At 39.4% G+C, this 72,089-nt stretch overlaps 3 protein-coding genes across 3 annotated transcripts; all 3 read right to left on the bottom strand.

Annotated features, from left to right (window-relative positions):
- Positions 1-35,695: 35,695 nt before the first annotated feature.
- Positions 35,696-38,891, bottom strand: LOC110878187 (trihelix transcription factor ASIL2). Its single transcript, XM_022126458.2, has 2 exons — positions 37,947-38,891; positions 35,696-35,982 (listed from the first exon to the last, which is right to left on the bottom strand). Exons 1-2 carry the CDS (start codon positions 38,674-38,676, stop codon positions 35,963-35,965), a joined length of 750 nt encoding a protein of 249 aa, XP_021982150.1. The 5' UTR covers positions 38,677-38,891; the 3' UTR covers positions 35,696-35,962.
- Positions 38,892-43,744: 4,853 nt separating this feature from the next.
- LOC110878188 (pentatricopeptide repeat-containing protein At2g40240, mitochondrial) lies at positions 43,745-45,000 on the bottom strand. Its single transcript, XM_022126459.2, has one exon. It carries the CDS (start codon positions 44,720-44,722, stop codon positions 43,763-43,765), a length of 960 nt encoding a protein of 319 aa, XP_021982151.1. The 5' UTR covers positions 44,723-45,000; the 3' UTR covers positions 43,745-43,762.
- Positions 45,001-57,236: 12,236 nt separating this feature from the next.
- LOC110876101 (uncharacterized mitochondrial protein AtMg00810-like) lies at positions 57,237-57,797 on the bottom strand. The gene has a single exon (XM_022124279.1). It carries the CDS (start codon positions 57,795-57,797, stop codon positions 57,237-57,239), a length of 561 nt encoding a protein of 186 aa, XP_021979971.1.
- Positions 57,798-72,089: the final 14,292 nt, after the last annotated feature.

The following is a 72,089-nucleotide window of genomic DNA, read 5'->3' as shown; positions in this document are numbered from 1 at the left end:
TTTGAATGTAAGACTATTGTGAATTGAGATGATTGTATTCATGAGATAAATAACTCAAGAGTTTGAGAATCAAAATTCACAAATACCACTAGGGAATGATATTGGATGTGACTCGCTTCAAAACGATCTCCATGGATCTAAGTAATGAGATGTTTTGATATTGATATGTTCAATATGTCCTTTTTCCTTAGGCACGTATTAAACTACATTGATCAAGGACAATCTTTGATGTTATCTAACATTGTCCTGAAACATGGGTAGTAATCCGGGTAGCGTTGGGAGGAATCCAAGGTTAAGTGGGAGTTGTATGATGCTGATGGAATTCTGTACTTCTATGGGATTAGAAGTTTAGACATTCTGGCGCCCTCGTTAACTCAAACTGGAATAAACGCATGGCCACGCTCGGACTAAAAGTAATTCGTTAGACCACTTTGAATTAAAGACGAGAATAGAGAATGGTTGATCACTATATAAGAATGAATGATCCATGTCTTATGATCAACAAATGTTCTATACAGAAGGGACTTGTTGATAAAATTATCAAGGCTATAGTATTTGGTTAAGTAAAGTGTTACTTGAACGCAAAGAACTAGTTGACGACTGTAAAGTGTCATGCCGTGTTAAGAGCAGTGCGATGCAGCTAGGCGTCCAACTCTGCACACGTTGACTCATTTAATTAAAATCGTCCAAGTGGGAGATTGTTGGATATATGTATGTCCGACCTTAATTAAAGTCAAGGTAACTAACTCGGTACGATTCGAAGAGTTACACGTTGGTACACGAATCTTATATGTTCACGAGTATGTAGATTATTATTTGTGAAATAATAATAGCTTAAACCCGAGGGACTTAATATTAATGAGATTATTATTAAGAGGATTATAATTGTATAATCTTAAATGGCCTTAATGTAAGATTGGGTTTTATAGAAGGCTGTTTAAGGTGGAAACCCTAGACACACTTTTATAAAAACACAAAACCCTAGCCACCCTCCTAAGCTTGGCCGCCATCCTCTTGCCGTTGACCAAGCATCGCCGCCGCCTCCTTCTTGGCCGGTTCTACTCTCGGGTATCTTGTGCTCCGTTGTGAACTTCCTACTAGCGAAGATTCGTTGTAACCCGCGTGTTACAATTCCGGTGTAGTCGTCAAAGGTTGATTACTAAAACCCTCTATGGTTGTTTATTCCTTTTATTTGTTTATACACGTATAACCTTGATCCTGATTGGGAATATTTATTAATCGGATTAATAAATCAAATTTATATAATCGGCTTTTGGTAAATTATATAAACTGCTTCCGCTATTATTTTAATATACTGATTCCGAACACAAGGTTCGTTGGAAAAGGCCCTCGAAAGCTTACAAAAACTATTAAATTTATTAAAGAAATGCTAGTGAAGATGCAAAGAGATTTAACAAAGAATTTAGTGAAGTTGCATATGCATATGAACAATAATAACTTGGGTATCTCAATGTATATCATCTTTAAATTATATTCTTCAGTTGTAGCATAGAAAGGATCAATCTAAACTAAAATAGCAACACATCAACTAAAACAAAGAACACAAAAAAACAATTATGAAAAGAATAAAAAATAAATATTCAAAATATGTTCATATAATCTAATCTAACTTATAATAAAAAAACTCCAAATAATGACACATGTCATTCTCTCCTTCAACCTTATAAATTTTATTTATATTTATTTAATATTTTTTTAATATTAATATTAATTAATAACCAATATATAGATATCACTTATTTTAATCCTTATCTTTATCTAAAATTAATAAATAACTTCAATTTTGCAATTTAGACCCTTTGTTTTTTTACTTTTAACTCAAAGTTTTTCATCTTTTACAATTTAATCCCAACTCTTTTTTATTTTCAATTTTGGTCCACCATACTTTTCATCTTTCCCAAGTTTTTCGTTTCGTTCTAAATTTTGTGAGTTAACGCACCGCAACGTGCGTGTGGGGTTCAACATTTTTTCGTATATTTTTTTTTCCCGTTTGACTGCCCGTCGCGTCACATACTAGTGTATAGTATAAAGTATACTACAAATAATTATTTTTGTGATTTTCTATATAAAAATATATTTTGTCTCATTTATTTGATTGTATAAGGAAATTCGAACATGTTTTTAAATTAATAAAACTTAACTCGGTTTGTAGCAAGTATAATTTGGTTAAATCATTCCAAAATCTAATTGAAAAGGGACTATACTATAAGAAAATATTTACCGATTTGGTATCATTTGAAAGGTCTTATTGAAAAGGGATTATAGTATTAGAAAATATTTACCGATTTGGTATCATTTAAAAGGTCTTATTCATCTACTTACGTAATATACTAGAGACATCTCAACAACAATTATTTCTTTATTTAATTTAGTGTATTTAATATATATTATACCTTGAAACCAATAATAAGCTTGCGTACTTGAAATTTAGTAAGGTTAACACACCTTATATTTGATATTATTATATAGAGATAAAAATATATAAGTTTTAGCTATGAATTTAATATAAATTTGTATTGATTGACTTAAGAATCAATTCATCACACTTAAGAAATGTCTTTTCAATAACATACAACACATTAATATATATAATACCCAAGTGTTTATACGAATGATAATTAGCTATGAAATAAATAATAACAATTAGCGGCTTAGTTGTATTAATCAGGCCCGACCCACAGGGTGTGTTGGGTGTGTCACCGAACAGGGCCTGTAATGAAACAATGGTTAACCGGGCAGGGTTAACTCACTGGTCTCGTCAAGAAGGGTTAATCCCTTCCTCTCGAGGATCGCTGGCTGGATCGTCCGCCGGTTGATCTCCTGCACAAGGAAACAAGCCGTGACTCGTAACAAGGAGGATGGGGTGGGGGTGCTCCTTGTTACCACTCTCCGGCGTGAGAATCAGTAGTTTGCTTGGGAAGCAAAGTGTGATAGTAGTAGTAGTGAGAGAGTTGTGAAAAGATACCTCAAACCTGGTTTGGGGTTGGTATTTATAGCCGAGGAGGGAAGGAGGAGGAGGTGGACGGACGGACTGATGACATGCTGCACCTTTGCAGGTGTGTCAGGCTTGTCGGTTGTGGAGGTAAAGCCACGTCAGTCTGTCGCTTACGTAGACCTGACAGGCGACTGTCATTGGTGCTACTTGCTCTGTGGTGTCAGTCCCACTTGCTGAGTGCACAGGATGCGGTGCGGGCCGCATCGCTGCTTGCGGTAACTTTTGTTGTTCCCGCGTCTCATGCTTTGATCAAGAAATACGCGAGATGCGGTGCCAAGCCGCATCGCCGTCTGTGGCGACTGTTGCTGCTGCATGCATCCCTTGTCGTGACGAAAATGTTCATAAGATGCAGTGCCAGCCGCATCGTTATGTACATCCATTTTCATACACAAGGTAAGGCTTCTTCTTATCCTTTGACTGATTGGATTCGAAGGATGCGTCCGCGTGGACGCAGTTCATTGCCGGTGGGGGTTTTTTGATAAGGGTAATGGTCACTCGCAGTTTAGCTGGCGCGAGGTTTAGGACCATACCCCTTCAGGTCCCCCAGTCTAGTGTTGCTGCCTCGTGCAAGTTGCATGTGGGAGGAGCACTGGACTATGGTGTCTAGAAGGTAGTTTACAGCCTGGAGAAAATTCTAGGCCATGTAGATGGCGTTCGCTTTTCGTAAATCAAGCTGGAGATCTGGTAGAGTCATGTGACGTCTCTTCCGTACCGGTGAGCAAGTTTCGTCTGATGCGAAATTCTCAGCCGTTTGGGTAGCGGGCTACCTTTTTCTAATGTCATCAGGTTGGTTGCCACCTGTTGGTGTGTCGAACCAACCTCTGAGATCGTGTCTTCGTCTTCGAACCAACCTTTGAGGTGGTGAATGAAGAAGAGAGGAGGCTTCGAACCAACCTTTGAAACGGTGATCGAAGAACTCTATGCTGCATGTGATTTGCTCAAGCTCTATGTTCAACAATTGGACATGTAATGATGATCCCTTTTTGTGGGGTGTTCGTGTTCATCAGTTTAGCTCTCAAGTAACCGCACGTCCTTTGCGGTTACCTCGTTGCATCATTGTTTGGCCATGTTTGGTCGAACAATTTGAATATGTACTATGGGCCGATAAACATGGTTATGGGCAAGGTTGCGCCCACCATTGTTTATTCTATGCTGCCTAGGTAGGGAAACAAAGTCATAAGCAGACTTGTTACCGATGTCCGGTCGCTTGTTGTTCAACGAGATCTCTCTAGATGGTTGGAAATCTCGTCCGCATTTATTCTGTAGCCATCTTCCTTCACGCTCCAATACCGGGGAGCTTTCCTTGAAGTAGCTTCGTTCATCTGTGTGATAACTTAGTTGTGGCTCTACCGTAGCAACCATTTGCGGAGCTATGGGTGTGTCTGCAGCGACTCATGAGTGTCTGCAGTTTTGTAACCCAATACTCGCTTGAAACGAGTGTGTTGCTCGGATGTGGCTCTTGAAGGATCAGGAGTCAGGGTTGCTGATGTGCGTTCGCGTACATTCCCATCCTTCTTCCCTTTGGGGAAGCTGTTCGCGCACCCTCTGTCGTTGTGAACCGGACAGGAGGGATTTGAAGCTTGAAGAGAATGAAGGCAATGCGGTTTACCTGTTCCTGAGATGCGGTTCAGTCCAAAGAACAACGCTGGTTCTGAGCATCTGACACACCTGTACGGGCTCGTGTGTCATCTCCGCATATTCCACGTGTGCTCGTGGGTATGTGCGGATATATTTTATACTTCTTTATATAATGTAGAGATATATATTTTTTGGCTATTTTGAGGGGTATGTAAAAAAACGACATGCGGTATGGGTTATGGTGCGTTATACCAGAGAAACCGCATGCCGCTTGTATTTGGATAATGTTGTCGCTTTTTGTTGCATACATGGCTGAACGTACGTGTGAGTTGGTGGAAGTTGGTGAGATTTCCTGGCATGTGCTGAAATGAAAAGACATTTGCACTGCCTGAGGTCATAAATGCACTGTAGCAGGAGTGTAAACGTCTCCTATGTCAGACGCGTGTGCGGTCACGCGCGCGTGGTATCCGTCAGCGGAACCGTCGCTGAACACGTGGCGCCGCATAATTCGTTCTTTTTGAACGTGATGATTCAGTTTCCCTTCCGCATTTATTGCGATGAGTATATAAGGGGAAACCGTTCGTGGTTTCCCCTCACTTGTTCAAAATTTCAAAAATTTCCCGTTGAGAGAAAGAAAGTTCCTTCGTCTTCTCCGATCAAGTGTTTGAAGTTTCCGGTGAGGTTGTTTTCTACTTTCTGTATTCGACATTGTTATGGCTGAACCATCAAATCCTCATAACGTGGAGGTTGAAAACCCTGAGCAACAGTCGGTGGCGGCGGCCGAAGAAGATGAAGATGATGGTGGTGCACCCGGCGGTGGTTTACCGGTATTAAAGTGGTCGAAGGGTAGTTTTGGGACCCTTATGACCAGCATTCAAATGCCCAGAGAGTATGGGGCTATCTACCCGCAAGAGGGAGATACCGGTGCCGATGCTCCGGCGGGATTCATCACCATGTGGGCTGAGTTTTTCTGTGATGGCAACCTCCGACTGCCATTGACGGTTTTTGTCGCCGAAGTTCTGGAGTTCTATCAGATACATATTTCCCAGCTGAGTCCGTTTGGGATGTTTCGGATTAGGAATTTTGAATACACCTTCCGTGCTCTTGGTTTAGGGGTGTCTGTTGAAAATTTCCGGCGGTTCTACCAGCTGACGGTGAACACCGGGTTTTTTTCGTTTAATCAACGATACGAAAGTATCAAGCTGATGACCCCTCCCAAGAGTGTCACGAAGTGGAAGACAAAGTTCTTCTACGTTAGGGCTGTTGCGGTAGCCGCGAAGATGAGTTTATGGAATGTGAACGAGGGCACCCCTACGGAGGATATTGCTGTTGCTACCGCCACGTCGGTTGATTGGTTTCCAAGGCTGAAACCCATTGAGCTTAAGAGGTTGGATAACAATGAGCTATGGGTGCTGCGGATGATGCTGACTAGGGCGGATAGGAAGGCAAGGCCCGTTTTGCGGGAGAAGAGTGGTGGTAAGCATTATCACTCTCGTGTAGTTTCCTTGCGTCCTGATTTGTTCTTATTGATTTTTCATGTGTTCTATCAGAGGATGTTGTCGGCCTATGGAGGATGTTTGACCCAACCTTTGAGGGCAAGGTTGAGTTGGTTCCGTTAAGGCTTTAACTTGGAGATTGTTGGCAATTTCCGCGTCCCCACACGTGATGTGCTGAATACACCCCTGCCGCAAGGCAAAGGTATACTCCAAGACTTCCTTGTCATTTTAAGTTCATCCCAATGATTTGCTTGCTTGATTGTTTAAACGCAGGTAATCTTGGGGTTTTGGGAAAGTTTGAAGTAAAAACTATCCCCAAGAAACATGCGGAGAAGAAGCATGTGAAGAAACCCGCGCGGGGTCGCGGTAAGGAAAAACCTGAGGGTTCTGTTGCCCCTCCTTTGGTGTCGCAGGCGGCAGGTATCTCTCGTACTTGTTACCGCAGATATACCAATTACGTGGTAGTATCTGACACCCTTGAGGGTTTGGGTGTTCTAGGTGGTGGTGCGGCTGCAGGTGGGACCTCTGCGGGTTCGGGTCCTGCTGGTGAGAAGAAAAGAAAACCAGAGGAGAAAACTGCTGGTGCTGGTGAGGTAAAGCGTCGGAAGATACAGACCAAAAGGTCAATCGGTGCGACGCAAAAGAAACCTGCGGTTACTTCTGGTAAGTGATTTATAACCTTTGTAAGTGTTTGCATTTGCAACTTGTTTTTGATGGTTATTGCCTTTTTGTTTGCAGAACCGCAACAAGAGTACTTCTCCTCGTTGTTTGACGTGCCTTCTTCTCCCCTGCATGACCAAGCTGCATGTGCGGGGGTTAACAAAGAATTTGTTCGGAGTCCTTCCCTGGAAGCGGTGGAAAATCCAACCGTACGGGCAGAAGGTACCGGGGAGAAGTCTGCCGGTCAGATTTTTGACACGGTAGATTCTCACAGTAATCTGATCTCCCCGACTGATGGTGATGATCTGAACTTGAGGTTTGGGGATGCTGAGAAGAATAAATCTCCTGCTGGCGAGAAAGCTTCTGGTTCCGCTACTGGGGGTGCGGGTTTTGAAGGACCTCCCATTCAGCCTGGTGAGTCTGAATTGGAGTTTTACTTCCGCACCTATACGGAAGATCGGAGTACGAGTTACTACCGACCCCCTGGAGAGTTATGCAGGGGGATGACATTGCGAATGATCCTTCTGCTTGCAAGGAGATTCTGGGTGGTCTGGGCACCCCGTTTGAAGTTAACCGAGCCCGCGTTTTGCCGCGTGAGCTCCGGATCAACCAACTCTCTTCCATGCTTGTGGGGAGCTCCATAATGGCGAATGCCATTATGGAAGACTACAAGGTGCTTGGGCGCAAGGAGGAGGAAACTGCTCGCTTGCGGGCTGAAGCGGAAGAGTTGGTGAAGGCTGCTCGAGCGGGTATGGAGCGGCTGGACAGGGAGAAGGCTGCCTTTGAAAAGCATAAGCAGACCGAGGAGTGGGCTGCGACTGCTGAGCTTAAACAGGTTCGTACTCTTGCCAAGTTACTCTCTGAGGAGCGCAAGAGTTGGAAAGAAACCCTTTCCAATGAGCGCAAGACATGGAAAGAATCTTGGGCCAAACAGAATGAAAACCTGTTTCGTGTTCGCCAGAAGTTGGCCAATGTAAAGGCAGCGAACGCTGCTTTGGCCAAGGAGAAGGCTGCGGCCGAGGCGGCTGCAGGTAAAGCTAGGGAGGATGAGGCCCGGAGCGTGAAGGCTCTTGAAGAGGCCAAAAAGGCGGGGGCTCGTATTGCCAATGCCCTAGATGAAGCGAATGCTGATCTCACTCGCTTAAACCAGTCTGTTGCGGGCCTTCAGGTATGAGTTGCCTTTGCTTTTTGAATTTGGAACTTCTTTCATAAACGCTTATCTTTGTATGCCTGTGTTCCATGTTTTTGAAAGGCTGAAGTGAAGAATCGCGAGGCCATGCTTGCGGAGGTTACCGCCCGCGCGACCGAAGCTGAAAGGCGGGCTAACGAGGCTGCTGAGGCTAGAGATAGCCTTACCTCTACGTTTAATCTGCTTGAGACTGACCGTGAGTGGATGCAGTGTCACGGTATTGCACATGTAAGTATCTGGTGCCTTTGCTTTGTTTGGATTTGCACGTGATAATCTTATTGCTTGTGTTGCAGATTGTTATGGCTATCCTGGATGCGACTGAGACTGCAACTGGTATAGACATGATTAAGCAGCGTGCCCGGGATGCTGGCTTTAAAGCTGGTTACAACCGATGCATCAGTCATATGAACATCCTGGCTCAAGGCGAATACACCGATGAACGGTCTGGGTTCCATGGTGTGAATACTGAATCCCTTCTTGAGGCGGCTTCTGCATCATTCTATGATATGTCTATTTCCGCCCTTGAGAAGCTTGACGAATGTTTGGATGCGGAAGACTACGTAGACCGCTTACGGATGTTGTATGCTGGTGCTGAAGAATCGGAGGAGGAAAAAGCTGCTGGTGACGGCCAAGATGGCGCGGGTACCAGCGGTACAAAATAGGACTAGGTTGGCCTGCGTGCCCTTTTTTGTTTCCTCATTGTAAATGTTAAGAACTTTATGTAAATCCGTTGTACACCGCGTAGGTGTATGAATTTTTTGAATATAAAGTTTAACCGTTTTCAATTTGTACAAGCGTTTTTATGACTTGCATGTTTGAATTTGTTTTGAGTTAATGTTATTGTGTATAACACTAAGTCTGAATTTACCCTTTGCATATCTAGGTGGTATGCAAGTATGAAGAACTCTACCGGTTGTGAAGCGCGGTTGAGTATAATACGTTTGTCGTATGAGTATGTCAATTCATGTGTTTGTCCCGTTAGGATCTAAGAATTGTGAAGGTTTTGTAAAAACCGTGTGTGTGTATCCGGCCGGATAGACACTTAATGTTTTGCCTTTGCTGGCCTATTACAATGTTTGTGTGTGGTCACCACTTTGTGTGGGTATCACGAATGAAGATTTTGCCAATCTATTTTTGCAGATACCGCAAAGTGGAACACGCATTTGTAATAGTAGTACTAAACAATATTGAATTGAATTGTTCATTTATTTATTTGCCAATGGCCTGCGGCCCGGTAGGTTACATGGAGAATGTAAAAACATGGCCTACATGTAACAGCGTCGAAGCTGTTGTGCATTCCATGTGCGTGCGATAGGTTCGCCTTCTAACGTTTGCAATTTATACGCGCCTTTGCCAAGGACCTCCTTGATGAAGTAGGGTCCTTCCCACTTGGGGGCAAGTTTTCCTGGGCGTTCAGCTTTAGATACTTCGTTATCGCGAAGGAAGTAGTCTCTCGGGTTAAAGGTACAAACCCGCACGCGTGAATTGTAGTATTTTTCAAGCTTGGTTTTGTACTTGGCCTCGTTGATGGCAGCGTTTTCACGCCTTTCTTCTAGGAGGTCCAAGTCGAGCCTGCGTGCTTCATTGTTGGCTATTTTGTTAATAGCCAACATTCGAGGTGAAGGAAGACCTACTTCTGCGGGGATTACCGCTTCTGAGCCATAGACCAGGCTGAAGGGTGTCTCCCCGTTGCTCATTTTTGGGCTTGTTCTGTGAGCCCATAAGATGCTTGGGAGTTCATCGACCCAGCCACGCCTGGTTGTTCCCAACCTTGCTTTGATGCCTTCGACTAGGCTTTTATTGATACTCTCAACTTGGCCATTTCCTTGCGGGTGTGCCACGGAGGAGAATATGTGTTCAATATGTAGTTCTTCTAGCCATTTTTGAAATTCGTCGGCAGCAAAGTTGGTGCCGTTATCAGTAACGATGCACATTGGTAGACCGAAACGGCAGATGATGTGTTCCCAAATGAATTTCCTTGTTATCATAGCAGTGGTTGAGGCGAGTGGTTTTGCCTCTACCCATTTTGTGAAGTAATCGACAGCTACTATGATAAATTTGACCGCACCTGGTGCGTCCGGGAAAGGTCCGACCACGTCAATTGCCCATTTCTGAAAGGGCCATGCGGTGGTGACCGGGATCAAGTTGTTCTTGGGGCGTAAAGTCTTGGGAGCATGTCGCTGACAATTAATACATTTGCGCAATTCTTTGACTGCATCCAGGTGCATGTCGGGCCAGTAATACCTAGCATTCATAATTTTAGCCACTACCATGTGTGGCCCTGCGTGTATGCCACACATTCCCTCGTGTATCTCTCTGATGAGGTATGTGGCATCTTGAGAGTCGACGCAGCGTAGGAGTAGGCCCAGGTATGATTTACGGTATAGGATACCGTCTCCCATTTGATAATGGCACGTTTTGTATTGCAACTTACGTGCCTCTGACTTGCTTTCGGAAGTAACACCTGATTGCAAGTATGCAATGATTGGTGTCATCCATGATGTTGTACCGTACTGGATGACATTGACTTGGCGTAGGGGTACTGAGGGATTCTGCAGAATCTCAATGCGTATCTCTTTTGCCAGGCGCTGGAAGTTGATGGATGCGAGTTTTGACAGTGCATCCGCGGATTTGTTTTCACTTCTGTTGATATGACAAATATTGAAGGAAGTGAATTTTGATTTTAGTTGCAAGGCTTGCTCTAGGTAGAGGATCATGATATCCCCTTTTGCGGCATAGTCACCACGCACCTGCCCTGCAACTAACAAGGAGTCGACATGTGCTTCCAGGTGTTGTACACCGAGCTTGACTGCCAGACGTAACCCTGCCAATAGAGCTTTATACTCTGCCTCGTTATTTGTGCTTTTGAAATCGAGGCGGATTGCATAGGTAAGCTCTTGGTCATCGGGGCTGACGAGTCGCAGACCTGCGCCTGCACCTTCTTCGTTGGATGCCTCATTTATAAAAAGTGCCCATGTTTCTGAAGAAGGGGGTGGTGATGCAGGGTTTTGTTCTTCTTCGCATTCTTGGATGCGATTTGTCGGTACCTCGACAATGAAATCTGCCAGGACCTGGCCCTTGATTGCGGGAAGCGGCTTGTAGTTCAGCGTGAGTGCGCCCAGCTCAATTGCCCTGTTTTGCTAATCTCCCAGAGATGTCAGGTTTGGATAGGATCGGGCCGATCCTGTAGTTGGTTAACACCGTGATGACATGGTTTGCGAAGTAGCGTCGCAACCGTCTTAACGCGTGTACTAGTGCTAGTACCAACTTTTCCATTATTGAATATCTTTTCTATGGGTCGTTAAGCATCTTTCTGATGTATTAGATGGGCGTTTGAACTCCCTCTCGCTCCACTATTAGTACCGCACCTACCGCGTTGTCTGCGGCGGATAGGTATAATGTAAGTGGTTCACCTTTGCGTGGTGTGGTTAGAGTTGGGAGTTGTATCAAACACTCTTTCATCTCCCGGAAAGCGTTTTCAGCCTCTGCGGTCCATTGGAATTGTTCTTTCTTTAGGCAGTTCCGCAGGGTCTTGATGAAGGGATAAGACTTAGCTGCATGGTTGGCCAAGAATCTGTTTAGTGCGGCTAGCCTGCCGGCTAGTCGTTGCATTTCTTTCATCGTTGAAGGCGATGGCATGCGCTCGATCGCCTGAACTTTTTCCGGGTTTACCTTGAATCCATCTTTGGTTACGATGAATCCAAGGAATTTGCCTTCTTCCATTCCAAACGAGCATTTCCTTGGATTGAGTTTCATATTGACGCTTCGCAGAGTTTGGAATGTTCTTTCGATATCGGTGAGCATGGTGTCTTCTTCCATGCTCATGACGACCAAGTCGTCCATATAGATTTCGACACTTTTGCTGATTTGGCCGTGAAAAGTGTCGTTCATCAACTTTTTTATAGGTTGCGCCTGCATTTCGCAACCCAAACGGCATCTTTGTGTAGCAGTAATTTCTGGTTGGTGTACGGAATGCCGTTTTGTCTTCGTCCTCGATTGCCATTTGTACCTGGTGGTAGCCTTTGTAACAATCGAGGAAGCACTTCCATCGAAATGGTGCGAGGTTATCGACTTTTTCGTCGATTTCTGGAAGCGCATAACAATCCTTGGGACAGGCTTTGTTGAGATCTTTATAATCGACGCACATGCGCCAGCCTCCAGATGGTTTTTCTACCATGACTGGATTCGACAACCAAGTCTGGTACATGACTTCTCGCAGGATGCCTGCGGAGAGCAGTTCTTCGACTTGCTCATGCATCGCCTGATTTTTCGCGGATCCAAGGTGGCGTTGGCCTTGGATCACGGGCTTGATACCTGGCAAGGTATTCAAGAAGTGTTGCGCAACTTCGCGTGGGACCCCCGTCATGTCTGCGGGGGTCCACACAAAAATATCTTGGTTCCTGAAGAGAAGCTGCTTCAGGTGCGCTTTGATGTTGGGGGACAAGGCATGGCCCAACGTGACCTTTTGTTCTGGGTATCTCGCGTTGAGGACCCATTTTTCTGGTTGGTTGTTGGGGGTAGGCCTTGCTATCTTGGTCGGACGCAGTTCGTCCGACGCCATGACTTCCCTGCGTGCATAGATTATCGTGACCCCTGTTTCGGTTGGGAAACCGACTGCAGAATGGGGTACGGACGTAATCATGTTGAAGTCACCTTGGGATTCTCTCCCAATGAGCACGTCATATTTGGAAGTATGAGGTAAAACCATGAAGTTCACCTCTTCAGTCCGTGTGTGCCTTCCGCTGGTGAGGCGCACAGGAAAAGTAATTTGGCCCAGGGGAAAGACAGTTTCCCCTGCGAACCCGGCCAACGGGTAATCCACCGCTTGCAACCGATCTTTGTCTTCCTGATCGAACTGGTTGAAGCACTGCTCGTATATGATATCGGAAGTACTGCTCGGGTCGATGAATAATCGCTCGGTGCAGTAATGAGCCAGTTGGCCTGTAATAACGACGGCGCGCCTGTCGCGTGGGCCGCCTCGGACTTTTGGAAAGACGACTTGCTCGTCTTTCCAGTCATTGTCCGGTCTTCTCGCCGCCTTGCGCGGCTTTCCTTTGCCTCCGTTGATCATATGGGTTGAGGCCACATACATGGTCCTCTTCCCTGAGGAGGTGCCTTCGCCGTGGGGGGTAATACGCTTGGTGAGTTTTTGCCCACCGGGCAACAGATGTTGCAACTTCCCCTCCTTTAAGGCTCGCTCAATCTCCAGCCGGAGACTGATGCAATTGTTTGTTGCGTGGCCCGAGTCCTTGTGATAGTCACAATAGAGTGTGAGGTCCTGGTTTTTCTTGGACTTCATCGGCTGGGCCAGTCGCAGAAAATGCGCGTCCTTAAGGAGGACGTCGCTTGGTGACTGGGTAATCTCGGTCCAGTTACGGTCCCGAGACTGTTTTTTCAACGCCCGGTTTTCACGTTGGGCGTTGATGGTTGCCCTTGCATCGGGCTGGCTGTTGTGCGGGACGAATAGCTTGGAGTCACTGTCGCGATTCCATATGTCTCGGTTGCGCTTATTATTGCACTTAGGCTCTTGGCGGGAGGACTGGCCTTCCACCCGGGGCGGTGCTGTGCCAACATGCGGTTTGAGGGACCGCTGAGTCTGGGCGTATGTCTTGACCGCAGTCATGACATCTTCCCATTTCTTTGGCAATCCGTCCTTGCCAGAGAGAGTCATAACCATCTGATCATCTCTAACTGCTACGATGAAGTGGTTACGTGCCATTTGGTCGACAACGTCACCTATCTCTAGGCATTCTTTGTTGAATCGGACGACGAACGTGTTGGTGCACGGAATGTCTGTTGACTACGTTTGTATCAAGTCTTAGGTCAAGATAGGTTAGATTGGAGCTTAAAAGTCAAAATAGGATTTAACTTGTTAATTTCGCTCATATGTACATTTAGATAGGAGATTTCGCTTTTTAGGTCATCTTAGGGTTTCGCTCATATGGTTCCTGGTAATTTTGCTTATACAGTCACATGGGGTTTCGCTCATAGGTCATGTAGCTATGAGCGAATCAGCTGCTATATATATACCCTATCATGTGATCTTCATTTGTAACTTAGAGCGAAATCAGGTCATGCTTGTGGTGTCAAAACTCTGTCAAAATCAATTCAGAAAGCATCAATAAAGAAGGAAATTGAAAGGAAAAGCTGTTGTTACTTTGTGTACATTGATTCCGCCTTTATACGCAAAGATGAACTGCCTTAACTGACTTTTTAGGGTCATAGAACGGTCCAACAAGTGGTATCAGAGCTCAAGACGAGGAGTTCATACTACTACAACTTGATTTTACCAGATTCTCTTATTTCTACTCACTTCTTCTCTTACTTTTCTGATTTGAATTGGTTCCTACGGTTGAAATGGCCTGAATTTTGAATATAACGTGTAAAACATAGTAATAACAAACCATAGAAAGAATCAGGTTAAAATTCGGACTAAAAATGGTGAAAATATACTAAAAACCTGATTTCGCTTTTATGAACATCGAGGGGTAATTGCTTGATTTCGCTGATAAATACATAAATTTCCTGATTTCGCTCATAGGAAAGTTCTAATTTCGCTCATAGTGCCATTAAAATCAGATTTCGCTCTTAGATCATCCCTAATTTCGCTCTTAGGGACACAAATCAACTGATTTCGCTTTTGTGACAAGTTCTGGTTTCGCTTTTGTGTCATCACAACTGATTTCGCTGATTAGTCACAGTTTCTCAAAATTTTGAAAATTTTTCTAAGTGTTTGCTGATTTTTCAGGTACATTCAAGATGGATGACATATTCTTGAACCCGTTTAGCGACATGTACGCATTTTCTGGAAATTCGGGAGACGATACATCTTCAAGCAACAACAATGAGAACCCGCCAAATGCCAAGAAGAAATTATCGGATGCGTTGGAGGTTGAAAGTGCTTTCGGAACTTACAACAAACCACCGAAATTGATGGCTATCGAAGATTATAGTCGGTGGGCAAAGAAATTCGAAGATTGGTTGATGGCGTTTGCGTTCCCTAGTTGGAAGAATCTCAAAAATGGCTACGATAATGGAAACAAAAAGGGTGAAACGTTATCATCATCTGAAGAGATAGAATCGTTTGTTGCTGAGCAGAAATGTATTGCGTTAATGTTTCAATCTGTTCGTGAAGATATAATCTCTCTGATCGAATACTCTAGTTCTAAAGATCTCTGGGAAAAATTAGAAAAGAAATGTATAGGTAGTGAAGAAATCAAGAAAAACAAAAAGAAACTACTTAGGAAAGAGTTTGTAAAATGATCGAGGGGTTTTGGCACCTGAAGCTGGAACTAGCTAGACATGATATTAAGTATCCTGAAGATGAGCTAGTTGACAAATTGTTCGATTCGTTACCAGACGAGATGGATTGGAGATATTATGTGCTGATGTTGAGAAATACTATCAAGGCACCAGAAGTGTTAACTCTAGATCTGCTGATTGAGAAACTCGAGAGTCACGAGTTGGAATTGAAGAAGACATACAAAGTCAATCACTCTTCTTACCAGCAGAACTTAGATTTGTATTATCCAAAGAGCATGATGCCAAAAACAACATCTCCCAAGACTGCATTTTCTGCTGAGAATATCTCCACAACGAACAAAGAAAGTCAAAGCAGTGGATCTTCATCATCTGCAAGTCATTCTGATGCAAAGAATCGTTTTCAATGTAACATCGCAATAGACTTAAAGAATACTCAGAATTTTGACGAGGAGTCTGCTAACCAACAGATGATTTTCCTAGCATCTGTGTCGTATGAAGGGTTGGTAGCAGGGAAGATACGCAACACCAACCTGACGAAAGAGGACTATGATCAAATAGATCCTGAAGAAATGGAATTAATCGACATACGGTGGGGTATGGCCAGTGCTGTTCGTCGAGCACAGCGTTTCATGGAAATTACCGGCAGAAAGTCAATTGGTGGACCATCTACCAAGCTGGGGTTTGACAAGTCCAAGGTGACGTGCTTCAAGTGTAAGCAGAAAGGTCACTTCAAGCGTGAATGTAGAAACGCGTATGCTGATGAATCAGAGAACCCGTTCAGAGAAGACTATTATAAGAAGGCGATATATCATCAAAACAAATCGGAGCCGCCAAGAATGAAGCAGATTGAAGAGAACAAAGAGAAATCTAGAGCTCTTGCGGTGATTTATGATGATGAGGGTTACGACTAGAGTGAGTTGTTACCGGAGGAAGATGCGGTTGGTTACGCTTTCATGGCAAAGAATGAACCTGTTCCATGGAAAGACAACAGAACTGAAGAGCAGAAGTATAGATACAGAAAAATGTTAGCTGAAAACAGAATTACTAGAATATCTGGCATCTATTTAGAAGTGAAAAGAGCAAGAAGATGGGATCCAGACAGGGAGTGTTATCTTGATCCATATGGAAACATTGCTATTGATCACAACACTCTTGATATAGAAGCCATAATCAATGAGTTCAAAATTGATGATGATTATTGGCAGAATAAATGGTGGGGAACTGTAGACGAGAAAGAGAAAGAAGAGAAAGAGAAGAAGGAGAAAGAAGAGAAAGAGAAGTCAAAGAAAGTTGATACTGGAATCATTGATACTACTCAGGAGTTGGCTGCTGAAAATCTCGGAAAGATGGCTGACAAGGTGCTGGCAGCTAAGGCGATTGAGGTAGACTCTAACTCCGTGTCTGAGTCTAAAAGCCAGGTCAGTTCAAACACGTCAACGACTGAATCAGGTAAGAAAGTAAATGGGAATTTTGATTGCAAAAATTGCATCAAAGAATGCAAATTTTGTAATACGGTCACATATCTCAACGGTAAGAAGGTTGATGATCTGACAGAGAAAGTCAGAAAAGTTGAGGATCAAATTCTTGATTGTGATAAGATGGTTAAAGCTTCAACTGAACGAATAAAAGAATTAACTAACAAAATTGAAAATGATAAAACTGATCATGAAAGGATTAGAAAAGAAAATGAAAAGTTAGTTCTTGAAAACCGTCAAATCACTGAAAAATTTGAGAAGCTTAAAACCACAATGAAAGATAATGATGATCGAAATGGTAAAACTTATAAAGAAAATATTCAACTAAAAGTCGTGCTTAGGGTAAAAGAAGAATCAATCAACCAACAACTGGATGAAATCGCTAATTTGAAATTTAAAGTTCAAGAGGTTGAAATTGAAAATGAGTGAATCCAGTTAAAGCTTAAGAGTTACAACTCCGCAAGCTTTGTTTTGCAACACAATGTTCCAAACCCCATCGGCAAAACAAAGCTGGCGAAGATGTTTACTCTGATGGAACCGGGGTGGGTTTTCATCAAGTTCCACCACCTGTTCTTGATAACTATTCAAAAAAGCAATCTGGGTTGGTTGAAATTGGAGAAGAAAGTGAAGTAAAACTTCCTGATTCAATTGATGTCACGTTCACATCTTCCGATGACGATAGTGTCCAACATGATGTTGTAAAAAGTGTTGTTGAAAATGTGCTAAAAACGGACAGTGACACTACTGAGGAAGATGGATGTTTCTTGGACAAATACATTCCGAAACAAAAGTCCAAGAACAACTTAAATGAAGAATCAAATCTTGTCATGTACAAGATGTTGGGTTCAGATAAGTTGTTTTTGGATTCAGAGTTTCCCATTGAGAATGTAAACATAAACAAATTGACAAATGTTTTCAAATTGGTTGAAGTTGAGTTGTCATAAGTGAACAATCTGAGTCAAACAAAGAGTCAAATGAAGTTTGAAAAAGATAAATCATACTACAAGAAACCTGTTGTTCCACCACGTTTTTATAATAACAAGAATCGAAACAATTGGTCGGGTGGTTATCAGGGTGGTAAAAATTATCAGAGAAGAAATGTTCAAAACAAGAGGTTTGTTGAAAAGAAAAAGTTTGTGAGCAGTTCGAGTTCAAAATCGAATGAAGAATTCTTTGAGAAGAGAGCTTCACAGGCTCAGTCTGAAGGCACAAGTCGAGTGGTTGATACTCGAACATGCTTTAGATGTAATCAAGTTGGTCACATTGCACGAAAGTGTACCAACGTGAAGCCTAAGACTGAAACTGTGAAGATTCAACAGAAGAAAGTTGAGGTGAAGGGTAAAGCACCAATCGTTGTTGAGAAAAAGAGTGTGAAAAATGACAACATCAAAGTGAAAAATGAACCCGTAAAGAAGTCGGTAACTAAAAATGACAAATTTTACAAACGGGTTGCATTATCTCAACAAGTTTGGAAACCTAAAACTGAGAAAAAGATTTCACCTTCTGAGGATTCAATTCCAATTGATTACGATGCAAATTTTCCACCTCTCAAGGCTGAAAATTTTAAAATTCAAATTGCGAGAGTTAAAAGTGTCAAGGTTACACCCAAGACTGATGAGGCTTGGGTGGACACCATGTTTGACTAAGCAGTTTGAATTGCCGGAGCTTCCTTAATTGCGAAGCATGAATCGGCATCTTTATTAAAGGTTTAAATCATGTTGTTATATGTGCAGGATCTTCTGAGATTAGTTTCACGCTGGATTATGGACAGTGGAGCGTCTCGACATATGACAGGGAAGACTGCATTGTTGTATGATGTGAAGAATATCAATGGAGGTTATGTTGGTTTTGCGGGTAATCAAGGAGGAAGTATTATTGGTGAAGGAACATTATCCAACGGGATTGTGACGTTTGAGAGAGTTAACTACATTGCTGAGCTGGAGAACAATCTGCTGAGTATCTCGCAGATCTGTGGCAGGATGTATACCACTCACTTCACTGATAAAGAATGTTTGATCTTGTAACCAGGATTTGTTATCCCTGAGGAATGGATTATCATGAGGGCACCAAGAGTCAATGATCTGTACGTGTTGGATATGAGCGTAGCTACTACAACCACGGGTCAGGCTCATTGTTTCGTATCCAGAGCAACTGAAAAAGAATCGAGATTGTGGCACCGGAAGATGGGACATATACATCTTAGAAAAATGAATCACCTGGTGCACAATGATTTGGCTATAGGAGTTCATGTCAAAGGTTTTCATCTGGAAGGGGAGTGCATTAGTTGTGTTAAAGGCAAGCGGAAGAAAAAGTCACACCCTACAAAGCAAGTCAATTCAGTCTCTAGACCCCTGGAGAGACTTCACATGGATTTGTTTGGTCCAGTGAATGTCAAGAGTATTACGGGAGACAAATATTGTCTTGTGGTTACTGATGATTATTCCAGATTTTGGTGGGTTTCTTTCTTAAAGACGAAAGACGAAACGTTTGACAGTTTGATGGCGTTGTTCAAGAAGATTGAGAATCTGTACCAAAGGCGTATCAAAAGAATTCGAAATGATAATGGTACTGAATTCAAGAACAGCAAGATGGAAGAATTTTGTGATGAAAGAGGTATTTTGCATGAGTTTAGTGCTCCGTACACTCCGTAGCAGAATGGAGTAGCAGAACGCAAAAACCGGACGCTAATCGAGACGGCTAGAACTATGCTCGCAGATTCAAAGTTACCGATAAATTTTTGGGCTGAAGCTGTTTCCGCCGCATGCTATACGCTCAACAGAGTTCTCACTGTCAAAAAGTTCAACAAAACATGCTTTGAGCTGATCAATAATCGCAAACCGAATTTGAAGTATCTAGAACCGTTCGGGTCACCCTGTACTGTTATAGAGCCTTATGGAAAGTTTGGTCCGAAGTGCATTGAGGGTATATTTGTTGGATATTCAAGTCCTACGCGACGTGTCTTCGTTCCAAGTGAAAAGCGGATTATTGAAGCTGCAAATGTTGAATGTCAAGGTTATACTATGCCACCACAAAGTCCAGGAGATTCATGGAGATATCATTATGACAAGTTGTGGGAATCGTTTGACATGATGGAAGAAGAAGAAGAAGAAGAAGATTTCTTTGATGAGTTGGATATTTTGCGTGAACACGAGTCACAGCAAAGATTCCCAGCTGAGTATTCTAGGCGACTGCGGGAAACTTCAAATAACAATGAAGCAGGTCCAAGTAATGCTGGTGAACACGATGATATCCAACAGAATGAAGTTGCTCAAGATAATCAGTCGGATCAGAATGATAACCAAGAATCTGAGAATATGCCGATCTTTGATCATGGAGATTCAGATTCTGAGGGGGAGCAGATTCAGGATTTAAGTCAAATAAGCCAAGTTGGTGAACAAAGTGCAAATCAAAATGTTACTAATCTGGAAAGCGATGTGGATGTTCCAAGCAAAGTAATGCCGCGAACTCTTTCGTATCATCCAGAGGAGTTGATCTTAGGAGAATTGCATTCAGGCGTTCGCACGAGACGTCAAATCGACCAGGGCTTAACATGTTTTTATTCTACAGTAGCACCTTTACAAACTGAATTTTCATTAAGTTGTTTTATCTCGCAGATCGAACTGAGAACTTACAAAGAGGCGCTTACTAAAGACTCTTGGGTCATTGCGATGCAAGAAGAGTTAAGTCAGTTTGAAAAGTTGGGAGTGTGGAAGTAAGTGGATTTATCGGATGGTCAAAGGAAAATCGATACGAAATGGGTATTCAAGTGTAAGAGAGACGACAGAGGAGTTGTTGTAAGGAACAAAGCTCGACTCGTTGTTCAGGGCTTTAGTCAACAGGAGGGGATTGATTTTACTGAAGTCTATGCTCCTGTGGCACGACTAGAGGCAATCAGAATTTTCCTTGCATTTGCATCTTGGAAGAACTTTAAAGTTTATCAGCTAGATGTAAAATCGGCGTTTCTTTATGGGAAGGTTAAAGAGGAGTTTTATGTCGGTCAGCCGCCGGGCTTTACTGACCCAATCCACAAAAACAAGGTCTACTTATTGGACAAAGCGCTGTATGGTTTACACCAGGCCCCGAGAGCTTGGTACGAGACTTTGTCTCAACACCTACTAGCCAACAGTTTCATACGTGGAAAAGTGGATGCCACTCTCTTCACTAAAGAGGTCGACGGTCATCTTCGGATAGTTCAGATTTATGTGGACGATATAATCTTTGGGTCGACGAATGAGAATCTGTGCAAAGATTTCGAACAGGTGATGAAGCAAAAATTCGAAATGTCATCAATGGGGGAAATGAAATTCTTTCTGGTCTACAAGTTGAACAACTACCTGAGGGAATCTTCATTCACCAGACAAAGTACGTGCATGATATTCTAGAGAAATTTGGAATGTCAAGTTCTACTCCAGCTGCTACCCCACTTGCAACAAATCATGGGATTCACCCAGATCTCACCGGAGACAGGGCTGATGAAACGTTCTACCGTTCCATGATAGGTTCTTTGATGTACTTAACTGCTTCACGTCCTGATATCATGTACCCAACGTGCCTCGCAGCAAGATATCAATCTAACCCGAGAGCTTCGCACATGATTATTGTGAAGAAGATATTACGCTACCTGAAGGGAACTCCTACATTGGGGTTGTGGTATCCTAGGAAAGGCGACTTTACGCTCGAAGGGTATTCCGATTCGGATTTCGGATGCTGCAAAGTCAATACAAAATCAACGACTGCAGGATGCCAGTTCTTTGGACCTAGATTGGTTACCTGGCAGTGTAAGAAACAAACGTCTGTGGCGCTATCTACATGTGAAGCGGAGTACGTTTCTGCTAGCAGTTGCTGCTCTCAGATCCTGTGGATACGGCAACAAATGCGCGACTACGGTTTGTAGTTTCTTAACACACCTCTTTTTGTTGATAATGAGGCCGCAATAAATATAACAAAGAATCCAGTACATCACGCTAAAACTAAACATATAGAAATTCGTCATCACTTTATTCGCGATTGTTTCGAGAAAAAGTTGATACGAATTGAGAAAATCCACACTGACGAACAGAAAGCTGATTTACATACCAAAGCTTTTGATAAAAATCGGTTTAAATATTTGTTAAAACTGAATGGTATGAAGCTTCTTTTGGTGTCGGATGACATTATGGGCGTTGATGAGAGTACTGTTGCGGATGAAGATGAGAAACAATCTGCAATGTTTTGTTGATTTTTTACTTGTTTTGGTATTTAGGGGGAGTAGATGTAAATAGATATATTTTTCAGAAAATACAAAAACAGTAAAAAATGCAAAAATACAAAAACATGATAAAATTTCAAAATCCAAAAACAATAGAAAACTGAAAAAGAGCTTGTGTAAAAAGGGAAAATGATAGTACATCGGCTAGACAATTACAGTATGCTAAAGAATTATAAAGATTAAATGAGTTAAACAATCTCGCTAATGATGTGTCAATAGGTTTTCGCACATTTAGTAGATTTATTCGGGATATAAACCTAAAATTTCAAACTTGCGTAGTTTATGGGGAACACTACTTGGATATATAGGTAACCCCTGAAATCTCGTTTGAAAGGTCCCATATTCTGAGATACTAGGTCTTTATACTCAGTGATATCTGGGGTATTATTCCGGGACTTCTGCTGAATGGAAGTTCTGACCTAGTCCCCGAATAATACTTTCTCGCATTGCTTGAAATATAGCAACCACCCTCAGCATAAAAAATGATGAAACATTGCAAAATGCTAATCGTGTGCTGTTGTAATCAAAAGATCCTCTAAAGGGGACACGCCGAAAAGTCGAAGCTGTCATCTCTCTGCGTATACGGAAGTATCGACCTGAGCTCTCACGACCCTCGCATTTAACCCTAGACAGATATCATCTGTGGTATACTCACCTGTAAGACTGAATATTTGGGATTCTGGATACGGGAGTATATTCAAGAGGTGGGACACATGAATGAGCTAAGTTCATAAGTCATCTAAATTGTTGGTGCACTTACGTCTGCTGACTACGTCTTCGATCGAGTCTTGAAGTTGAACAGATCAAACATGGTACGGAAACCTAGAAATAGGAGTTTGTAATAGGTTCGCTTATTTGTCACTAGGGTTGGTCCGCTTATGTGTCAGTTTTGTTCAGGATCGCTCATAGGGTATATAGTCGGATCGCTTTTTTGTCACGATGTAGGATCGCTTATACGTACATGTACGTATAAGCGAACCAGAATGTCTATAAATAGGTCCGTAGGAGCGATCTGAAACACATAGTTGAAGGTGTTTGTTCCGGTATGCTGCCGAAGTGCTGTCAAATCTTGTAATCGAGTTCAATATCAATAATACAGCAAGTTTAAAGTGAATACAGCTTCAATTGCACCGAATTATTAGTTTCCGCCTCTTAATTCGGATACGAACTTCTCTGAACGACTCAAACAGGGCCGAAAACGATCCTACAATTGGTATCAGAGCTCAGGAGGAGGAGTTCTTGCCATTTTAGCTGCATTTCTTCTGATTTTCTACACTTTCTTCACGTTTTTTCAAAATTTTTACAGTAAAACAAGCTCAAAATCACACAATACGTTCGGAATCATGAACTAACAAACCCTTGAAGTTTTCAGAACTAAAATCGATCTAGAAAGTTGATTTTTAGGGGGTTCGCTTTTACGTACTCGCACAAAAAGTGACGTCATCAATCAGGACCGCTCCAAAATATCTGTCTGGTTCGCTCCAAGGAACATTTTTAAGTTAGGTTCGCTCGAAAATTCATCCTGGTCCGCTCGTACGAACAGCTTCTGGTCCGCTCGAACGGACATTGACTGGTCCGCTTATTCGGCAAATTCATTGGTCCGCTCATTTGTCAGCTCATCAGATTTACTGGTTCGCTCCAAAGGTTAACATCGTGGTTCGCGTTTAAGACACTGTATTGGTTCGCTTTTGGAACAGTTCGCTTATTTGAACAATTTGTCAAAGTTAGGAAATTGTTGTGAATTTGTGAACAATTTGTAAACGATGGATACTGAATTTTATAACGCTTTTGCTACTCCAACCTCGATTACTCAAAGTGCTTTGATCGACAATGAAACCGGAACGTCTCAAAGACCACCTAAACTCATGGATATTGATGATTATAACGTGTGGTCGGAACGGTTTGGAAATTGGGTTGAAGCTTATCATCTAGATGCGTGGGAACACACTGAAGAGCCATATGTCAAACCCACAAAGAATGATGTTGTGAATGGTACTCCATTGACACTTAGAGAGATGAGTACAGCAGATAAAAAGAAATATCGCGATGAAAAGCTTATGGTGAGTCTGCTTCAGCAAGCTATAAAAGAAGATATCTTGATACTGCTTCAACATGACGGAACTGCATATTCAATGTGGACAGAATTGGAAGCAAAGTTTACGGGAAGTGATGATATGTTGAAGAACAAAATGTCTCTCATGAAGAAAGAATTTGGTTTGTTTCGGGGACTGAAAAATGAAAACACCAAGCAAATTATTGATAGATATTGTAACTTGGTGAGAAATATGACAAAGTTAGGTGTTAAGAAAGATACTGATGAATTAATTGAAAAACTTGCAGATGCGCTTCCATATGAAACATGGGGAACATTTTTGATGATGCTGAGGTCCAACAAAGCAGAATATAAAAAGATGACACTAGGAGACTTCATAAAGCATCTGGAAGCTCAAGAGATGGAGCAGAGAAAGATCGCTAGGATGAAGAATTACGATGGAGAACAGGATATCAGTCTGTACTACAAGCATGGTGTTACTGATTCAACAAAGTTTTCTCCTAAGATCGAAACTGCTTACAGTGTTAAAGATTCTACTGAGAAGAAGGCATCTCAAGGATCAAGCAACAGCACAAGATTTTCATCTTTCGATCCTAACATCTAAGTAACAAAGAATGGTAGAAAAGTTCAGTGTAACATTGTATTAAGCCTTGAAAATGATCAAGACTACACTGAAGAGATTGCTAAAAATCAAATGTCTTTGTTAGGGATGATTTTAGAATCTTATAGCTGTTTTGTTGCAGGAAAGATCGGAAATCCAATGCTCACGAAAGAGGATTACGATCAAATCGATGTTGAGGAAATGGAATTGATGGATATCAAATGGTGTATGGCTAGTGTGATGAGACGTGCTGAAAAGTTTAAACAAATTACTGGTCGTGATGATTTTCGTGATGCAAATGTTTCAGCTTTAGGTTTTGATAAATCTAAAGTTACGTGTTTTCGTTGTAGGGAGAAGGGGCATTTCAAGCGGGAGTGCAAAAACCGTGAAGCTACCGGTGCCCAGAATCCTTTCGGAAACAATGACTATCACAAGAAGGCCATTTATCATCAAATCACACCACCAGCACAGCAGCAGGCACAAACAGCTCATGGGAGAGATGTGGTTGATAAAAGAGCATGTGTTGTTAGTCAGGGAAAATATGATAATTTTACCTGGGAAAAGTATCTTCCGAAAGACAGCAAAGTGTGTTTGGCTGAACAAGATGATGAGAAGTTGGTAGAGGGTTTTACTTGGGATGATTTTTGTCCAGATCAAAATCTTATAGCCAAAGAGATGTCCAAAAACACTTCTCATGCTTTCTTTGCTAATGCTTATGATTTGAAATGTGCAGAGAGGTGCAGAAAAGTCATGGAAGCTGCTGAAGAAAAACGAAGAAGGATCAGAGAAGAGGCAGAAGAGGAAGAGAGATTGAAGGAAGAAGCGAAAGCTGAGAAAAGAAGAAGAGCTGAGTTTTTACAACCAAGCAGAAATGTCAAAGAAGTTCCAGAATTTGAAGTGAAGATTGATGCAGAACGAGTTGAAGTTTCTGAAAAGTGTTTAAACTGTGACTCGTTAATCAAACAGAACAATGAGCTGCTGCATAATATTCATAAGCTGAAAGAATCGTATGATACTATGAACAGAGAAATCAACAAATATACAGATTCTGATGGTGAACAAGCTGAAGCTATGAATACTTTGAAGATAGCTTATCTGAGACAGCTTGATACGGCGAATTTTAACATAAAGAAATGTGCAGATCTCGAGCTTGAGTTGGCAACACAAAAGATAGAAACTGAGAAAATTAAGAAATTATTAGATAGTTACTCATGTTCTACTTTTGTGGTTGACAAGATTTATCCGGTGGTGAAAAATTTGAAGACATTCAAAGAAGAGCAGACATCGGATGAAGAAAAGTGTGTGACAAATGTTGAAGAAAAGTTGAAAGCTTCTGGTAAGAAACCGAGTGTATCCTACAATAGATGTCCGCCCCCGGTCGGAAATGGATATTACCTCGAAAACCAAATTCAGAAAGAGTCAATAAAGCGATCAATTTGAAATGGGAGTCTGGGTCGTCGGATAACTTACCAGAAAGTATTGATGTCACATATACGTCATCAGACACTGATCATGAGTCAAAGTTGATTAAAAGTATGGTCGATCAGGTGTTAGACAGCGATGACAATGAGGAGTCAAAACCGGAGTCCAAACCCCAGTCAAAGTCTGGGTCAAATATGTCAAAGCCGACAAATAAAAGGGACAAACAGGTTTATGATAAAGAATTTTTACTTTCGAAGTCTAATTTGAATGATGAATCGGTCAAAGTGGCATATACTTTGAAAGGTTCTGACAAATTATATTCAGATGAAAATTTTCCAATAAGAAGTGTCAGACTTGAAATGATTCAAAAGGTTTTCAAAATAACAGAAATTAATATTTCTGAAATAAAAGATTTAAATCTTAATGGAAAACCCAAACAATACACTTCAAGATATCAACAAAGAATTTACAAGAAAATGGGTTACAATTGTGGTTATAGTTTCCAACAGAAACCAAACCATAATTGTAATTTCAAAAGAAAGGTCTTGGTTTTGTTCCACAAAAAAACTATAAAAATGAAAAAGTTTATAAACCAAAAACAATGTTTGTTGCAGGAAAAACAACAGAAGCTGAAAAAGAAAAATCATTCAGAAATCAGACGAATCAAGAATTCCTTGCTAAGAAGCAAGAGGACATGAAGAAGAAGGAAGATCCGAAGAAGGTTGAAAAGAGATCTTGTTTTCAGTGTAAATCTGTGGGTCATGTTGCGAAAGATTGTCCAAAGACATTTCGACCAAAACAAGAAGTCTCAAGAAAAATGAAAGAAAAAATTGTTGAGAAGACTGAACTGTCAACCCGGAAGTTCACAGGTTTTGAGAATTCAACTTATGAAAAAGGAGAATGTTCAAAGAGTGCTTCCAAAAGAATAGACAATGCTACAAATCGGAAGTGGGTTGTAAAAGGTTCAGGTAAAAAGTCTGGTGATGATTCTGATTCCATAAAATCAGAGGAGCCACATGTTGAGAAAAAGGTTGAAAAGAAAGTTCCGAAATTGGACGATGTGAATTTTCCGCCACTGAATGCTAAAAATTACAAATCTAAAATCGGAAAAGTTGAAATTTCAAATCAGTTTTATTCTGACAAGAAGAAAATTGATGTTGAAAAAACTTTCAATGGAAATGTAAAACGCATCTTTGGAAAAATGGTCAGTGGTAAGGCTCAAAGCATTAAAGATTTTTATGCTTCCAAAGGATGGATTTACAAGTCGGTTGAAAGGAATGATGAAAATGATGAGGATACACCCAAGGAAGGTCAGGCTTGGGTGGATATATTTTTTCAAGAATAAAAACCTGACTTGCCGGAGATCCCAAGATGGTATCGTGGATCATGAATCGGCATCCTTCTAAATCTGTGTTTGAGATTTTGCAGGACTTGCCGGAACTCCCAGGTTTGTAAGCGAGGAGTAGGAATCGGCATCTTGAGAATTCAACCAACAGATGGTAATTGGTTGAAAAACAGGTTTGAAAGTTTTTAGTTGTCGAATGTAGTTGCTCTTACAAGTGGTTAAATCAAGGTCATTGAATTGAACTTGAGTTAACTATCATTCACGAAATTGGTAAACAATGTGATGATTTGAACCCCAATTTTACAAAAAGTAAAAACAACTAAACTTATTTTTCGGGAAAACCATTCTGATTAAAACAAATTTAAGTGTTTTGAAATCATTATGGGAAAATAGTTTTGTTGTGAGGGGGAGTTCTGATTGTTTAAGCCAAACGGATGGAGATTTGAAGTATTTCGATATCAGTTGTCATGTTCTGTACAGTTTGTTTTCAATTTTCTTTAGATGTATTTGAATTTTAGGGGGAGTAAGAATTAAGAATTTTAGAAAATCCAAAAACATCAGAAAATTTGAAAAATGAGTTTTTGTTGCATAAAAGAGGAAATGATAGTACATCAGTGGACTATCACAGCACGCTAAAGAATTGTAAAGCCAAAATGTGATAAACAATCTTACTGCGGATGTGTCAGTAGATTTTCGCACATTTAGTAAGTTGAAGCGAGATATAAACCTAAATTCAAACTTACTTAATTCGTGGGTAACTATTCTTGGATATATGGGTAACCCCCGAAATCTTGTTTGAAAGGTCCCGTATTCTGAGATACTAGGTCTTTATGCTCAGTGATATCTGGGGTATTATTCTGGGACTTCTGCTGTATGGAAATACTGACCTAGTCCCCGAATAATACTTTCTGCTAAAAGCTTTGAAACATAAGCGTCGCCCTCAGCAATCTGATTAAACAATAAAATTGATAATCTTTGCTGTTGTAATAAAAGATCCTCTAAAGGGGACCCACCAAAAGTCGAGCCGTCATCTCTCTGCTGAACGGAAGTTCTGACCTGAGCTCTCACGGTTTCGCATCTACCCCTTTATAGATATCATCTGTGGTATACTCACCTGTAAGACTGAATATTTGGGATCTGGATACGGGAGTATATTCAAGTGGAGTGATACACAATTAAGTCTAAGTCTCTAAAACATTAATATCGTATCTCGAATCAATTGAAATTTGTGTGAAAATTTAAGTGGACAAACATACTGACAATCTAGGTAAATTGTTTAGAACTTAAAATGTAATCAAGCTTAACGGTGTTTGTGATATGTCTCAAAAACTGATATGATCCTCTTGCACGAACTCACAAAAAATATTGTTTGTAAATAGTTGTTTTTTTGCATTCTACTTTCTTTAAAAAAAATCCAAAAAGATTTTTGGTGTGTTTTAGCATAAATTTTGAAAAGTCAAAGAGATTTTCGACAACTGGTGTTGATATGCTGATTTTCGAAATTCAAAGTGCTAAACTTGAAGAACTGGTTTGGGGAGTGTTTGTGTGTAGATGGTAAAAGTTGTTTTGATAAAAACCAGTATTAAATTCTTGAATGAAAAATCATTATTATTTTGGTTCAACATAGTTTCTAAATTGTCGAAAATTTTAATCTTTGAAGAAACTTATGGTTCGGTAGAGATTGTGCAGGACGTGAGCCAGATATTGATCCTGAGAGAGAATGAAGCCAGGTATCGATCTGGAACTTGATGGGAGCCTATTAACGATCTTAGAACCAGTGAAAGTTTGAATTCCAGACTACGATCCCAGCTGTGTGAGAGGGGGAGTCTGAAGACACCGTGTCAACATTCAAGAGAGAAGAGTTTGTTGATGATGAAGAAAGAAAACGAGGATTCTTGGAACGACATATATTTCAGAGGCAGATTATCGACTGATGAAGATTGTAGATTAACATGTGCGAAGACTCTATGAAGACTCCGTCAACATCCGAGGGGGAGTCTGTTGGTGCACTTACGTCTGCTGACTACGTCTTCCATCGAGTCTTGAAGTTGAACAGATCAAACATGGTACGGAAACCTAGAAATAGGAGTTTGTAATAGGTTCGCTTATTTGTCACTAGGGTTGATCCGCTTATGTGTCAGTTTTGTTCAGGATCGCTCATAGGGTATATAGTCGGATCGCTTTTTTGTCACGATGTAGGATCGCTTATACGTACATGTACGTATAAGCGAACCAGAATGTCTATAAATAGGTCCGTAGGAGCGATCTGAAACACATAGTTGAAGGTGTTTGTTCCGGTATGCTGCCGAAGTGCTGTCAAATCTTGTAATCGAGTTCAATATCAATAATACAGCAAGTTTAAAGTGAATACAGCTTCAATTGCACCGAATTATTAGTTTCCGCCTCTTAATTCGAATACGAACTTCTCTGAACGACTCAAACAGGGCCGAGAACGATCCTACATAAATCGTATCATGAGTAGATTGAAATTTGTGTAAGAATTTAATATGGATCAGTATATCGACAATCGAGGTGAATTGTTTAAGTCTGTGTATGAAATGAAATGAAGCTTAACGGTACTAGTAATTTGTCTGAAAAGCTGATATGATTCCCTGACATGCTCACCAAAAATAAGTTTGTAAATAGTTAATTTCTTTAATTTCTGCAATTTAAGTTTCTGTATTTCATTTCTTAGTTTAGAACACTTTATTAAAATCCAAAAAGATTTTATTTCTGCTTTATTTTTGACAAACCAAAGTGGAGAGTTAATCGTTGGATTCTCGAAGATTGAAGCAGATGCAAGAAAAGTTCTGAGCTGAAGAATGAGGAGAGCTTACTTTGATAGAGATTGGATTGATGAAAAGTTAAAACAAGTTCATTAATTTGATGCTTGTTACATTTTTCAGAAAATGTTTGAAAATGTTTTACAAAATCAGTCTGTATCATCAAAAGATCAACCAAGGTCATTAAATTGGACTTGGTAGATTAATTAAGTAATCAGGGTCATTAACTTGGACCTGAATACTTGAGTGGATTTCTAGAACTGATAGATTGTGTGACTTTGTGAAAAAGATAAGTTTGTAATGTTTGATGTTTGAGACACAGGTTTTGGACTTCATCATTCCCACGGAAGCTAATTGTCAAAGCTTGAACCAGATTAAGACCTCAGATTCTAGCATATTGAGAGGGGGAGTCTGTGAAAGGGGGAGTCTGGATCAACAAGTCAAAGGGGAGTCTGAAAATGAAACTAGGAAGTGAACCTGAACCTGTGAAGATAGAGTTTCTACGATGAAAAAGACAGAGTTGGAGAAAAGACCAAGACTGAAGACTTGGGGCTGAAGACTTCGTTAACATCCAAGGGGGAGTCTGTTGGTGCACGGAATGTCTGTTGACTACGTTTGTATCAAGTCTTAGGTCAAGATAGGTTAGATTGGAGCTTAAAAGTCAAAATAGGATTTAACTTGTTAATTTTGCTCATATGTACATTTAGATAGGAGATTTCGCTTTTTAGGTCATCTTAGGGTTTCGCTCATATGGTTCCTGGTAATTTCGCTTATACAGTCACATGGGGTTTCGCTCATAGGTCATGTAGCTATGAGCGAAATCAGCTGCTATATATATACCCTATCATGTGATCTTCATTTGTAACTTAGAGCGAAATCAGGTCATGCTTGTGGTGTCGAAACTCTGTCAAAATCAATTCAGAAAGCATCAATAAAGAGGGAAATTGAAAGGAAAAGCTGTTGTTACTTTGTGTACATTGATTCCGCCTTTATACGCAAAGATGAGCTGCCTTAACTGACTTTTCAGGGTCATAGAACGGTCCAACAGAATGCTTCTATTGATTCGTCGTCCCTGCGCCAGATGTTCATGACGTCCATGGAATCACGTTCATGGCGTCGTTGCTGGCTAAAATGCACGAGGAACTTAGCTTCTAAGTCCTCGAATGAGGCCAGTGATGCTACTGGCAAAGAATCGAACCAAGCCCTCGCTAGGCCCGTGAGGGTCTGGGGGAAAAATTGACACCAGGTGGGTTCGTCCCACTTGCCGTTACATCCCGCGCCGGTGAAGATATTTATGTGGTCGTCCAGATCGGACGAACCATTATATTTCCCAATGTTCAATGGGAATTTCGTGGTGCTGACATCGGTGTTGGCGATTCTTGGGACGAACTTGGAGTTTTCGGCCGCAGATTTCGGCCTGTAGGGCTGGCTCTCGGGGCGCTTTGCAGCCCTGAGGTATGTGTTGCGGGGGTGAGTGGGAGGAACATAGTGGCGTCCTCCCGGTCTTCTGCTGGTAGCATGAGATTCCCCGCAATATGTATGGTCGTCCGGGTCAGTACGGCCATTTCCTTCGTGATGGGACTGCGGTCCCAGCCGGCTTTGAATACCGGAGCCGCGGTTGGCTGTGGATTGCCGCCTGTTATCGCCTTGAGGGCCCAAGCGGCTTTGTATCGGGCCTCTGGCACGAGACCCATACGAGGAATCGTCCTCATCGATTGTGCGGACCTCACAGTAAGAGGATCCACGGTCCTCACGCCTGCTTTGGGAGGTTGGGCGTGAAGGAGCCCTGCCGTCGTATTGTAAAATACGACCCGCAGGTGTATGTGGTGCCGGGGTAGGCCCGGCTTGTACTTGTGCTTCCGCGCAAGCTCGATTGTATGTTGCGGCCAGCAGGGCTGCCTGCTGGTCATACCAGGCATGAGGATTCATGTCTGGAGGGATCACAGATGCGTACTGTGAGAGATCGTGTCCAAACGTAAGGGATGCGCCCCCTTGCGTTGATGTGCCAATGTGGCCAGGATTTAGGGCTGGAGGAGTAGTCCCCACAGGCCCTGGGTTGGTGGGGTTTAGGCTATCCCCTGTAGTGTTGTTTAGACGATCAGACATGATCTTTTGAGAGGGAGAGGGATGGTTAAAAAAGTGCTAAGAGTAGCGGTGGGCGCCAATTATGAAACAATGGTTAACCGGGCAGGGTTAACTCACTGGTCTCGTCAAGAAGGGTTAATCCCTTCCTCTCGAGGATCGCTGGCTGGATCGTCCGCCAGTTGATCTCCTGCACAAGGAAACAAGCCGTGACTCGTAACAAGGAGGATGGGGTGGGGGTGCTCCTTGTTACTACTCTCCGGCGTGAGAATCCGTAGTTTGCTTGGGAAGCAAAGTGTGATAGTAGTAGTAGTGAGAGAGTTGTGAAGAGATACCTCAAACCTGGTTTGGGGTTGGTATTTATAGCCGAGGAGTGAAGGAGGAGGTGGACGGACGGACTGACGACATGCTGCACCTTTGCAGGTGTGTCAGGCTTGTCGGTTGTGGAGGTAAAGCCACGTCAGTCTGTCGCTTACGTAGACCTGAAAGGCGACTATCATTGGTGCTACTTGCTCTGTGGTGTCAGTCCCACTTGCTGAGTGCACAGGATGCGGTGCGGGCCGCATCGCTGCTTGCGGTAACTTTTGCTGTTCCCGCGTCTCATGCTTTGATCAAGAAATACGCGAGATGCAGTGCCAAGCCGCATCGCCGTCTGTGGCGACTGTTGCTGCTGCCTGCATCCCTTGTCATGACAAAAATGTTCATAAGATGCGGTGCCAGCCGCATTGTTATGTACATCCATTTTCATACACAAGGTAAGGCTTCTTCTTATCCTTTGACTGATTGGATTCGAAGGATGCGTCCGCATGGACGCAGTTCATTGCCAGTGGGGGTTTTTTGATAAGGGTAATGGTCACTCGCGGTTTAGCTGGCGCGAGGTTTAGGACCATACCCCTTCAGCCTGGAAAACTTTGGGGCCCAATAGAAAAAAAAAATCTTAATATTTATATATAAAACGTATAGTCTCGGACTGAAACAATGATGTTGCTACAACTATATGGTTTTACGTAGGGGTGTTCAAAACCGGATATCCGAAAATTCGGGTATCCGAATTTCGGATATCCGAAAATTTCGGATACTCAATATCACTATCCGAATCCGTATCCGAAAATTCGGATATCCGAAATTCGGATATCCGAGTTCGGATAGTGAAACGGATATCCGAATTTTAAAACAAAAAAAAATTCAAATTCAAGTCTTGATACTACATCACCAGCAGTAACCATTAGTCCAGTCTTAATACAAACCAAAACAATCCAGCAGTAACCATTAGTCCAGTCAAATTAAAGTCTTAATACAAACCAAATACTAAGATGTTCAAAAAAAGGCAAATAAAGACAATTCGTAGTTCGAAATCAAAACTCGTGCAAATCAAGTCGTTTCCTTCTTTAACTTGGCTAGCTCAAAACTGTTGCCTAACGAGAAAGCACGTTCAAAACGGTTTCCTTCTTTAGCTTGGTGGGACATAAAAACATATTTTTTTTGGGGGGGGGGGGGGGAAACAAAAATTCATGAGAGTGTTTTGAATTTTCCCCAAATTTAGATGGAGTATGGAACTATGGATATGCAGAAATCATTTTTTTAGAATTACGGAAGTTAGTAACGTTTTATGGATAGCCATTTTTTTTAAATGTATAGTGGATTAAAATGGTTACTGGTGCTCCCCTGTTTATAAAACTGTAACATTTTATGGCTGCCATTTTTCATAAAATTGTAACATATTACAATATGTGAAGGAAAAACAGAATTTTAACAACAAACATTGAGCAAACATTAACAGAAGTACTACTGGTTCAGATCGATGAAGATATTACAATCTGTGAAGGTAATCTGTGAAAGTAATACCTATGATGAGTTCGGTTGCCGGAATAATGACAGGGATGCGTTCAGATCAACGAGATGATGAGTTCTATTCTTCTCTCCACTCGCCGTCGCTGAATAAACCAGATCGACGAAGTACTCGTTCAGATCGACGAAGTGGTGGTTCAGATCGACGAAGTATTGAAGTGACGATTCAGATCGCCAGAGTGAGATTCACATCTATGGAAGCGAGTTGGAGAGGTGGCGTATCTGATTTAGAACTAGGGTTTAGGAAATAAGGAAACATGGGTATATATATTTTATATATAAAATAATAAAAAATTATCATTATTTAGTATTCGGATATCGGATATCCGAAATATCCGAAACTTTTCAAAATCAATATCCGAATCCGAATTTTCGGATATCCGAAAATTCGGATTATTCGGATTCTGAATTTCGGATTTTTCGGATTCGGTTTCGGATTCGGATTTTTTTGAACACCCCTAATTCTATATACACACATTTTTATATGTAGTTTAAAGTAGACATATTTTAACCCCTAATTAACCCATTGTTTTTAATAATTGGCGGGAATTTATAAGGTTTGTTCTAAATTTGGCCGGGATCTTGGCAAAAATTTAGACAGAATAGGACAGTCATTGACCACCTAGCGATTAATCGGTGAATCTCCCACTAGTGATTAATTGGCGACTAATCGGAGGCTAGTCAAGATTTTTACAACCATGGTTAGTAGCATTTGCGCTATAAAAACTGTTTTTAATTTAATGGCATACATTCCCTCTACTCTATGCCAACATGCTTATTCCACGCAGAAATAGGAATCAGGGATACCAAGTAAGACTATCCACATCAAGGATGTTTGTAGGTGACATGGAGGGTGTTCATTTCTATGTGGAGGGCATTTGTGAGAGGGATGGATTAGTGGGTGTTGTAGAGGATGACATGGAGGGTGTTCATTCTTCACAATTCTTGGGGAAGAATGGTGAAGAATGGCCTAATGGTGGGTCCTTTCTTTTTTTTATAAGGTTGTTTGTGGGAAGGATATATATGTTATTGTTGTGGGTAAAAAATGTTTGTAGGAAGAATAAGTGAAAAGCTGATGTGGCATGCTGATTAGGCTGTTTGTAGAAAGGATAGTCTTTCACTGATGCGGATAGTCTAAGAGCATTCACAATTGCATCAAATTCTGTGTGTGGTGTTTTTAAAATATAAAGAGTATAAAAAGTGATTATGGGTGGAGGAGAGAGAAAATGTTATTGTTCATCTGTATATTTGGAGGAACATTGTTCACCCCCTATAATTTTTTAATATATTGTGAAAGGTATAAAAATATTATTTAATTGAAAAGGAGAGAGAAAAAGTAGTGTTTTTTAGTGTAATTTAGGGTGAAAATATAATGGGATGGATGTGAATGCTCTAAAGCAATACGTAGATTCACCTGTACCAAAGGAAGGTACCTCTTAATCTTTCTACTTTCATAATCCTAATCAAAGGATTAGTATGTTAAAGAAAACTAGATATGGTATTTCTAGTTTTCTTTAACCTACTAATCCCTTGATTAATAAATCTGTTTAAATATTCAAAAAACATAAAAAAAAATCCTAAAACAACCATGAATGTAGAAAACTTGCTAAAATTACATAAATACATCAATAACAAGTGTCAGATAAAACAGGTTACAATATGCAACATTAGGTAGAAAAGTTGACTTTGAAGAGTCAACACACAGGATAATACATAACAATACAAAATCACAAGGAATACATTATGTACAAAAAAAAAAAAAAAAAAAGACAGTACCATAGCAATAAATTACTCAATTAGCATCTAAAATCAACTTTGTTACACAAATGATGCTATATGGTTCGATAATTATATCCATCTTGTAGTGAGATCTTTACATGACTTCTAACGGCCTGCACATCCATCATCGCTGAGGTTTCTTTCCTGTGAAACATATATTAACCGAACTGTTCAAATCCGAACAAAATCATAACCTATAAACATTATCATTTGATCATACCCAGAACTAAAAACACAACTTTTAGCACTTCAAAGTGAATCATTCATGAAACAAGAATTATAACATCCAGTTTTAGATTGTAGCTTTTTTTACAAGTCACAGTTTTTAACAGGGGCGTTCGCAGTCTGATCCAGCCGGTTATTCCGCAATAAACCACTAACTATGGTTTCTGAAATCGAAAAAGAAAACCGGCCGGGTTGGTTGGGTCAGGCGGACGGGGTGTTTAGTGGTTTGAATCGGTTTTTAATTTTATTTTATTTTTTAAATTTGTAGTTTGTTTTTTTTTTTTTTTTTTTTGTGAAAAAGATGGTTTATTGATATAATACATATACATAACTGCATATTCTAACATTTAAAAAATTATTAGAAAAAATCCAAATGAATGGTTTGGTTTAGGACTTTACGCGCCCAGGTCCAAGTTCCAAGCCGACAGCCGGGCATGTAAACAGATCAACATACATATATCATTATGAGATTTGTAATCAGAATATAGCATGGTTTACATCAAGATGACCACAACCAACTAGACAGTAATATAAGTGCCTCAAGAAATACAAACTTCTGAACCAAAGAAATGTAATACTCGGGTCATCTTTCGGGCACCTCTAATTTGTCAGTAAAAAAACCCGTCAATAGGACACGTAAACGGTCAAAACTGTACCATTAACTGGACAGCATATATCTCAAACCGGCTGAACCGGCAAATTTGCTTCGGTGTAAGCAATTAGGTCAATATCGCTAGAATTACGGGCAAAACGACCAAGAAAGATTGGAGTAGTGAAAGCAATCATGCTACGATGAAACAGGAGTATGACATGAATCATTTTCTCAGCTCATATCAGATCAGAATACATAGATCTTTATGACATTTGTAAGCAGAGTATAGCAGGGTTTACATTCAGCAAGATGACTACATCTACGTAGAAATATAAAATTTTGAAACAAATATATGTAATCATCAGGTCGTATTTTGGGGCATCTCGACTGTGTTCAGCAAAAAAACAGCTCCCAAAATTTAGATGCCCCCCAAAAAATAGCGATTAGTGTTCTGGTTGTGATTTACAAAGCAAATTTGGCTAACTTCTTCAAACCGTGTATTTGGGGTGTTATGACCCCAAAATTTACAACATATCATTGGCTCAGTCAGTTGTCCGGTTTTCTTCCCCGTTATTTCAATGTAAGCTTCTTTGACATAAAAGCAATGTTTTTAAACCCGGACCGGTCTGGCCGGGACCCAGAGAGTGTAGCGGGCCGGTTCCTAGTTTTGGGCCGTTTCAACAAAGGGCCGGTGGTCGAACGGGGATCCGGGCGGTCAAGCCAACGGTTCACAGCGAGTGGGTCAGGCCGGTCATGTTATGTATTTTTTTTCATTACCCTAACTAAAATAACCCTAAAACTCTAAAAGTTCGCAAACACAAAACACTAAAATAACCCTAAAACTCTAAAAGTTTATCTATTTTTCTATATTTTATATATATTTTTATATAATTTATGACGTAATACGGGTCTTAAATCCGGCGACCAGGTCGACCTCCGGTCTGGTCATGAAAACATTGCATAAAAGAACCACCAATTATGATTAAAGAGCCTAACCGAGTGAGTTTTTCTTTCTTTTACTTGTGCTAATTGTTCTCGATAATGTGTGATTCCAATTATGCATATGTTAAATCCAGTAATATCGGTGAGTCATTGTTAGTGTCGTAAGCAAAACAAATTAACAATTACTTTTATCACGAAAAGGCCACAATTTTAAGATTCGCTTCCAAACAGATTTACCCAGCAAAAACCCATGAATTATTCATAGCTATTTCTGGTTCTAACTCAATTATCTCATCTATTTAACTAACAATAACAACATATTTGCAATTAATTACCACCAGTGTTATACCTGTACTCAAGGAACCCGTAGCAGACGATCTCTTATTCTTCTTCTTCTTCTTATTTTTCATCTTCTCAAGCTCAACTTGAGTTTCCATAAACATATTCAATCTCTGAAACTCAAGTTCTCTAGTAAACTCCATCCTCTGCTTCTCCAACTTCACCATCTCCTCCTGCTTCAAATTCTCCATCCTCTCATAAACCTCCCCAAACCGAACAATCGCCCTCGCCAACTCCTTATACGCCATCATCCCATCCGAATCATCCAAACTCTCCATCCTCCCAACACTCTCATCATCCGATCCACCCGAGTACACAACACCCTTCACATCAGGGTTCGGGTTCGAACCCGATTTAACCGTAACCGAAACAACAGCCGTTTTAGGAGTGTTTATTTTCTTCCGGGTCACACTCCCACCCGTCCCGATCAGATCACCAAGGCGGGTAAAAAACGGCCACTTAGACGGCGTCGTTTTGGACTTCTCAAGCTTATACTTCTTTTTCAAAGTATCGATCCTGTTCTTACACTGGACATCTGTTCTGGGTACCTTAGACAGGTCACGGTTAGCGTTAACGGCGTCAGCCACATCCTTCCAATCTTTTTGACGGAGGTTACCACGGTTGAGTTGGAGATAACGGTCGCCCCATGACTCGATCAACGTCTCGGTTTCCGATTCAGTCCAGCAGTCTTCTCTTCCTCCTCCGCCGTGGTGGCGGGAAGTGTGGTGGTTGTTAGTCATTGATCTGACGTGGACGGTGGTTTGGGGTTAGGTGGGGGTTAGGGGGAGTGGAGGAAAAAGCATCGGGGGGATGTGAAAAGTGAGGGGGAGATGGGATGATGGCCGTTCATCTGACCGGAGATTTAACGGTCAACAGTTATTGGGAGGGTTGGACGGAAAACGGGAAAGTTGTGGGGTTTTACCGTTAGTTGTGTTTTAACAGGTAGCTGTTTGGAAGTTGGAAGTGTGTGTGTTTTACGGTTTTACCGTAGGTTTTCAATATATATTACCCGATTAGGGAGTTTTGGGTACTGATATCAATTATGTTTACCAACTAGTTATTTTCATCCCGCGCGTTGCGGCGGGACTCAATGACTATAAAAGGCGTGTCAGCAACGGCAAACGGATACCGAATATCAAAACATAAATAAAATGACGTGGTAAGGATAGTCACTCCGTCATAATAAAGCGATTTTAAATAACCTAATATATAATAATAGGACCCACACGTCTTACACGTTGGAAATTCGGTTGTTTTCAGTTCAGTTTTACGGTGCTAACATGTTAAAATATGGATGAGCTCGGTACCGGTAATGGCAGCGAAAGTACCGATCCGGAAAATCATCGAAATTAGGTACCGGCACCGAAAATGCTCGGTACAACACGGTATGGTATTTGAAGTTAAAAATCAATAAATACAGGTATGGTGCTAGACCGGTGTCGAACCGAAAGTAACGATTCTGAAAACGCCAAAAGGTGGGTACCAAATTGGTACCGAAAATGATTTGGTATAGTAAATTTGGTACTGAAACCTATACCCGATACCATTTGCTCATCTCTTAATGATGTTACTATTCATTCCATTCTAATTTTAATTTAAAATAAATAAATTACTTGCATTGTTGCGTTGCTACAAGATTTGATGAGCTCGTTACCAACCGGTACCGAAAATACCGTTACCGAACTCCCCAAAAGTGGGTACCGGTACCGGATATACCTAGTATGGTACGGTTCGGTACCGGTCGGTACTGGTACGACACCAGTATTTGAGGGTAAAAACCGGTGAATACCTGTGCAGAACCGGTACCGAAAATACACCGGTTTGGTAAATTTGAGGCCGATACCTATACCCGATACCATTTGCTCATCTCTTAATGATGTTACCATTCATTCCATTCTAATTTTAATTTAAATAAATAAATAAATAAATAAAAACTAAATGACTGTTCATTCCGTTGATTTTTTATCATATATGAATGGGTATTATTGACACATGTGACTCTTTTAAATTGAAACCTTCAATACGGGTCGTATAGGCCTATACGGGTCGTATTATATTTCAATTTCCAATAAAAACTGATGTGTCGGATTTGTCTATTTGACTGGATCTATACGGGTCGTATAGGTCTATACGGATGGTATTGGTTAAGGTTTTTTTTTTTTTTTTTTTTTACAATTTCTTATACATTTGTTTATGGTTTTAACAAAGTTTTCTAAAAAAAATATTTATTTTTTTAGGTAAAAACTTCCTTAATTTTTATTAAGAATACCATTTACAATGTAGTATAATATAGATGAGGTATAGGTTCCGTATATGTATCGCATTGGTTAATTTGTAATTTTAAAGGTGTTTTGTTTGTATAATTTATTTAAAAAGTTTTTTGTTTGTGTAATGGACACAACACGTAAAGTAACCGACAATATACGTCAAAATACGTCACCGTATAGACATAATACGCCATAATACGGAACAATACGACAAGTAGAGACATACTACGCCATAATACGCGATAACACAACACGTATAGAGAATCTACACCCTAAAACGACACTTATAGACAATAAACATGACAATACCAAACGTCACCGACACGACCCGTACGGTCAATATATGCCATAATATGGAACATATTGACAATATACGTCATAATACAATATTTAACGACAAAATACGAAACTAATGATATTTTAAGACGCGTATACATATAACACGACACATTAGAGTACAAGTGGATTTCAAACAAAATTGTACGTAATCATAGAATACGATAATCACACACAACCGAACGTCACCGAAACGACGCATGTTGAAGTTATACTTCATAAAATGACAAAATACGCGAAAATTCGTCAAAATACGACACGTATACGCGTCGAACCGAGGAAAACACGAAAAAAACATTTTTGGCTATTATGGCCAATACGATCGTATCGACCTATACTTTGTCGTATTGCAGACTCATTGGCATCGTATAGGCCTATACGATGCGTATTAACCCCTGATTTCTCAAGAAAAAAAAACAAAAACAAAAACAGAGGGTCCTTTGAAAAATTTAGGGGGGTAATATGCATCGTATAGGCCTGTACGATGTGTATTAGCCCCTGAATTTTCAAAAAAAAAAAAAAAAACAGGGGTTTAATATGCATTTGATGTGTATTAGTATGCAAAACGATACAATTTTGGCCTATACGATCGTATTGGCCAAAATACCAAAACATGTATTTTTTTTTGTTTTTCTCTATTCGACGCGTATATGTGTCGTATTTTGACGAATATTAGCGTGTTGTGTCATTTTATGAAGTGTACCTTCAATACGCGTCGTTTCGGTCACTTTCGGTTCCGTGTAGTATCGGATTTTATGATTACGTATAATTTTGTTTGGAATCCACTTGTACTCTAATGTGTCGTGTTGTATATATATGTGTCGTACGTTATCATTACTTGGCGTATTTTCTCGTATAAGTGTAGTATATAATACAGTTATAACATAGATAGTATATTATAATAAAAATGTACCAAACTTATACAACATGTTATATTTTTAAAAATGTTTTTTGTTTAAAAAATAAAAGAATTCTTTTATTAAAATTTGTTAAACCTATGATTAAATGTATACAAAAAATTGTAAAAAAATATAGTGTATAATATGGTTATAACATAGATAATATAGTATAATAAACATGTACCAAACCTGTACGACATGATAAACTTTTAAAAATGTATTTTGATTAAAAAATAAAAGAATCCTTTTATTAAAATGTTTTAAAACTATGATTAAGTGTATACACAAATTTGTAAAAAAAAAGTTTTATACATTTATAACATAGATAGTATCTAACTTATAATAAAAGACTCCAAATAATGTCACATGACATTCTCTCCTTCAACCTCATAAATTTTATTTAAAATTATTTAATAAATTTAATAAATTTCTTTTAATATTAATATTAATAACTAATATATAGATATCATTTATTTTTATTTTTATCTTTATCTAAGATTAATAAATAACTTTAATTTTGCAATTTAGACCCTTGTTTTTTTACTTTTAACCCAAAGTTAATCTTTTGCAATTTAATCCCAACTTTTTTTTATTTTCAATTTTGGTCCACCATACTTATCATCTTTCCCAAGTTTTTCGTTTCGTTCTAAATTTTGTGAGTTAATGCACCGCAACGTGCGTGTGGGGTTCAACATTTTTTTGTATATTTCTTCCCGTTTGACCCGCCCGTCGCAGCACATCTATTTTTCTCCGTTTAACAAGTTCAACCAACGCGTGGGTACTGAATTGACTTAGTTATTTTTTTCTATGTTTTACGTTTCGGTTTAATTTCTCTGCAACGAGCGTTCGTAATTCAAAAATTTTACGTATGCTTTTCACTTGGCGTTATTTTTTTCGTTTTATTTTATTTGTTTTTACGAGATTTTCCGGTGTTGGTGGTGCTGACAGTAGTATAGCATTGGTACTACATGACACAGTTTTACATCAACCGCTGCAACGCAAGGGCTTAATACTAGTAGTATAATAAACATGTACCAAACCTATACGACATGATAAATTTTTAAAAATGTTTTTTGTTTAAAAAAATAAAAGAATTCTTTTATTAAATTTTGTTAAAACTATGATTAAATGTATACAAAAATTTGTAAAAAGAAAATCAAAGCAATACGACCCGTATAGGCCTATACAACCCGTATTGGTCCAGTCAGCCGCTAGACAAGGACTGACACATGCAGATTTGACTTTTGGCTTTTGAACCTATACGACCCATATTGAAAAAGTAAAGTGCACAGATAGATTGGCTGGTGTGCCAATAGAATTTCCCTTACCGATTGAGGTTGAATGTTTGGGGTTGTTTTCAACGATCAACTGACCGTTTGGTTTAATAAAAAAAATAGACCGCATCTCTATTTAAACAATTAATTATTTATGTATTAATTTTTTCTTTTAATCATGTATTAATTTAAATTTTAATTATGTGTCTAAAAACATAATTTACTGTTAAATAAAAACAAGATTTGTAGGGTGGTGTAGCCATCATATAAAATATTTTAGGATAGTGGAAGGAGGGAGTGAGGTGGTATTGCTGGTATGATTTGAGGGTTTCAGGGTAGTGTTCTCATCCCCCTAATATCACACACGTGATAGGTTTTTTAAACTTATCCCATTTCTGAATATATATGTCATTACGCGTCCCAAATGTTTCATGTTTCAGTTTTATCTATTGGTTTCGCATTCGATTAACATCTTTAATCAAGGGTCAGTCCATAAAGTCTTTAAAATGGACTATAGACCTCGAAAATTTAAGTTGCATTATCTTCAAGAAACTTCCTCAATCCAAACTCTCTTCTCCTCCACATTTTAAAAAGACAGAGAAGCTTCTTCCACACAAACCCTAGAACCTTCTCTTCCACTCTTCTCTTCCTCCCAGCCGCCACCTCCCATCGGTCGTCGACCCCCGCCAACCTCCACAGCAGTCGTCGACCCCCGCCACCTCAACAGCGCCGTCAACCTCCACCCCCACCACAACGTCGTCAACCTCCACCCCCTCCACAACGCCGTCGACCTCCACCACACCCCAATTTGATGGCGGCACTCCCCTCTTAGGTGTGTACAAGTATGTAAGCCCAAGGTACATGTTGCCCAACCTTTTAAACATGAAATCTTGTGCGGTGAACACACACCGCTCCCCCTCCCCGAATACCCTCCCCGAAGTGACGGCGGCAGTGTTCCCGCTCGGGAACTAGACTCCCCGCACCCATCCCCGCTGAGTGCCCCGTTCCCCCTAAATAACTTGACAGTGAACCTAAGTTGAAATACAAAATTTATTTAACATTTTCACTATAATACTTTTGCAAATTTTCACTCATATACAAATCCCTATTTACCATTTCCTCCAGTACATACTTAGCTTCTTCTACTTTTTTCACACCTATTAACCGAGTGGCCAACAACCCAAAATTATGCGAGTCCAACTTCTTGTCCTTACCTCCATAACTCATCACAAACTCCACCGCCTGCGCACAATAGTCCAGCCTTACCAAGCCCCCAATAACATGCGCATACGTGGCGTACAGCGCCTCAACTCCATCATCCACCATCATCCTCAATATCGCCACAGCCCCATCCATCTTCCCCACCTTACACGCGCCCAGCACCAGCGCGTCGTACGTCCTCGCGTCCGCATTCAGCCCTTCCTCCGCCATGTTCTTCAAAACGACGACGTTCGACCTCAAATCTCCAGACACAGAATACGCCGTTAAAAAAAAATTATAGCACGTGACATCACGCGCGATGTTATTCGCTTCCATAATCTCCACCACGCGCCACCCTAGGTCAAAATCCTTCTTCCGCGTGACCAAGCTGAGAATCGGGTGAAAAGTGGTGGCGTCGCCGCCGTGGATTCCTCCGGCCGACGCCGCTTCGGCCGCTCTCAACGCCTCGTCGATTAACTGCAACTTGCAGAGGCGCGTGATAAGCGATTCGTACGACTTTTTGCGACAGTTTTTTTCGTTGAGATTTGATACGGTTGTTAGAACATCGTTGAGAACAGTGAGATCGGTTGAGATGAAGTTGAATGTGTTGGTGGTGGTGAAGAAGCCGTTTTCGTGACGGTGATTTAAGAGGTGGCGGACGGCGGCGAAGTCTCGGTCGCGGCCGGCGGTGTAGATTTGGTCGTCGTATGCGGCGGTGGTCGGTGGATCCGGGAGTTTGACGGTGGTGATTAGCCGGTGGGCTGTAGTGAAGATGGATGATGGTTTTAGGGTTTTGCGGAGGGTAAACATGGTTGATTACACGGGTTTTTTTGGGTTGTGGTTTGAATGTGAAGCTCAGAGTTTGGTTCATGGCCCATAATGGGTTTCTTTTGTTGGGCCTGAAAGGCTGAAATTATCCCATATGGGAGAATAACAAAGCAATTTGCTTCAAAGAACTTGAAAAGTAAAATGTAAATAAAAACTAATTCAGGTGATGGAAAATGAAAATAAACAATTCAGCAAGTTCAAAAGGATTGTGCTGAGATACCTTTTCATGTTTATAGAAGATGTGAATTCACATGGGAATTTGTTAGGGAACTTAGCTATTGATTGTTGGAGTTTTTTCTAAAAAGAGTGTGGGTGAAAAAAATATTTAATAAATTGGTGATGTTGTAAAACTATTTATTAAAATGGTGTTTTTTATACAACTAACTTGTCTCTCTCCAAATCTAATTAGATAACCTGTAAGTTCAATAAAAGAAACATATTTTGGAAAGAAAATAAGTATAAAATTTATTATAGTAATATTTTGATTCCTTGAAAAATTATTTTTGTTTTGATTATTTTGAATTTAGATTTTATCGTTTACAATGAACTGGTCATATGTTTTTTATTGAACTTGATTTTTAATTTTAATTTTACTTTTGTTTTTGTCTTGGTGTATATGTTTTTTAAAACTTGAATGCAGTAAGGAATAACGAAAGTTATAATTGTAAACAATGAACGTAAACGAATAAATCTAAGCAAACAAATATAAATGAACAAATGTGAAATGTGTCCTGTAATCAAATGAATATAAATGAGTATATAATGTGACAACTCGTATAAATCCTTGTTACGTTTCGCTTTATTTTGTATTTATACGTACGTTAGATGAATTGAATGTGTTGTTTGATTATGTTCTTGAATGATTACGAAACTTGGTAATGTGTGGTGTGAATTACGTGAAACTGAAACCCGAAACTGAGATATTGGAATATGTTATTTTGTGAAACGAAGCGTTGTAATATATTATTTTGCGATACGGAACGTTTTAATTAGTTATTTCGTGAAACTTGCGAAACCGTCACTTAGCAAACCAACCCAAACCCACCCCTCCCCTTCTTGCGCCACTTATAGGCCAAACCCCCACCCCAAGTCCCCTTATTCGAAACCTAAAGCCGAAACCCACACCCCTTGTTCCTTGCAACTCATCAAGCCCAACTTCCCTTGTGTTTTATTATATACGTATGCATGGATCAAGAAATTAGAAACCAAAAACCCTAACACTCTCCCCTTGTATGCGATGACCAGAAGGACCCCTTCCCCCCCCCCCCCCCCCCTTGCGCAACACCTCTCATCTTGTTCAGCTTCTTGATTCGCCTTTCACCTACTTCCTCGTAATCCCTTCTCTTGCTCCAAGGTTAGTATTCTTGATTTGCATTGTGTTTCATGTTGTGATTTTTGTGGAAACATGGCTGTGATTTTTAATTGACATGCTAGGGTTTTGTTGTTGTATGATTTATTTCGATTGGGTATGCGATTTGTTGAATGAATCGATTATATGTGTGCATAAATGATCATTGGCTGCGTTTTTGTGAAAAATCATGATGTGTTACATCTAGGGTTTGTGATTATTGACATGGTTAGATGGTAATTGATGATTAGCCTGCTATTGGTTGTTATTAGGAAGGGTTGGGATCGTTTACACGCGTTTTGGTGTCGTTTGATTGTAAAACAGAATGCTGATTGATGAAAACAGCCAACTTCAGTTGGCTGTAAACGGACCATTATTAATCGAAAAATTGATTTTCTGAAGTCTAAATTATACATTTTCGAAAAACGCTTCAAATGGCGCTAGAATCATATTTTTCTGAGATTGTTTGCTATTTTTAAAAGTCTATTTTGTACAGCTGCAAAAGCTTCATTTTTTTCTGCAGAAAATGTGTGTTATGTTTTTCGTCATAACTTGAAATCTGGATAGAGTTAGGTCATGAAATTCGTACAGTAGATGGCCACGGGTGTCGTCGTAAATATCCAACTGGAATTTCGTGAATCGGACTTACGATGAATTTTAAATGAATTTTTTCGTGGACTGCAGTCAAAAAGTGATGAATCTGACTGCAGCCCGGTAAATGATTTTTATAAAATAATTGGTAACGAATTGAGTCCCGAGATTTTTACACAATGTGATGTGGACTGTTTTGAACATTCTATAAAATTTTGGGAATTTTTGGAACAAGTTAACTATTTTATTAAAATACCCAAAAACAGCCTAGTTTTGGATGTTAAACCTGAAACAATATAAGTACTGATTTGCGTGTCTAAATGTCGGTTATGTTATCTGATAATGATCCAACTTATTATATGTCAATGAAAGTGTTATGTGAAGTATCGTGTGCTTGCTCTTGAGTAGTTATAGGTGGAATGTATATATGGGCGTGAATTGTCAAAGTAAGTGCATGTTATGTGGTAGATGCGTGTAGGAACTTTGTGCTCTATTTGAAACCACTAATGGACTAAATGGTATTCATACTAGGACGTGACTGACCAACCCTGACTATTAGCTATTTTTAAGTGTCCAACCGAGCAACCAAAGGTGAGTTCACACTTTCGTCAAAGCATGGGATTCCCGGTGGTTTGTGAATAGGTTAAATAACAACTATCCCCCTTAGGTGGGATATAATCTGAGTATTCTCCTTGGATAGAATACGTACCTCCGTCCTCCTTGGGTAGGACAACAACTTTAAACTTACTAGACAAAACTCTATCATGAAGTCCCTTATTTTTATATCGACTTAATCGTCGGGCCATTGGCAAACGGGTCATTAGTTAAATAGCGCTATTAGGTCTGAGAAGCCTCACACCGTGCCGCAGAGGACAGGAGTGGACTAATGTACTTGGGCACTTAGTCAATGATGATAGACATTGATGTAGGGCACTCAAACATGACTTAAGTCAGTAGTCGATATGGTAACGGGTCTAGTGGTTTACAACATGGGGTAGCCTCCATGGTATATGGTTATGGGAACATGGAACTAGATAACTTTTGGTATTCGAAATAACTTAACAACTTATGGTTTTTGGAACAACATTAAAACAGACAACCAACTGTGAACTCGCCAACATTTTTGTTGATACGTTACTACATGCTTTGCAGGTCGTTAGGTTATTTGTTGCAGCTTGCATTGGAGAAGGAGTCGTTGTGGGACATGAACCGCTTTGTGTTCATGAGAAACTTTATTAAACTTTAAACTTATATTTTGGTTTTGAACTTAATGCTTCCGCTGTTAACTTAGACTTTGATAAATTGTTTGACACCAATTATATTGTTTATGTTGGGTTTTATTTACTTACTTATATTGTTCAATATGATTGGTGGTTTGATCCTAGTCAGTCATGCTGCCTGCGGTGATACTCCGCTTGTGGATTTTGGGGGTGTGACAGATTGGTATAAGAGCCATTGGTTATAGTGAACTTGGTTTTAAAAAAGGGAAAACTCTTTTTGACAAAAACCACACTAGAACCTGTTCAGTGCTCAACGATCCACAACGACACTTCGCTCCACGTGCAAGGCTCAACACTTTAGATGGTATGGTCTATGTTTATTAGTTACATTTGCATGATGCGTTGTTTATGGTATGCTTAGTTAACGTAGTAGCATATTGCCCTTATTAGCCCTAGTGTGCTCGTTTTGGCACCCAACTATTTACTTGAAATTTGACGTGTGGTGATCAAAATTTTTTCCTGTTTTCTCCTCACCCCACTACGACAACTGTTTTATGCATTCTATATATTCATACGATTATCTCGAGATGACGTCGCCGTTACAGCTAGAATTCAGATCTGACCCTCCGTACGTTCGGTTGGCACGACAACATTCACATAGACCAGAGCCGGCCTAAACGAACTCGGATTTAGGAGAATAGTATACCCATGCGTCCATGTCAACAAACCCCATCATCTCAACTAGTCGTCGTCACCAGAAACGAAGCAGTGTCATTGTACAACTCGAAACCCTATTATCCAAACTCTATTTTGGACCAATGATATACTCACATGACCATGAGGCAACGAACTTTCCTTTCGTGGCGTTGCCGCCATCTACCATTACTGGAACTGCTTTTGGAGAACAGAATAGTTGGCGGAATTCTTCGGTTATTTGTTGGATTTTGTTTTCGCTTAATTCTTCGTAAGAACATCACCAACCTCCTGTTTCTTCGATCCGCAACCGATATAACGAAACGCTAACAACCATACCACGATTTCCACCGATCACAAGATTACCCCCCCCCATTACCCTGTTGGGTGGTTAATTATTATTCTACTTTGATTTACACCTTTGTATACCCAACTTAGCAAGTTGATGCCTCCTAATGATGGGATAGTCTTCGGGACATTCGAGGACAGCGATACGGATTACTCAACCTACATACGGACACGATGAACTACACATTTACCTCACCCCTTTCCCCCTTACACTACAAGAGTCGCATTTTGATCCTACGATAGTTTATCTTAATTATGTGAAATCTTTTCGCTAGCCTTTGTACCGACCTATGATTGTCGATTAATGCAATGCCTAATTTCTACTATTGACTTAGACAAAACCATCATTCCTTTACCACAGTGACACTACGTCCTCGCTTCTCCATGCAGAGACACTAATACGAACTCACTCTAGTTTAGAGAATTTGGAAGGCTCGACTTTCGATCATTGGTGATCACTTCTTGAAACCCTGAGGATGGTGATGTATTGTTGATACGATCATACCCTCCTGAATATGTTTTCGCGTCCTTTCTTTGAAACCTCTTGACTACACAGGCATATTTCAGATTCATTCACACGACTTAAGGAAACTCCTCCGAATTTGGTTGCTTGCCAACTCGATAAATCGTAAACTCATCTAAGTTCATGGATCAAGGTGAATTATTCCTCCATTGCATGTGGGCGAGCCCAACAACTTTGACGGAAGTTTCAGCGAACCTTAACACTACAAACTTGTGTGACAACCATTCTTCTCTGGTTAATTCTTGTAATGCTTAATATACTAACGTGGCACCTCTATTCGACAAATGGTGTTCTTCATTTTAACCTTATGCAACTTGTGTATGACCAACTATACCCTCGACAATAGGTAAACCCCTGCTATGGACTCTTAAACGCCTACGCATCGATTGCGACTACCGTTTTTGCATGTTTCACATCCATTCACAATATACTTCTCGAATCCTATGATCCTATCACAGATGTGGAGGTATCACGAGAACTGTCCTTAGAACTCGATACGACCGAGATAGGTTCCCAGTCACGACATTCGAATTTAGCCTACCTTCTGTTAGTATCAATGGACAGGGTAACAATGGGATTTATATAAAGTATGGTCCAAAATTCAAGGAGTTGGATCTCGAGTCTAAGATGTGGCTACCCGATTTTCACACGTTCATAACTCACGTCCATGCCATGGCAGGTCAGGTGAGGTGAGACTGGAACAATTCTAATTTTGAAGGGCAGTGGCTCTAGTCTCACCAGAGATGCTGACTTATTGTGGTTTAATGTCGACCCCACACTGATCAATTCCTTAGCATCTTCTACAGTTACATCCCTAGTAATGGATAATGAGGAACAACCAAGTGTGTTGGTGGTAATTAAACCTTCTAGTGATTATTTGCTTATTATGTCTACGGTAAGGGATTACTATGATCATGGGAAACGGGGACCATTACCTCTGATTATTGTTTTAAATACATTTGATGAAGTGTTTTTGGTTTCAGAATCACTACAAAGAATTTTCGCAATAGTGGTGACTTTTGTCGCCGCTAATACTCCCCAATGTCGCCTCTAAAGGTTTTAGCGGCAGCGTGGTGTTTTGTGGTCTGAGAGAAAACCATTGTTTTGTGCAGAGGTGTGTGGAGGGAAAACATGCATTAAGAGACCTTTTGTTCTTCTTTATTTAGGGATAAACCCTATCCATCAGATTATTTTCGGAAGGAACAACCCAGATCACTTCAAACACCCGTGTTCCGGATTGAGCCTTTAGCGACGACATTTCCTAAGTCGCCGCTAAAAGTGTCGCCGCAATTACTTGTTTTTCTTATAGTGAATTAGGTGCTCCAGCAAACTAGTTTGATTCTTATCAGCAAGAATGCCATGAGATAGTTTCACCATGGCCTTTGGGTTTTGTTCCTACTCTACTTCCTATTTTAAAGTGTTCACATCGTATGAATGTTGAGAACCTGTCAATTGTTGGTATGGTTTGGAAAGGCGGAACAACCATTTGAGTTTCTTACGTATATGACAATGTTCACCAACGTCCATCCGACCCTCACACATCCCTTCCACAAAACGCTAAAGCAACTGAGGCTGAGAAGTTTGTATCTGCATTTTAGGTTATGAAATTTGGTTTTGTTCATGGTATAACTTCTATTGCACAACCTTCTTTTCATGGGTTGTGGTGCTGTCTTATTAGGTTCCATAGAAATAAAAGAACTGGTCTTGGCAGAGATGATATCAGTAGCAATTGGGATGTTAGATTGCAACCTTATAAGCTTGTGCAAGTCTCTTTATTGCTGAAACCACTAGTTAAGGTCCACGGCCGGCCCTGAGAATTCGTGTATCTTGTTCGAGCTCGAAAAAATGTGCCCTTAGGCATTAACGAAATTGGGTATTGGGCTCACTAAAGTTCTAAACCTAGTGCCAAAGGGATTAATAACTAATCTAAACCATAAGAATAGTTTTGTAAGGGGGCCTATGTTGGTGTTTGCATGGGTGTACCCTATTAAAAAAATATTTTATATATACATATAAGTTTTTTTCTTAAAAAAAACGTGCCCCTCGAAATATCAAGCCCTGGCCGGTGGTCCTCCCCGCCCACCCAGGGCCGGCCATGTTAAGGTCCATCTAGTGAGTTTGAAGGTTGCAAGAAACAATTTCAGCAAGGAGAATGTTATGATTTCAACCAAAACAGGAACAATTTATATAGATCTTCTTGTTGATGGTTCTACACTTGCAATTACGTGGCTCAACACTTGTAAGCTTCATGCATGACAGTTTTGTGTAACGATGAACAAATTAGGCCAGCTTAAATATCTTAATTTGATCGCTTTGGTGGGTTCCTGCATAGCCGCAAATGAAAAGTTGTTCGTTTACATTGGTTGTCGCCCTGCAATGTTACTTCATGATGTTGGTTCTGATAACATATTTCTTGCTGCAGATTACAGTGCCAGATTAGTTGATTTTGGATTCGCTGGTCGGATAACTTCTTATTTCAGTCACCTAAATAAGATTCGTTTTGCTAAAGGCAAACAGGGTGAGTTAGCTACATATTGAACATAAATGAAACATCAAAATATAGTATACAGACCACGATTCATTGGATTAAATGCAAAAATGAAGTATTTATATTCTTAGCTAATGATAGTTCGAGCTCGTATTCAAAAATGATATATGCTGAGCAGGAAATGTTGAATTCTAAAATGCTAAGCGACAACTTTCTTTGGGTGTTTCATGGTGTCCTAACCTTTAGCAAATCGACATGGGATGCGAAATTGGAGCTTTACCAGAATTGGGGCTGGTCTACATATGTGATTATTATGGTTTTTGAGAGATATCTAGGGCTTATGATCACTTCCAAAGATGAAATTCCAAGACTACTGGATTTTCTTGTGAATACAGTGGGATGGAAATACAGTTATATTCAGTTTAACAGATCATAATCTTCAACCCCTTTAATGAATGCTCCGACCCTTCCATTTCCTACACATCACACAACGAGAAAGCACACATTTTGTTCTGGTTATAACACCATTTGACACTCTTTATAGACGTCAACCACCAACCATAGGATGTGACATCAAGCCACAACCGCATAGCCATGGAGTTCCTTACCTGCACCGTCACAAAAAGTTGGGTACACCATATTTTGGTCTTCATCGAGTATTCTCCAAAATCAGTTTAATGACTAGTAGCTTGACCTTGTTCAACCCATTAAAACTGAATCCATTGTTTCTTGTTTTGTTGATTTGCAAGTGTATTTGCCAGCAAAACTAACAAACTACTCCTTACAAGTTAGTTACTTGCTTCCATTGACATTAGGCCATTACTCGACTCAATGGTGCTGGCATTAGTACTATGGGCTGCACCTACCAGGTTGCTCACACCTTTTGCAGCCTTACACCTTGAGGACAAGGTGAATTTGAAAGGCGGGAGTAATGTTGTAAATCCTATGACCTAAGCCCATACGACCCAATCAAACAGCCCAGTTCCACGAGTCCGACAAGCGGAAGCATCTGGGAAGTGGGAAAAGGGCGCTTAATAGAATAGAATATTTGTAACACCTCGGAAATTCCTGTCCAATAAAATAAAGACACGTGTCATGTGAGACAAATGTGTCAGGAACCCGGATCAAATATAAAGATGTATGGTAGGATTTTAAGAGGGCGTCATGTTATTAAAAATACCTCTGAACGACCCAAGGGCGACATGTTATTAAAACACCTCTGAGCGACCCAAATTTATAAATCCCAAGATCCTTAAATCGTTTGATAAACATCCTACATATTAACCGGTTGTTCTAAATAAATGAAATTCCATCTTTTATATGGAAATTTGATTATTAAAAGTGTTACTACAAGAAGAATCCTGAAAGAAATCCTTGTAAAGAAGTTGGAAATAATCTAACTAAGCAAGGTTATAAATTGTGAGAATCCAAGACTTGTTCTTGGAAATTCCGTCAATTCCATCTTCCCACATGTATCCAAGATATAGTGAAAACATGTAAGGGATATACAAGCATGCAATGGCTGAGCAAGAAGGTCCCACAACTGAAAAAGATGGCATGAATTCGGACTTGTATGATTACATGGTCAAGGCTTGAAAGTTGCAAGTTTTTGTCCTCTGACCATCGGTTACGGACCGTAAGGGTCATGGCTTACGGTCCGTAAGGTGCATACCTGGACGATTTCCGCAAGGGTCGGTTACGGACCGTAACTGTTTCAGCATACGGTCCGCAAGAGGAGCATACGGACCGCAAGAGCTTAGGCTTACGGTCCGTAAGGCTGTCGCTGGCAGCAGGTTTTGGATAGCTGCCTGTTCAGCCTGTTACACCGACTTATGAGCATGGTTTTAGAAACAAGGGACTTTCTAGGTAGTATTTAGCCACATAGGGACACCTGGGGTGATCTTGTAACCATCCTAGGCTATTTTGGCATGATCTTGGACTTCAAGGTTCACTATATAAGGAGAGCAAAGTTGTGAACTTTCACTTGTTCATTCTATACTCTTGAAGCATTGCTCTGGAGCTCTTCTGGACTTCCACAAGTTTCCCTAATCATCCCTAATCCTATTTAGGACCATTGTAAGTGATCCTAATCATCCTTAATCCATTTTAGCTTAGTTGATTAGCTAAAAGTCAAACCGTCGTAATTAAGGTTTGACTTCGAGATTAGTCCATAATTACTCAGTAATATCTCAAATTAAAAATACCTATAAGTAGGTAATTATGTGGGTAACAAACCCTTAAAAGGGTATTATCAGATTCCCACTTTAACCATGTTAATTGTCGAGTCAAAGTATACTTTAAAAAGTCAACAGAATGCTTAAATCCAAATTAACTCACAATTAGCAATGTAGGATACATGCAACCTGTTTGATCATTAATATAACTTGGTAACCAATGTAAGAACATGTCCCAACATGTTCAACTCGACAATTTTCTGTTTAGACCCGGTTTGAAACCGAAAGTCGCATAGTTTGACTTTCGCTTTGACTTTCAGTTTTGACCCGTTTTAGTCAAGTTTAAGATTTCCTTAGAGCTTCTTTTGGACCTAGTAACATGGTAGTATAACCCTCTGTGATTATACGACCTAGTTCACTAGTTACCTAATTATTACGCAAATTTCCGTTAAATGCCACATGTTGACCATTTTGCCCAAATGTCCATAAAATATGATTTTTGAAAATGTAAAAGGATAGACATCTTAGTTACTGAATTATAGACTTGTAACCAAAATTTGACATCAGTTTGAGGTCTAGATTACAAGTTATGCTCATTAGCGTAATTAGAAGCCTTCTTAGTAATTAATTAGCATAATTAGCATGTAGCCTATCTAAACCTGATTTTTATATCAAAAATTTATACCCACTGATGTATAATAATATTTTGGGAATTTTAAAGATTTTTGTTTATTTTTAGGCTGAGCATAACTTAGAATTTTAAGCTTAATTCGGCTAATGCCAGTTTTGCCCTTTTGGGCTATAAAATGAGTTTTATAAATCCTTTTGACCTCAAACCTTTTTCTACTGGAATTATAAAAATATCAGCTTTTCTTTTAAAACCCGGAATTGGCTCCAAATCGTCTTTTTAGGCATTTTTACGACATAGTATATGTCAAAACTAGTTTATATATATATAAGAGTTAATACCTACTGATATGTTTAGTAAAATTCTATATTATAATAGTAAACTAAGGTTTCAAACTCTGATTTCCAGTTTTGACCTTTTAGGCTTATGTGAAATTACCAAAATGCCCTTTCGGTGCATCGGATGGTCATAATTAATAAAATTCACATACATATGACATCCTACTGTTATAACATAGTAAACTAATCATATTTACTGATTCATTCAGATATATAACTCAGATTGCTAGTTTAACTCTTTTACACCCTTTTAAATGATCAAAATGCCCTTATGAGGCATAAATTGAGTTTAAAATTATTTTGGGCATAATAGGACATATCTTACAGATATTACAACATATTTGGTGCATATAATCTCAAGAAACTTGTATATGATTTATATGGTTACCCGTTACGCATTTTCGCGTTCGGATTGGCTTATGTAACTAGTTTTACGCATATTAGCCGAAACGGGTCAAACCATATCATCTTTGTTTCAAAATCCAGAATGTGTTTAGTTTACCCATAATATACAAGTCTCCAAACTTATTGGGTCTAAATCACATTCCTTCCCGGTTTTCGCCTTCCATGCGATTAAACCGTATTTATTCCTTGAAACTAACCGGTCTAAGCTTAAGCTATATTAAAGACCCGTTAGGATTCTAATAGGTTATTATAAACCTTCGTTCCAGAATAGGAGACCAGTAAAAGACACTTGCATTTGCTTATTGTGGTTTATTACTTACCCAGGTAAATATTTTTAACCTATTTTCCCTTATACGGGCTTGGGGTACGGTATATAAAATACCGCTTGGTCGGGCAATTGACCTAACTCATTAGTAGTTGGGTATTATCAATGTGACCCGTTTAAAAATTGGTTTTGTTTGTTTTACGCCTTTGGGAGTTTAATGACCATGTCCCGGATATCCTTGGCATCATTCACGAAATTGCCACGACCTTGACACGCGGGTGTAGGCGTACACCCGACAATGTGTCCATATTATTCAGGTATAACCGTTGGTTTCCCGCCGCGGATTTATACTATGTGGTGTGTCTATTAACCTTAAACCCGACACGAACCGGGCGACTGAACACATAACGAACATGTAATTCTTTTACAAGTTTAGATTTAATTAATTATCCCAAGTTATAAAAAATTTTGTGCCATGTGCATTTAAATCAATTTTTACAACATTTTCAAAATGAGTCAGTTAAATTGTATTTACCAGTGTAAACTGACGTATTTTCCCCAAAAAGATTAAGTGCATGTTCTACACGTAATAGGCTGGCTACTCCTTAGCATCGTTAGAGTCTCGCAAGCTTGGGATGCCTTTCATATGTTGAACAATTTTCCTTTTTATATTGATCCGCCTGTGGATTTATTTCAGCTACTATGTGATACCTGGATATTATATTTTTGTTTGGTTGAAATAAATCTATTTTATTGCTTCCGCTGTGCATTATAATTTGTGTTGTTTGACTATGATGATATCAACTACGTCACGATACTCCCCCACCGGTGACACGTGGAAATTAGGGGTGTGACAATATCTTTGTAAATAAAGATACAATTGAATTCCTTTCATTGATAGGATCAAACATATATACAAGATACAATCCCATAATTTAGGGAATAGATATTTACAAAGATCCTATCTCTATTTACAAAGCTATTCTATTCTATTACACCCCCGCAGTGGAAGCAAGAGGTGGGCGAATGTTGAGACTGGAGCGAAAATCATCAAATAACACCCTTGGTAGGCCCTTGGTAAAGATGTCAGCAATCTGAAGACGAGTGGGGGTATGAATAATTTTGATCATACCACGTTAAACATGTTCACAGACGAAATGAATGTCTATCTCAATGTGTTTTGTGCGTCGATGTTGAACAGGATTGCTGGACAGATAGATGGCGCTGATATTGTCACAATACACTAAAGTGGCTTTCGAGACGGGCTGACGCAACTCGAGAAGAAGGTTACGGATCCAACAAACTTTAGCCACGACATTACCAACCGCACGATATTCTGCCTCAGCACTGGAGCGAGAAATAGTCGACTGGCGCTTGGAGGACAAAGATAAAAGATTCTGACCCATATAAACACAGTATCCTGAAGTGGAACGACGGGTATCCGGACATCCAGCCCAATCTGCATCTGTATAGGCTCAAAGAGAGATGTCAGAACATGGTGAGAGAGTGAGACCATAAGTGGCTGTGCCGCGAATGTAACGAATAATACGCTTCAAAGCGTTCAAATGAGCGGAGCTGGGGTTATGCATTTGAATGCAAATTTGTTGAACCGCATAACAGATGTCAGGCCTAGTAAACGTGAGATACTGAAGCGCACCAGCAAGGCTTCGGTATAATGTGGGGTTATCAAAAGGAACACTAGATGTTGTGCTAAGCTTTGGTTTCGTGTCCACAGGAGTTGCGACAGGGTTGCATGTAGCCATGCCCGCTCGATTGACAATGTCAAGAGCATAAGATTGTTGCAAGAGAAACATTTGGGAACCAGTACGAGTAACCGTAATACCCAAGAAATAGCTGAGAGGTCCAAGATCTTTCATTGCAAATTCAGCCGCGAGGCTGCCCATGAGTTTCAATCGAAGAGAATCTGATGAAGTGGTGAGAATAATATCATCGACATAGATCAATAGGTATGCTATGTCACCCCCGTGATGATATGTAAAAAGAGAATTATCGCATCGACTTTGTAAAAATCCCATAGAAGTAACAAAATCTGTGAATCGTTGTTACCATGCCCCCGGAGCCTGTTTAAGACCATAAAGTGACTTTTTGAGGCGACACACAGGGTCAGGATAATCTCTGTGCCGAAAACCCATAGGTTGATACATATATACCGTCTCGGTAAGATGTCCATGTAGAAAAGCATTCGTGACATCTAACTGGTGAATGGGCCAAGATTTTGATAATGCCAAAGTTAGAACTGTCCGAATAGTTGCCGGTTTAACAATCGGACTGAATGTTTCCCCACAATCAATACCGACCTCCTGATTTCTCCCATCACACACAAGGCGTGCCTTGTACCTTTCTAACGTACCATCGGACCTGTACTTGCGGCGAAAAAGCCACATACTATGAATAATATGGATATCAGGATGTCTCGGGACAAGTTCCCAAGTCTTGTTTTTAATTAAGGCATTAAATTCGTTTGTCATGGCATTATACCATTCCGGTTGGGACAAGGCGGTTTTAGGGTTGGCAGGGATTGGGACAATGGATGTAGCGGAAAGGTTGAATATTTGCTTTGGTTTGGTTATACCAGACATTGCACGAGTGTGGATGGTGCGGGTTTGCGGGAGAGGTGGAGGGTCCGGAATCGGGCTAGGGTTAGGATGGGTTGGGCCGGTATGAGAGGCAGTGGGAGAGGAGAAGGTGTATTCGGTGGGTGGGCTAGAGGCCGTAGGAGAGGAGGGGGTGGCTGGTTGCTGGAGTGGGCCGTGGGTGGGATTGGGCCTGGGGGGCTGTGGTGGGCTGAGATGGGAGTGTGAGGAGGGGATGTAGGTAAAGGTTGGTGAGGGGTGTAGGCCGAAGTGTGAGGGGTGTGGGGCGGTGGGTCAGTGGGTTGGCTTGGGGTTTGGGCCGAAGGGTGAGGAGTAGGGGGCGGTGGAACAGTGGGTGAAATAATAGGAGGCATGCTAATATAGGGGTGCATAGTATCATCTAGAAAGTTGTAGGTATGAGATGTTTGTTTTTGAGATTTAGAAAATGGAAAAATAGTCTCATCAAAAAGAACATGTTGATTTATGGTAATGGGTCGAGACTTGAGGTCAAAGCATTTATATCCGCGGTGGTTCGATGGATAACCAAGAAACACGCATGGGTATGAACGGTAGGCTAGTTTGTGGATGGTGGTGTTCGGAATAAGTGGGTAGCATATGTATCCGAACACACGTAGGGGGTCATAGGATGGTAAGCAACGGTATAAGCGTTGGGTGGGTGTTTGAAAGTTATGTATTTTGGTTGGGATAATATTTAAGAGGTAGGTTACGGTTTCGAGAGCGTGGTGCCAATAAATGTTCGGGGTTGAAGAGTGGGCCATAATGGTACGTATAAGGTTATTTATGGTGCGAATTTTTTGTTCAGCTTTACCATTCTGAGACGAGGTGTGGGGACAAGAGAAACGAAAGTGCATGCCATGTAGAGTGCAAAAATTATGAAATTGATTGTTGGCATATTCACGACCGTTATCACACTGAAATTGTTTTATTTTGGTGCCGAATTGGGTTTGAATGAAGGTAGTAAATTTTGTGAACATAGTAAAAACATCGGATTTGTGAGCAATAGGGTAGGTCCATAAAAAATTGGTGTAATCATCCAAAAATAATACATAATAACAATGTCCCCCATTAGAAACAATGGGAGAGGTCCACACGTCACTATGAACAAGATCAAATGGCATAAAAGTACTTGTATTGGATGCAAGAAAAGGGAGTCTAGTGTGTTTCCCAAAAATACAAGAAGTGCAAACTTTATTATTTAAAGAACCACAAGAAATTGAATTAGAAGTTTTTAAATTTTGTAAAATAGCTGGGCCTGGGTGACTGACCCGTTGATGCCAGATGTCTTGGTGATGTTGGACGGACTGAGAGTGTAAAGATCCCCCGAACTATTGCACCATAGGATAGGTTTCTTGGTCTGAAGGTCCTTCACAGTAAAACCATATGGGTCAAATTCAACAGATAAATGGTTATCAGTTGTAAAGCGACGTACAGATATAAGGTTTTTAACAAGGTTAGGAGCACATAAAACATTGTTAAGTTTAAAAGGAGGGAATGGTGGTGGTAGGGTTATGTTGCCTTGTCCAAGAACCGGAATGGTTTTGCCATTACCAACTATAATGTTGCGAATAATGTCAGAATTAAAAATAGAGGGAAACTTATCAAATTGAGGACACATTGTACCTGAAGCACCCGTGTCCATAGTCCATGACGAGTCATTGTTTTGAAGAGCCAGGTTATACAATGCCTGAGCAATATCCGTTGGAGCGTATCCGGTGGTGTATGTCTGTGCCGATGGTTGAGTGTTTGGTTTTGGGCCAAGGATGCCTTGGGCCGATGAGTGGGGCTGGGTTGCTTGGGTGGGAGATGGGTTCGATAGGTATGGGCAAGGAGGTGGTGACCAATGAGCCTAAGAAGAGGGCTGTTGTTGAGGTATGTTGGCGGCCTAGGGAGGTGGTGGCCAAAAATATGGCGGGTAAGGGTTCGGTTGGGAGTAACGACCCCGACCATAGTTCGAGCGACCGCAGCCACGGCCTCGGCAGCGCCCACGATCGGAGGAGGTGTCGGATCGGTAATGGTTTCGGGTATCGGCGAGAGGGCGGCTCGTTTGCTCAGTGATGGTGTTAAGGGTTGTGCCGGCTGTTTGAGCAGATAGCTTGGCCTGGGCAGTTTTCCGTTCTTCAACTTGACATAGGCGCGATCGGGTGTTGTAAAAATCCGGGAGAGGTTGAGTTTGCTGAAGGATGAGAGAGATGCTCTCATACTAATCGGTTAAGCCGGTGAGAATCTGTAGAACAAGTTGGTTTTCGGACACGGTAGAACCAAGGCTAGTAAGTTGGTCATGAAGAAGTTTCATATGTTGACAATATTCAGCCATGTTGGGGAACTGGTCAAGGCGACTGTTAAAGAATTTGTTTTGAATTGTAATGGTGCGAGCGGCTTGGTTGTCAAGGAACAAGTTTTTAAGACCGCACCATGCGTCATACGCGGTGGTATTGGTGATCATGATGGTGTGCATGAGATCTTGAGAGATGGTACCGTAGATCCATTGTAAAACAATGGAATCAATCTGTTCCCATGACTCAAGATAGGTGTGTTTAGTGACCGGTGCTTTATCCTTGTCTTTATCAGAGGATTCTTTGGCTGTGGAAGAAGGTGTGGCGGTTTCTCGTGGTTGAAGGTGGTCGTACACATCATAGGTGTGTTTAGTGACCGGTGCTTTATCCTTGTCTTTATTAGAGGATTAAATGGAGTCTTTTATAAGTATTTAGATTAGATTAGATTATATCACTATTGTGATTATTTGTATCTGACACTTTCATGGTGCTTATTTCTCGATTTAATTATTAATAATTGGGATTATTATTTTGAAAACATTAGGCCCCATTTTCCGGGTTGTTACACATAGGGCTCATAAATTTGTGCGGTGCACGACCATGCATGGCCAAGCATGGTCGTGCCACGGTTCACTATCCCATCTCGAACTTGTACTTTTCTAAGTATTTGTTTACACGACTATGCGTCCATGCAAGCACAGGCGTGTATTGTTGGCATGAAAGTGCATTCTTGTCGTTACGAGCGTGGGTTTCCTAGAGTTGAGTTTCTAAGACTATCTTTTGAGAATGCTAGTGGTTTTGATCCTTCTCTAGAACAAATTTTGAGATTTAGACTAGAAGCCCCTCAACAATAGTTTAGACGTCCATGAACCTAACTTCTTAAGACAATTTATGGGCATCATGAACTTCTGAATCGAACCTATTTTAGAGGTCTCAGGGCCTCGAATAAATGTTAAAAACTTAAAATGCAAAGCATTCCTTCAAAGTACAACATTGCGCTCATTGTTCACACCACACGGTTTGTCTATGGAAAAAATTTGTACGAAGTTCTCATCCTTAAATACCACTCCAGATTTTCACTCCTATGTGGGATGGGTTCCCACGCATTCCACTATTTTCTCTTGCAATTTCCATAGCTTCCACGACTTCAAACAAACTAGTTTCGGAATTGACATCTCATTCATTTTAGTTATATTTTGGAACTGCTTTGGTTTGTTGTGAACCTCCCACATAATAGAACACAAAGTGATAAATAATAATTACATTAGCCGCAAGTACACATTATTAGTTGTTTTCAAAGTTAGTGGTAAAACGCAGTTTCACCAATTTTTCTAACATTTTTTTTACTTTCACAAGTCATACAAGTAAACTAAAATTAATGCTATCTATGTACACCAAGGGTTTCACTATATATGAAGTCTCTTCTTTATTTTACTTTACGATTTGCAACCCTTGTCAACTAAAAAGGTTAAAAATAAAGAAGAAAACAAAATTATGCAAATGACAATGATTTTTAAAAATAAGTCAAAACCACATTCCCGTTGATAAAAAGAATTGTGTATTGGACACTTGATATATTGACACACATTTTGTTTTTTATATATTGCAAGGATGAATACCAACTTTAAAAAAAGCGTCGCAAGAATTCACGTTATACACACGTTTGTTATAAAGGGCATGCCAAAATCATGAGAACCAAACAACATTCTTTACGTATCCTTCCTATTTGATAACTTCCATAAATATATATTTAGAGAAGCACCTGTAAACTTATTTATTTATAATCATGGGAGCTTTTCTCCTCTTTCTCTTCATCCCTTACTTCATCGTCTTCGTTATAACTCTTATATTTCTTGCCACCATTACTATTTTTCTTCCCTTTCTTTTTCCTTTTACCCTTCCTCTTCAACTCATCCTCTTTTTCTCTCTTGTTTTCTTGGTTGTTACTCTTTGGCTCATATAATGTTCATATCAATACATTACTTTTCTTATTAATTTGAATCACAATAATATATATTTATATATACATGTACATACACATATGTATGTCTCTCTATCTATCTATATATAAATATATATTAAATTATTTTTTATGAAATAAAGAGTGGCCTACAAAAACACGTGAATTTTTTCCTTGTAGAGAGTAAAACTTCTCTAGTTCAAACAAAACTTTACCGGTGGTCCAGATTCATTTTGTTAGGGTAGTATGAGACAATGTATAAGAGTTGGAACATTCTTACTCAACAAGTTTCAGAGACTCATTGGCATGGGTCTACTTATCCTTACACAGTTACACATATCTATATAGACTTCATAATCTTTATGCTAGGTTGTTAAGGCTAAGTGGAAAATATATCTTTCATTGTTCAGAAACTAGATTATTGCACATAAAATTTATGCAATTAAAATTAAAACTTGGGTTTCATTACATATTTTATACAAAGTTAATCCTCCTCTATGCAATTAAATCTTGGGTTTCATTACATATTCAATACAAAGTTAATCCTCCTCTAAGGTGTTTGGATATGTATAATTCAATATGTGTTTGTTCATGCTAACTAAAATGCTTGACATTTATTATTTAATGACAAACGTGTAAGTTACCCTTATGGTATATATGAGATTATGGTTTCCATCCTTGGTTATTTTATTAAACAAATTCTTCCCGAATTAACTTGTAACACTCATGGCCCCCACAATTTATAACCATTTGAAATATTCGTTAAAGTCTAACAAGTTCTTTGTACACAAGGGTAATAAACTTTTCATTAACCTTTGATACCATTTTTTTTATCATTCACACCATTTACCACTGTCCTTTCCACAAAAATTGTTACGCAGGATCGAAGCGCAAAGCTAAATACATTTTAGCAAATATTTCATATTTTCATCCATTATTGATTATGTTGATTGTTGACTAATCTTCGCCTTAAGAACACAAGTGATGTTATTAATTTCATGATTTTATTTGTTCAATGCATCATTTGTTTTCTTGATTTCTTGACTATCTGCCATGTTCATATATATTGTTACCTCCAAGATAATGGTTGGAGTTTCATTAGACTTGTTGTGAACCTCTATATCTTAATGTGACACATTATCATCGTTGTGAGATTCCGCCACTTATGATCATGGCACAATGAGACGTGTCCCACTATCCTTATGATTTGCTCACAATGAGATGTAGAATAGCACCATAGTAACCATCCTGTTATTTTTTCCGCACTTATGATCATGGCACATAGTTATTCAAGGATTGTGTCAAGTATGTTGGCCTTAACGCTGTGGTCATCCAATACATGCCATAAACGATCAAACTCATGATCTCCACAATATTTTTCTAGTGGGACTTTGCATTGGAATAAATCAATATGCACATTATTTTAGGAACTCACTTATCAAGTTTGGTTAAAGTATATATCCAAAATATTGACTAATCATTTAAATGGAAGAGAAAACATAATCATAATATTAAGTTGGTCAACATAACCAACACACTAAACTTACTTAAAGTACATAATAGAAGTCAATAATATCAAATAAAAACTAAATTATTATTGGTTTTATGATGATTATTTTATTAGCCGTGGATCATTTTCATTCTTTTCTTTTTCTGCATTCTCATCGATTCACATAAGAATACTCATCAGAGTTAGAGTTATTGGCCCAACATCAATACATGTGATCATATTTGTTGAATCCTACAAACACTATCATTACATTCCCATTAAGTATGACTTTCAAATAATAACAAAGAACCTCAATACAAATCCACTTTGGTTTACACATTGCCTAAATTTTTTTAGGATTTTTTTTTGCATATATGATAGCAAGTTTATATAACTTTACATGACCATTTGTAACTATTATTTGATAACTCTATTTTATTTTGTTGATTGTTCTTCTATGTATCAAATTTTATATTTAGCCTTTTTTTAAGCTATAGATATTAACTTCCAAGAAATCCCTTTAGGTACTTATTCGATAGTCACTCACGTATATTTTTTCATAGTCATTTCCTTTTACTTTGAATTATTTCACTTTGATTCAATTATGATTCTGGAGTTATAACTTTCTATGACACAACAAGCATGCTATTGTAAAGGTCCATTTACGGATCGAATTTACGAAATTCTATACGTGACATATATATATGTATATGCGGAATCAATACATACATACTCGACAATCACACACAAGTAAATAAACATTCTGAATTGTATTTAACCTTAAAAACACATTACACACCCACAATATTGTGGTCTAGAATTCGACTCTAGAAAACTGAACAACTAAATAAGTTAAGCCATTTTTTAAATGTCTGACCCGTTCGTAGCGAAAACACGAGGTGTGACCATGAAAGGTTCTCATTGCATTTGACAGTGTAAACATTCTACATGATTAAAATAAACCACGATGCCAATACCATATAATACTTGAAATAACAACACAAGATTAAAATATTTTGTTCACAAACATATCCAAAACACTTCATTTTCACAAAATGACTTTAGAGAAAATATAGTTTTCTTTTTTTTTTTCTTTTTTTTTTTGTAAAACAAGGCTTTGACACCTATATTTCGCACGAGGTCGAAATATATGCGGCGAACCCTTCAAAAGATGCCGTCCATGTATCCCTTGTTCCTTGACTTCCAAACCATGCAATGCATTTACTTTCCTGAAATACATGTTAGAAACTTGTCAACAATAAGTCAGTGAGTTCACAGGTTTTGTTTGGCACAAATGAATCTTTAAAATATTTGATAACTTCGTGTGAAAACTGTTATACATAGTGTCAATGAAATTTGTTTATCAAACTGTTATGCATAATGTACGTGCCGGCATAAGACAGTAACCAACCCTTGACAATGTTCCGTGGCACCGAATCACTATGTCCAAGTGACGCGTGACTAGCCAGACACAAAAGCACTCTCGCAGGGTCTCAATGTAACACCCCGACTGCGTAATACAACAAACCGCGGCGGAAACGTCGGGGAGTCACGTTACAGGAATTGTTTCACAACACATGGTACATAAGGTTTTGTTTATTGAATTAATAAATTACATTGTCTTTGAAAAATACAAACAAAATGCAAACAATTGTCTTTAAGTTTTAAAGTAAACTAAGGCCCGAGTCTATCCTATGTGTAGCATTCGTTCATAATCATCATACTTAGCACCTGAAACATATGTGAAAATAACGTCAGCATGGAACGCCTGTGAGTAACATAGGTTTTGTGAGTCAAATTCATGGCTTTGATTTTGTTCTTGCAATACCTCGTCCGACTACGAGAGTCGACAAATGAAAACCTTGTATCAAAAGTGTTTGGTATTGCAATATGTTTAACCAACTATACAAGTTGGTATAAGTTATAAAACCTCGTAGCCATCAATCTTGACAAAGCGTTTCTTTTGTGAAACCGAGTAATAAATCGATTTAAAAGAAAACATTGTATGGTTTATATCTTTAAGTGAAAATCGTTCGTGACTTGTCCAAAACCATTTGTCCCTGTTTGAAGTGATTTGGATAACGCTATGATATGTAACACAATAAAGGCATTTATATATAGGAAGTACGAATGACCGAAAGCCATGGTGGTGTGGCGGTGGTTGCAGAGAATCTAGAGAGAGATGAAAGTGTAAACCTTACCACTTTGTCTGGTTATTGGCTACAATATGTACGACCTTTTTACTCTGTCACACCCTGACTTTTGCGGAAGCGTGATTATGGTGTGACTTTCTTAATATCATTGCATTCAATCATAACAATAGCTATATGATAAAACCATTGGTTTGTCATCCATTGAATAAGTTTAAAACATAACAACACTATTTAAAAACGTAGACTTCAAATTCAAGTTTTACAATCATACCAAAATGTTTATGAGTTCACTAAGGACTCATCGAAAGATATTAAATAGCACCAAGGGTTGGGAGGAATAAGACACTCCGACCAAACCCAAAGACCATGGATGACATCTTTATTACAAACGCAGCATAAAAACTTCCAACGCCCGCCAGATCCACTTATTAGTTTCCTGAAATACATGTAGTTTGAAAACATCAACAAAAGTTGAGCGAGTTCATGTGTTTAGTTTGTATGCACGTGTCGTTCTTGAAAACCTTGGTAAGCATGTATGTATTTGTAAACTGGTATGAAGCAACAAGGAAAAACAGATCAATTAATGTGTAGCTAATACATTAATGTAAGTGACATGGTATAGGAAGCACTCAAACCTGTATGCATATTTCGTACCGGCCCCTCCAGCGGAACGACATAGTCACCACATGCGGCCAACTCGCAGGCCCATGGGTGGGGCTCGCAACACCCAATAGATCTATCACTCATGCCGCTCGGTCCTTATACAAGGATTAATGGTCTTAAGCTAATGGCCTACCCATTCACGTGATCTAGAAGTACCTTTCCTTAGCTAATCATATCATGGTAATTGTTTGTAAGCAGTATGTAACATGTATTTCACCCCCGAAGTTATAAAACTGAAAACAGTTAAAAGAAAGGGGGGACATGAACTCACAGTTTTGCATTCTTCGAATCCGCCTGTAACTCAAAGTTTCCTCCGGCGTACACGACTACCTACAATGTACTATGGTCTTATTAGATGAGCGGGTCGTGCCTTGACTTAGTGTTAACGTTTCTGAGTTACGTGCTTCAATATTATTCCAAGTTATAATCACTCGTTAAAATAATAATTATTTTAACTTTAAATTATATTTTGATTTTGGAATAATCGTTAAACAATATTTTGTAACAATACTTCTCAAGTATTCCTATTCGTATTTCTTTCCCAAGGATGGGGTATCTCATACATGTTTATCGTATTCTTGTATTTGTATATCTTGCCATGTATTGGTATGTATGTATTTTCTTAATAAACATCCCATATATTTCCAAAACAATATATTTTCAGGTTTCACTTTAGAAAATATATTTAACTTATTTGTCAAAAATAATGTATTCCAAGAAAATATATATTTTTCCCAAAAATCATATATCTCCTAAATATACTAGGAAAATACATTTTTATCTCCCAAAAATAATATATTTACTTCTTGTTGAAGATATGACATAACTTGGTAATATGTACAAAAATCATATTTTCACTTCTTGTATCCAAAATAATATTTACCAAAAATATGTTTGGAATGGTATTTTCCGGAATACTTCATAAGTTACGTTCTTGCGTTCGGTTTCACAATATATATGTGTGTAACTTATATATTTATTCCTTGATATTCTTGGTATTATTTTTGGATTGAAAATTTCATGGTATTTTGTTAAGTTATATTATTTTACCCTAAAATAATATAACTATTCCACAAAGTATACAAATATTCACACAAGTGTCTTTAGTATAAAATATATATTCTAAATATATATTTATCCATTTTTTACTTTCAAAAACCAACCTCCAACTTGTATTTTTTGTAACAAAATTTATGGCAAAGTTTATATTGAAAACCCAAGTTAAAACACACTTGCAAATATTTGTTTAGAAAATATTTTTCTAAGTGTTTGTATTTTTAGAAAATTTCGCCATAGTTTCCTTTGTAAATGGAGGTGTCCATGCTATTAAGCATATCATTTTCTTTTCAAAAATCAACACATAATAATCAACAATCAACCCTAAACAATATTATACTTACCAAGTGCAAAAACTATAAAACTTTCATAACAACATGAACTTGATCTTTTCACAAAAACTTATAGCAACTTGGTAAAGTGTTAGTAGGTTTAGTTACCTTCTAAAGTGTGTTTATTCCTTTTAAAAATCTCATTCTTAAGGAAACTAGGTGTTTACAACTTGTAAACATATTCTACAAAATTGTTTATTTATTAGATCTTCTTGTTTTATAAGTGTTTATACACTTGTTTTTCCAGTAAAAATTAGTGTAGGTTTAAGTAAGGATCTAGTTCTACTAAAAATCATATTTTGAACTTGGTTTTATTGGAAAATCATTCACAAATCTTGGATCCACAAGACTACCAACTCACTTTGTTTATCATATCTTCAAGAAATCATTTCATTTATCAAGTTCAGGCTTATCCAAGAGGATGATCATCTTATGTTGTCACATAATCATCCTCCTACTTGCTAGATCATGTGTTTAATCATAATCTAGCAAGCTCCATGTGATGATCAACATCATATTCTCAAGAAAACAACAAGCAGGTATTATTCATACACTAAACAACATTATTTCACCAAGATATCATCATATGTAAGCTTATGCTTCATGGTTCTTGTTCATGTCTTTTATTGTTCTAGTGATTTACAACATAATATCTCTTTTAACCAACTAAAATAGAAGTATCAAAGGGTTACAAGGATCTTACTACTAGCTCTAAGCTAGGGATGATTCAAGTGAAGATAACAAGTGGATAAAAGCAAACGGTGAAGGTCCTTCAACTTCCGAAAGCTCCAAGCTTCCTAACTTAGCTTCTTACACCTTTATAGCACCTTAGAAGGGTTGAATGGAAGCTTGAAAGTGATGGTGGTGGTGTGGTGTTCTTGGCCGAGACCAAGGGAGAAGAAAGGAAGGAGAAGAAGTTGGTGTTTTGTGAGAAATGAACTCTAGTCCCTTACTTCTTCTTATAACCATGTTAAGTGTATAACCAATGGTTAATGTGTCTTTAAAAGTACATACAAGATCTAATAAATCTTCACAAATCTTTGGAAGATCAAGCAATATCAAATGTGATCTAGGGAATCAAGAGAAGATTTGGGAGTGGGGCCACTCTTGGTGACCGTAATATGAAGGGGGGGGGGGGGTCTTGTGTAAGTTTAAATCATAAGTTAGATAATTAGTGAGATTTCAAGTGTAATAGTTTAGGTGTATTGCATATCATGTGTTATATAGTGTGTTAGGGTGTTCGGGGATCATAACTAGCCAAGAAATAATGAAACAATGCTTCTAGCAATATTTTGGTGTTCCAGGTAATGTCCGGTTGTTCGGTTAGGTACCGGTTCGTTAAAGTGTCAAGTTATTCCGTTTAGTGTTCTTTAAGTACCCTTTTTTGACACTTTTAATTCCCGACACTTAGGAAAGCATACATGACCGTTTTGCCATATTTTTACACATTACTGCTGAATTTTGCTGAAATATGCAGAATTCTACACTTTGAGTGGGTTTTAGGCACTTTCTGGCACTTAAACTATCACCTAGTGACGCAGTTTTATGGTCCTTACTTCCCTACACACCATACTAGTGTAGTACCTTTGTCTCTGGCCCTTACGAGGTCTCAAAACACTGTCTGTCTATGTACTGACATTGTCAGCATATTTCTGAGTTATCCGCTAACGGTGTCAACTGTGCTTTGTGCATCGTTTATGTCACTAAAGTTTGTATGTGATAAATGATGTGACAGTATGCAATATGTGATGCACATGTAGGTATGATGCAGTAATCAGTAAGCAGTTTAAATCATCAGTTGTAATTAAGCATAGTCATTAAGCACTAATCAACATTAATTAATTGTACGGATACATGCAAATTTGACGGTTGTCACATTCTCCCCCTGTTAAGAAAATTTCTCCCTCGAAATTTGTGCTACCTTAACTCCTTATGGTTACATCATGCGTGTATGTATGTGAATAGTACTGAGGTAGATAACTACCAAAACCGAATCAAATCTTATTCACATCAGGTGAATCCAAGGATGTATTTCAACAACAATAACTCAATGGTTAAAAGGTATGTGTTCTAGCTTTTGACGTCAAAGGACACGAGATGTATAGATGTATAGTCTAGCATAACTTAGTTAACAGGGGAGCAACCAAGGAGTTTTGACCAATAGGATTCTCAAACATTCGGTCACAATATGCGAACGAGTTTTCACAAACCATAGCATCCGCTATATGAACTCAAAATCAACAACTTGAATATGAAACTGATCTGTCAACTTTCAAATAAATAACTGGTAAGGATTAGTGTGTTGACAATCTTGAATTTCGAAGATACACCGAATGAAATGTAAGCGAATCTGGTGTATTTTTGTCTTAGTTCGTAGTTGCATTCGGAATGTTTAAATGACAAGTCCAACAAAAGTATGTGTAGTTTTGTGTGAAATGGTTCACCGTGATTAGCACAAGCTATAAATTTGTAATAGCACCACAAGGTGTCGTAATTGATATACCTCAATAATAGCGGTGACCGAACAAGTTCACCGTATTTGAAATCAAAAGAAAGTGTACTGAAACAATCTGAAGATTTGATTTACACAGTGTCATAGCGTTTTCAATTGAATACGGAACATCAAAGAACCACTGTTTCCGATCGAAGATGAAAAGTAATAAGTACCGCAAGGCATTTGATCGACCATGAAAGAATTGTTAGGAGGTACATTGTGATATGAAATGAATCGATGTACCATTGCCTTAACACACAACTATGTTGAGACTGCTTTGATTGTGATAAACAAAACGGATTTAGAGCAAGTCAATAAATAAACAATTAAATCCGTGTAGGAGGTTCGTAACCAAATTAGCGCAAGTTTCAGTTTTGTGAAAGTATCATCGTAAGGTATTGAAATCAATAAACGATTTAGTGGAGTCGTAGGCCAATCAAGTTAACTACGACTCGAAACAAAAGAACCTTTGCAGAAATATTTGAATATGATGCTCCCAATACATCATATGGCGTCTTAAATTGAATATGCGAAATGGATAAGTTCAAGCAATTGAACTTGGTTTCAGCATAACCCGACAATAAACGTATGTACCAGCAAGGGAATCTCAGCATGGTTACAAAGATAAACCATGAATGTAACTTGAAATAAATGAAGTCTCAAGAAAGTGTCTTAACTTGATAACAAGGAAGCCAACAATTTCAATAATGTAGGTTAAACCAACAATTAACTTTAGCAAAATAATATGTGAACTTCAATGAAGCGTTTATTCGAAACGAAACCTCATGCGTAGCAAATGGTGCATGCGTAACATATAAGTTTTCAAGCAATGAAACAATGAGTATGAAGAAATGACCAAGTATCGAAGTAAATGTGTGTCCGCTTTCAGCGAAGAAAATTAACGCGAGGCAACTATCATTAAGGGGAGTAGAGATGCAAACATCTACTCGCTAGAAGCAAAAGTGAAGATTTCAACAAAATAAGTTGGAGCACTTTCTGTTTGGTTTACTGAAATAGCATATATGTCAGGATAATGGGGTTTGCTTGAGTCAACAGGTGTGGTTCCTAAGCAACCTTTAAGAGTTTGGATCTGGGTTCCCAAAGGTCTGAGTACATGATTTCTAGATCCTCAGAGTTTCGTATTCTGTATAAAATTGTTTTGTGCATCGTGTAGGCTACACCATTTTTGTATACGTTTAAAACAAGTTTTTGTCCCACAATTTCCCTGGTATACCTTCTTCCTGAATTCACAGCTAATGATGCTCGATCATCGATCAGTCGTGAAATAGTAGT

The sequence above is a fragment of the Helianthus annuus genome, chromosome 9 (genome assembly GCF_002127325.2).
Source record: "Helianthus annuus cultivar XRQ/B chromosome 9, HanXRQr2.0-SUNRISE, whole genome shotgun sequence".
NCBI classification, from domain to species: domain Eukaryota; kingdom Viridiplantae; phylum Streptophyta; class Magnoliopsida; order Asterales; family Asteraceae; genus Helianthus; species Helianthus annuus.
Note: the sequence above shows the minus strand (reverse complement) of the source record. Positions and strands in the feature narration are given on the sequence as shown.

Coding starts and splice junctions, on each gene's coding strand:
- LOC110878187 (XM_022126458.2), bottom strand. CDS start 38,676: ATGACTAACAACCACCACACTTCCCGCCACCACGGCGGAGGAGGAAGA. Junction 35,983..37,946: donor TACGGGTTCCTTGAGTACAG/GTATAACACTGG, acceptor TATGTTTCACAG/GAAAGAAACCTCAGCGATGA.
- LOC110878188 (XM_022126459.2), bottom strand. CDS start 44,722: ATGTTTACCCTCCGCAAAACCCTAAAACCATCATCCATCTTCACTACA.
- LOC110876101 (XM_022124279.1), bottom strand. CDS start 57,797: ATGGGATTTTTACAAAGTCGATGCGATAATTCTCTTTTTACATATCAT.